The sequence below is a fragment of the Hypanus sabinus genome, chromosome 16 (assembly GCF_030144855.1).
Source record: "Hypanus sabinus isolate sHypSab1 chromosome 16, sHypSab1.hap1, whole genome shotgun sequence".
Classification (NCBI taxonomy): domain Eukaryota; kingdom Metazoa; phylum Chordata; class Chondrichthyes; order Myliobatiformes; family Dasyatidae; genus Hypanus; species Hypanus sabinus.
In genome coordinates, this window is record NC_082721.1 from 43,850,707 (window position 1) to 43,922,795 (window position 72,089).

Genomic DNA, 72,089 nt, shown 5'->3' on the forward strand with positions numbered 1-72,089 from the left:
TTCTTTTGTTACTTTATTATTTTCAATTGTTCGTCTTTTGAAAGCAATTAAGAAACTGATTTGATGATTGACTTTTTTTCTCTGAAATAAGATTGTATATCAGGTATTGTTTATAGCATTCCCTTTTCAATATTTTGACTAAGGTGGAAGTCCGCATTTTTCTCAATTATTTTTGTGTCTGTATTCATTTAACTTAAAAATTAATAAACCAGTTTATAGATCTGACTGCTAGAGTTTCAAGTTTTTTTTATGATCTCATGACTGAATGTTTTTTTTCCTGAAATATTAAAATGATTGTATTCTATTTCACTTTTTTAAGATTTCACTTCTCAGAATGTTTTGCAAATATGGCATTCCTTTTTCATTGTTTTGACTGGGGGGTATTTTGCATCATTTTTTTTAATTTTGGAGACTTGCCATCAAGAGATTGGGCGTAGGGGAGGTAGTTGTTAGCTTTCTGGCTGTCTATTGGCCGGTTTTCGGACTTTGAGGGTGATGGTGGGGCTGTCTTTAGTTTTTTTTTCATCTGGGCTGAACTGAAACTACAAATATGTCTGAATTTTTGGAACTTCCGATTCCTTGTTAAATCTTTTTCTCTCTCCCTGATTAATAAGTTTCCTATGCAGGAAGGTTAACCCTTTACATACCCTTTACATATAGTTTATTCAAATAAAACGGATAATATTACTAACTATTACTAACTTTGTCTCATGGAATACGAATGTTTTGAAGCAACTGATAAAATAAAAGAACATTTTTTAAGTTTTTCATTGATTGAATGCTCAGATTATCTTTGCCCAGGAAACTCATGTGAGGAAGAAGGATAATCAGTGTTTCCTTACATTTTTGAATGGAGAGAGATTTCAATCTAATTCACAGGCTGAAGTGCAAGGTGTATCTATTTTCATAGACTCCTCAACTTCATTTTTTCACTATGAAAGAATCACAGACCAGATTGGTAGATCAATGTTAATTACTGGATTACTTTATAACCAAAAAATTGTTATGGTTAATAACTATGCACCAAATGCCGACTATCCTGTGTTCTTTAAACGTGTTTTTGTATCTCTTCCTAATTTAAATGACTATATGCTGATAATGGGCAGAGATTTTAACTGTTGTCTGAATCCTTCAATGGACAGGCCTGCGTACAATCAGGTACCTCCAAACAAATATGCTATTCTTATTAATTTCTTTTTAGTTGACTCCAGAATTGTAGATATTTGGAGGTTTTTATAACATAACGATAAAGAGTTCTCATTCTTTTCTAGAACTGACAGCTTTTTTATCGACTGTCAATTCGTTCTGTCTGTTACTGCCTATGAGTACAATGCAATCGCAGTTTCCGATCATGTGGTCTTGAAACTATCAATCAAATTAACTGATGTAACTTTTAGTGCTAGACAGTGGCGGTTCAACTCTACTCTACTATAGGACTTAAACTTTGTTAACTTTGTTAAAGAACAGATTGCCTTTTTCTTTTCAACTAACCTTACGGAAGAAATTTCCAGAGAGATAATATGGGATACATTTAAAGTATACATCCGTGGGCAAATTATTTTATATTCTGCTGGATTGAAAAAAACGAATTAGTAATGTAATACGTACATTGGTTGATAAGATTAAAGAAATTGATATAAGATATTCTGCTGCTCCTAATCTGGAGTTTTATAAAAGAGAGCTGAATTTAAGATACTATGCAGTTTATTATTAACACCCGCAATTGTGAATTACTGATGTAAAACTAAGAGTCAATTTATATATATGGTGATAAATTGGATACATTACTGGGCAACTAATTGAAAGTTACTTCGACTAAATGCCAGATTACGAAAGTTCATAAATGTGATGGTAGTTTGACGGTTGACCATGATGAAATTAATAAATGTTTTAAAGAATTCTATACCGTTTTATATCAATTAGAATTTCCCAATGATTCTACCATAATGCATGATTTTTTAAGGAAATTGAATATTCTAAAATTACCACTTAATGAACGGTTTGCATTAGATGCACCCATCACAGAAAAAGAAATAAAGAAAGTGATTTATTAGATAAATTCTGGTAAAGCACCTGGTTCAGATGGGTGTATACGGTAGAATTTTTCAAAACTTTTTCAAATCTGCTTTCTCCTTGGATACATAGAATATTTAAGGATGTTTTATCTGCAGTTAAATTACCACAATCCTTTTGTGAAGCATCTATTTCTTTAATTCCTAAAAATGTTAAAGACCCCACTGAAAGTGCATCATATTGACCTTTATCCTTTTTGAATGTGGACCCCAAAATCTTTTCCAAAATATTGGCAATTAGATTGGAGACTATATTGCCAGAAATTGTCTCTGATGACCAGACAGAATTTATTAAAAATTGTTATTTGTATTTTAATGTTAGGAGGTTAATGTATATTGTTTATACTCTTTCATCTAAAACCCAAGAATGTGTTACTTCGCATGATGCCGAGAAGCCGTTTGATACAGTTGAATGGGAATATTTATTTAATATGCTTGAGAAGTTTGATTTTAGCCCAAAGTTTATATCTTGGATTAAATTGATATATCATATACCGTTGGCTTCTGTTCTTAGAGTTCTCCCCTTTTGGGGCTTTTTCGAGGTACTAGACAGGGCTGTTCTTTAAGTTCCTTACTATTTGATATTTCCTTGGAGACCTTGGCAATTGCTCTTCGCGATTCACCCAATATATTCGGCATTATTCATGGGAATGAGATACATAAGGTATCACTATATGCAGATGACCTGATATTATATATCTCTAATATAGAGAAATCCATCCCTGCAATAATATTACTACTTGCTCAGTTCAGTACTTTTTCTGATTATAAATTGAATCTTAATAAGAGTGAACTTTTCCCATTAAATATGCAAGCTTCAGTCTATAGACAATCACCATTCAGACTGGTTACTGATTACTTTAGTTATTTGTGCATTAAAATTATTAAGAAGCATAGGGATCTATTTAAAGTTAAAATTTTAGCCTTAATTGATCATGTTAAACAACTGCTTACTAAATGTTCCCCATTGTCCTTATCGCTGATTGGTAGAATTAATACTATGAAGATGATTATTTAACCTAAATTTCCGTATCTATTTCAGGGAGATCCAATTTTCATTTCGAAGTCCTTTTTCAATATTATTGACTCTAAAATTCCTTATATATATATCTTATAATATATATATATATATCAGAATAAAAATCTGAGACAAAGTAAGAAATAATTACCCAAATCAAAAAAGGAGGGCAGTTAGGTAATGCCAAATTTTAGATTCTATTATTGGGCAATTAATATTAGATACTTAACATTTTGGACAAAAGATCTGGATGAAATTTATTGCCCACAATGGGTAAACCTCGAGGCCAAGTCTGCACAGATGTTTTCATTGGCTTCTATTTTAGTGGCCTTGCTTCCCTTTGCACTTACTAAACTGAATAAACAAATCACGAATCCAATAACTAAACATACAATACAAATATGTTTTTTTTGTTTTATAATTATTTTGGATTAAATAAATTTATCCTATTAAGTCCTATTATATCTAATTTTTTCTTCCTACCTTCCAGAATTGATCATGCTTTTCTTTTATGGAGAACAAAGGGAATAACATGTTTTCGTGACTTATTCATGGATAACTGTCTCATATCTTTTGAATTGTTGTCGAATGCATATAATCACAGTTTTTCAGATACTGACAGATTAAAAACTTTTTGAATATTAAGTTACTTACTTTTTTGGTATCACATCAAACTGAAATTACGGGAAAAGATTTAGGTTTAAATCCCTATCAGAAGAGCTTAATAGCAATTATTTATGATCTGATTATGAAAATATATCTGAGTACATCTGATAAAATTAAGAATGAATGGGAAAGAAAACGTCATGTACCTTTACTTATAGAGAAATGGGAGAAAATTCTCCAATTAGTTAACACTTCTTCAATATGTGCTAGTCACACCTTGATACAATTTAAGGTGGTTCCAAGGGCCCATATGTCCAAGGTTAAGTTAGCTCATGTTTTTTGCCAAATAAATCCTGTCTGTGACAGGTGTAAATCTGAGATAGCTTCTTTGACACATATGTTCTGATCTTGTCCTCTTTTGAAAAATATTGAAAAGGTGTTTTTGATAATATTTCAGCAGTTTTGCGTCTTGATTTAAAACCTCATTGTATTACTGCAATATCTGGATTACCAGTAATGGACTCCAATCAATTATCCCCTTCAGCCTGCCGATTGATTGCATTTGTTACATTAATAGCCAGATGACCCATTTTATTTAAATGGAAAGATTCAATGGTTTGCCCAAACTATAAAATGCTTAAACTTGGAGAAAATAGGAGTGGCACTATCAACCCTTCAGTTAAATTTCAAGAAACTTGGACACCATTTCTTCAACATTTTCATATGAAAAAAGCTGACCTTTTTCGAATCCGACTCGATAAATTTTTGTTTGTGTATGGAGGAGCAGAGTTAATGATAAATAACAATTTTAACTAATCAAACAAGGTAGCCCCCAGCTTTTGTTTTGTTTTTTTTAATCCTTTTTTTGTTAGTTTTGGGTATTTTGTAAGAATATTTTTTCTTCGAAACTTTTTCATGTTTAGTTACTAAGAGATTGGGAGGCTCATATTACACATGTTGTTCGGAGTCTGTTTATGTATACGTTAACCATTATTTATGTAATACTGATCTCTTTGTATCACTATCATTGTTATCTTTATCTATTTGAAACTTAATAAAAAAAGATTGATAAAGATGAATGAAAATATTGTACTGCTGGTCAGGATGTCCTTGGACAATGCAAGACTGAATGTTGTTGCATATACTAAGAATCCCAAGGGAATCTAGAGCAATGAGGTAAGTGTGTGCATAAATGGCAAATGGCATTCTGGCTAGGTAAGTGCAATGGGTTGAAGTTTGAGAAAGCAACACAGTGTAATATGATCACAGTAAATGTTAAGTCCCTGGGGAGTTTTGTAAAACAAAGGGATGTAGCAGTGCCAGTATATTGTTCCCCGAATGTGTTGCCACGGATGGACAATATGCTTACAAAAATTATTTGGCACGTCTTCCTTTATCAGTCGGCATTTGATTATAGTGCAGTTATATGAGATAATCGTGCGTTAACACCTGTGTCATATGTACAGTTTTCATCTGTCTGTTGAAGGAACAAGGTCATTAAGCTGGAAAGGGAGCATAAAGAGTGATTTTTCAGAATATTACTATGACCGGGAGCTTGAGTTATAGGAGATGTTAGACATGCAATGACATTTCCATTGAATAGCAAGAGATTGGAACAAAATGTACAGTGGCAAAGACTAGATGAATACACACAGTTCTTTACCAAGTGAAAGTGAATTAAAAACATAGAGCGTAGGTTTAAGGTGACAGAAAGGAATAGAGGAACCTGTGTCAGGTTATCCAGCAACTACAAGAATCCCAGAAACTTCAGCAGTTTAAGCAAGACCAAAAATAATACTGAAATTAAGCAGGAGGAACTCAGACAAACTACTCAGGATCTTGAGGATCTGCATCACTCATGATATCTAAAATACTTGATGGAGGTATATAAAATTAAGAGGGATGTGGATAAAACAACAACTACAACGCAAAAAAATTAAAAATGCAATGGATATCAAAACAGTGCAAATTGAACACAAAGTGATAAATACAAAGAGTTTTTCACAATCCCCTTGATAGATACCAAGTGGGACACATGCATCACAAAGCAAAAGCCCAGAGCTACTCCAAAAATAATCGAAGTAGAAATGTAAGGTGAACAATCCAAGGATCATTGCATGCTCATGAGGTTACACTGTGAAAATACAACCCACATCCTATGTGGAAAGAAATATATATTTTCAAATGACACTGGGTGTGACAGAACTCCCCTTTCATATCCGTCTCCTGGCAGCTTGGGGTGATTCGGATGAAGCCAATGAAAATCAGTAATGAGGTCAGGATGTAAGATACCCCAAACTGGAACCCAACTCCTCTCCTTCAGGTTACAACCCTCCCAAACAACTAAACTCTGGATAGTGCCCATTAACTTGAAAGGAGTCGAGCAATCTCTGGAGAGTGTAAACAGGTGCTCTATTTATGATTCTGGGAGGATTGAGAGGCTTAGGTATAGGGGCCAAAGGACAACAGATTCAGCGTTTAAGTTCAGAGATGTGAAAAGTAAGATGGATTTGGCAATACCTGGGAAGCTGTAATCTATATATTACAGGATTGATTCCCCTAACAACACTCTTAACAGGGCCCAATGAAGCCAAGAGCTTGTTTCCAGGATTCTAGTTTTAAGAGGAACAGACAGTTGGGTAGACCCACAGAAAAGAAGTATCCAGTCATGTCATCTTGTTTCCATGGAATTGCTGCCTTTTCTTTTCTTTTTAACCACTCTGCATCAGTTATCAATTCCTTTTTGATCGATTTTGGGTTGATTGAATTATGGAGGAAATTAAACCCTGATATTGGAGTATATTCCCTCTTTTTGCATGTCTACAAAAGATATCGAGGATTGATTATATTATAGTTGATCCCTACCTTTTGTCTAATGTTAAAAACTGTGAATATAACGTTATTGCTATATCTGATCATGTGCCTTTGAGTTTGTCCTTTGAATTTGACGATGTAATTTTTGTCCGTCCACCATAGTGCATGTCTCAGACATTATTGCAAAACTCTGATTTTATCAGTTTTATTGAAAGCCAGATAAAAGATTTTTTTTCTTTTTAATGATATAACCATATAACCATATAACAATCACAGCACGGAAACAGGCCATCTTGGCCCTCCTAGTCCGTGCCGAACCCTTAATCTCACCTAGTCCCACCTACCCGCACTCAGCCCATAACCCTCCACTCCTTTCCTGTCCATATACCTATCCAATTTTACCTTAAATGACACAACTGAATTGGCCTCTACTACTTCTACAGGAAGCTCATTCCACACAGCTATCACTCTTTGAGTAAAGAAATACCCCCTCGTGTTTCCCTTAAACTTCTGCCCCCTAACTCTCAAATCATGTCCTCTAGTTTGAATCTCCCCTACTCTCAATGGAAACAGCCTGTTCACGTCAACTCTATCTATCCCTCTCAAAATTTTAAATACCTCGATCAAATCCCCCCTCAACCTTGTACGCTCCAATGAATAGAGACCTAACTTGTTCAACCTTTCTTTGTAACTTAATTGCTGAAACCCAGGTAAAATCCTAGTAAATTGTCTCAGCACTCTCTCTAATTTATTGATATCTTTCCTATAATTCGGTGACCAGAAATGCACACAATATTCCAAATTTGGCCTTACCAATGCCTTGTACAACTTTAGCATTACATCCCAACTTCTCTACTCAATGCTTTGATTTATAAAGGCCAGCGTTCCAAAAGCCCTCTTCACCACCCTATCTACATGAGACTCCACTTTCAGGGAACTATTCCTAGATCTCTCTGTTCCTCTGCATTCCTCAATGCCCTACCATTTACTCTGTATGTTCTATTTGGATTATTCCTGCCAAAATGTAGAACCTCACACTTCTCAGCATTAAACTCCATCTGCCAACGTTCAGCCCATTCTTCTAACCGGCATAAATCTCCCTGCAAGCTTTGAAAATCCACCTCATTATCAACAACACCTCCTACCTTAGTATCATCGGCATACTTACTAATCCAATTTACCACCCCATCATCCAGATCATTTATGTATATTACAAACAACATTGGGCCCAAAACAGATCCCTGAGGCACCCCGCTAGTCACCGGCCTCCATCCCGATAAACAATTATCCATCACTACTCTCTGGCATCTCCCATTTAGCCACTGTTGAATCCATTTTATTACTCCAGCATTAATACCTAACGATTGAACCTTCTTAACTAACCTTCCATATGGAACTTTGTCAAAGGCTTTGCTGAAGTCCATATAGACTGCATCCACTGCCATACCCTCATCAACATTCCTCGTAACTTCTTCAACAAATTCAATAAGGTTTGTCAAACATGACCTTCCATGCACAAATCCATGCTGGCTACTCCTAATCAGATCCTGTCTATCCAGATAATTATTAATACTATCTCTAAGAATACTCTCCATTAATTTACCCACCACTGATATCAAACTGACAGGTCTATAATTGCTAGGCTTACTTCTAGAACCATTTTTAAACAATGGAACCACATGAGCAATACGCCAATCCTCCGGCACAATCCCAGTTTCTAATGACATCTTAAAGATCTCCATCAGAGCTCCTGCTATCTCTACACAAACCTCCCTCAAGGTCCTGGGGAATATCCTGTCAGGACCTGGAGATTTATCCACTTTTAAATTTCTTAAAAGCGCCAGTACTTCCACCTCTTTAATTGTCATAGGTTCCATAACTTCCTTACTTGTTTCCCACACCTTACACAATTCAATATCCTTCTCCTTAGTGAATACCAAAGAGAAGAAATCGTTCAAAATCTCTCCCATCCCCCTTGGCTCCACACATAGCTGACCACTCTGATTCTCTAAGGGGCCAATTTTATCCCTCACTATCCTCTTGCTTTTAATATAACTGTAGAAACCTTTCGGATTTACTTTCACCTTATTTGCCAAACCAACCTCGTATCTTCTTTTAGCTTTTCTAATCTCTTTCTTAAGATTCCTTTTACATTCTTTATATTCCTCGAGCAATTCCTTTACTCCATGCTGCCTATATCTATTGTAGACATCCCTCTTTTTCTGAACCAAATTTCTAATATCCCTTGAAAACCATGGTGCTTTCAAACCTTTAACCTTTCCTTTCAACCTAACAGGAACATAAAGATTCTGTACCCTCATAATTTCACCCTTAAATGACCTCCATTTCTCTATTACATCCTTCCCATAAAACAACTTAACCCAATCCACTCTCTCTAAATCCCTTCGCATCTCCTCAAAGTTAGCCTTTCTCCAATCAAAAATCTCAACTCTAGGTCCTGTCCTGTCCTTCTCCATAATTATATTGAAGCTAATGCTATTGTGATCACTGGACCTGAAGTGCTCCCCAACGCATACATCTGTCAGCTGACCTATCGCATTCCCTAACAGGAGATCCAACACTGCCCCATCTCAAGTCGGTACTTCCATATATTGTTGCAAAAAACTATCCTGCACACATTTCGCAAACTCTAAACCATCCAGCCCTTTTACAGAATGAGCTTCCCAGTCTATGTGTGGAAAATTAAAATCTCCAATGATATAGGAGGTATAATTAATTATACAGGATACATTCAAAGCATTTTTACGTGGTCAGATTATGTCTTATTCAGCTAAACTTAAAAAAAAAACAGACAGAAGTAGAATTAGATAAAATTTCAAAACAAATTAAAGATTTAGATAATGTCTATGTGGTTTCCCCTAATATTGACTTTATTAAAAAAAGGGTGGAACTTCAATCGCAATATAACCTATTATTAACTCATCCAATCGAAGGTTATCTACATAAATTAAAGAGCCAATTTTATATGTATGGAGATAAATATAATAAATTACTTGCATTTGTTATGAGGGATGAACAGCTCTGATGGGCAGAAGGGTTCAGAGTTGCCCATGTCCCCCCCTCCCTGGGAGAATCTGAAACCGTTACTGTTGCTCTGCTGCTAATGAGAGAGAGAGGTGTGAGGGAAAAACATGCTGGAATTGGAATATCTGCTATAGATAAGAGAGAGATACAGAAGGGGGAGAGAGGCTTGTTGACTCACCATATTATGACTTCTGAAAGACTTATGGCTTCTGAAAGGATTGTTTACCTTACACTATTCTGTTCATTAAAATTCCTCAGTGGACAGCAAGAGTGGGCTGGTTTGATGGACAAAGCCAATCAAAACTGATTAACCCCTGAGACCCCGTGAATAGGGATAAAAATGAGGTCTGGGGAGACACCTCTCAGACTCACCAGGAGACACACTAGTGCGCACTGCTTGAGTGTTGGAACCCACGAGAAGGTGTGGGGCATCGGGGACCAAACAAAGGATCGGTCAGTTTAACTCAATGTTATAGCAGGGCCGGAGGGGGCTTGTGTGTGTGTCCGCCCTTTCCTGGGTGACGAGTCCACCACAGAAGAACGGTCCAGCTGAAAGACACATGGTTCATACCTGAATGGCCATAACACATCGACGGATCAAGAACGTAAAGGAAGCCGTTATCTCTCTCTCTCTCTCTCTCTCTCTCTCGCTCTCTCTCTCTCGACCAGCATCTACCTCAGCACGTATGAACTGAACAGAATTTTATATTCACATATGACAATCCATTATCCCCTACACATCGATAGAGCTTGTTTATTATTGATTATTATTATTATACACACACTTTTTGGTTTAGTATTGCTAACGTGTATTATCCATACATTTGCATTATTGATATTGATTTGTGTATTTTACTAATAAACACTGTTTGAAAAGAGTAGGACCAGACTCTAACGTTCACTTCTTTCTCTGCTGGTTAGACACCCAGTTACGGGGCTTCAATTAAAATTAAATTTCAATTAAAATCGGATGTAGCCAAAAGGAAAATTTTGAAAATTCGTAGAAAGGATGGTACCTTGGCTCGGGAATATGAAGAAATCAATAAGATTTTCCAAGACTTTTATACTAAGCTTTATAACTCTCAATCTTCTATAGATTCTTCTGAAATGAATACTTTTTTTTACCAAAAACAGTTTTCCCTAAAATTTCTGCTGAGGATTAAAAAAACTCTTGATGCTCAAATTACTGAATCTGAAATCCATAAAGTTATTTTTTCAATGCAATCTGGTAAGGGCCCAGGACTTGATGGTTATCCTGTAGAATTTTATAAAAGATTTGCAAAACTGTTTTCTCCATATATGTTGTAGATGTTTAAAGATTCTTTTGTGATAAGTGACTTACCCTCTACTTTCTATTTTCTTAATCCTCAAAAAGGATAAACATCCTGCTGATTGTGCCTCATACAGACCTATTCCATTACTGAATGTTGATGCTAAGATTCTTTCAAAGATAATGGCCAATCGGTTGGATAGTTTTTATGGGTAAATTCATTTTTAACGATCAAACAAGCTTTATAAAGGGTCGTTATTATTTTTCAAATTTTCAGAAATTATTCAACATTATATATTCACCTTCTTCTACAACTCCACAATGTGTTATATCTGTGGATGCTGAAAAAACATTTGATTGAGTCGAATAAAAATATATATTTAATGTTTTAGAAAAAATTGGTTTTGGTATTTATTTTAATAATTGGATTAAAATGATATATACAGCTCCTGTTGCTATGGTTGTCACCAAGAACTGAAGGTGCCCCCTTTTTCAGCTATCACGGGGGACAAGACAAGGTTGTCCATTAAGTGCTCTGTTATTTAACTTAATATTAGAACCCCTTGCTATTGCTCTACGTGAAGCTAGAAATATACATGGGATTTTTATGAATGACACTATGCACAAGATCTCTCTTTATGCTGATTATTTATTGGTGTTAATATATCTAAGCCTAAAGAATCTATTCCTGCTTTGTTAAGGTTATTTGACAAATTTGGAGATTTTTCAGGATATAAAATAAATTTTAGTAATAGTAAATTACTTACTTTAAATGAATTTGACTCTATATATGATAATATTCCTTTCAAAGTTACAGATTCTTTTAGATATTTAGGTGTCAGAATTACAAAAAAAAAAATAAGGAGCTTTATAAAGCTAATTTTCCTCCTTTACTGGAGTCCATGAAGTAATCATTCAGTAGATGGAGCCCACTTACATCTTCACTTGTTGATCGTATTCATATAGTTTTAATGATGATTTTACTGAATTTTTTAATATTTATTTCAGAATATTCCTGTTTTTTTTGACTAAGAATTTTTTTTGATCAGATTGACTCTATTATCCTATCTTTTATTTGGGATTATAAAAGACCAAGGATCAGTAAAAAAAAAAATTACAAAAGTTGAAAAAGGACCGAGGTCTTGCTTTGCATAATCTAAGAATGTATTATTGGGCTGTTAATTTGTGATATATGTCCTTTTGGTTATATTGGGGTGATAGGAATGAACCGGCCAATCTGGGTAGACCAGGAACAGAGCTGTGAAACAGTTTTAATTAAGTTTGTTATTAGGAGTTGCTCTACCTATACAATTAGCTAAAGTTGCTAATTTCAATTTATATCCTGTGGTTAAGCACTTTTTTACAAATTTGGCTCCAGTTCCGAATTTTTTTAATCTTAAAAAATTTAAACTTCGTAGTATAATTTATCGTAAATACTCTTATAAACCTTCCTGGAGTGATCCATTTTTTTTTCTTTGGAAAAATAAAGGTATTAAGTCTTTTTTGACTTATTTAAAGAAGGCAGATTGATGTCTTTTGAACAATTAGTCAATAAATATTCTCTTTCATGTTCACACTTTTTACAATATCTTCAAGTTAGACATCTTTACAAAAATATTTAAGTAATTTTCCTTATACATCGAAGTCTGACTTGTTAGATACTATTATGAATATGAACCCCTTGATGAAAGGTTCTATTGGAAGAATTTATAATTTATTGTTACAAAGGAATAAGCATCATTTAATTAAGATTAAACAGGATTGGGAGAAAGAACTCAATTTGACTTTTATATGGGAGGATTAGACGAGGATTCTGAAGTTGGTTAACTCTTCTTGGTCTGTGCTAGTCATTCACTGATTCAATTCAAAATTATACATCGTCTCCATTTGACAAAGGAGAGACTTTCTAAAATATTTCCCAATGTTGACAAGTATTATCATAGATGTAAAACTGAGATAGCTACACTGACACAAATGTTCTGGTCATGTTCTATATTAAAAATGTTCTGGAAGTCAGTCTTTTCGACAATTTCTAAAGCACTTAAAATCAATTTACAACCTAATTAACTGACTGCTTTTTGGAATAATTCCTCAAAATATTCATGGTATTTCTTTGTCAGACCAACATGTTATTGTGTTTGTTACATTGATAGCTAGGAGGGCCATTTTGTTGAAGTGGAAGGATATATCTGCTTCTAATTTGTCACAATGGTTCTCTCAAGTGATGCTGTGTCTCAGTTTGGAGAAAATTAGAAGTCGAACCTTTGAACCTTTATTTGATTTTGAAAGAGATGGGGTTCATTTGCTTGTTACTATTATTTCAGTTAACTGATAGATTTTCTCTATGATCTAAGTGTAAATTTTGATTTGATATATTTTTTCTTCCTGTTGGCGGTTTCATGTTTATCGTTAGAATCTTTCTATATGTTACGTGGCTCCAGGGTTGTGCCCTCAATGGTTTCTTTTTTTTTCCTCACTTTTCTTGCTTAGTAGAGTTTTTTTTTATTCACAAAAATTTTCAATCTTTACAATAATTTTTTGAGGCATTGTAAGTGTTGTTACTTCGATGTACCTGCATATTTTTGAATAATTAAAACAATAAACAGATTTGAAAAGAAGGAAAGAATTGCTGCTTTATCGAAGTGAGCCAAAGTTCTCTTGACTTTAAGTCATCACTGTTTACAGCACTCAACAAACAGTTTAGCAAACAGAACACTACATCCACTTCCTGCTCAGGAAAGGGAGGACGCTTAAATCCAAATTGACTTTTGAAAGGACACATGTTAGGTGAAGAATTATGAAATGTTGAAAGAGCTATCGCTTCTCAAGTTAAATGTTCACTTCCAGAGGACTGGTCTCCAGAAAGAAGGCAACAAATGGTGAATTCCAAGTCTTGGTTGGTCCTCTCAGTCTGACCATTTGTCTATGGATGAAAACTGTAAGAAAGGCTAGAAGTAGCTTGAATAAGGTTACAAAATGATTCTAAAACTTGAACATCTATTTCTCTCTTATTAGGGACAGAGCGAGCCGGTGGTTTGTCAAATTACCAGGTGAAGCAGTAGTCTTTAGGGGACTGAAGGTGTGTGTCTTTTGTCTTTCTTGCTGCCTGCTCAAGTGCTCAGTGGAGTGTGCTGATGACTTTTTGTTGGTGTGGTAGGGAGGGGAGTTGTTGCCTTGCTGTTGTATGTGCTAGAGTTTTTTGGTGTTTTAACAATTTTACTGTAATTCAATCTTTGGGGCACTCGTCTGTTTTCCTGGTTGTTTGTAAAGAAAAATAATTTCAAGATGTATATTGTATACATTTCTCTGACATTAGATGTAGCCACTGAACCTATTGAAGTGAATTGTGAACTCCGGTGAGACACAACATCAGTAGGAAATCCAGGTACCCTGAATAGGCACTGCAAATTGCAATAAATGTCCGACATTTCACGGGCTATTGGCAACACAGTGAAGGGAAGAATTACAGGCCTTGCCAAGTGGATCAACAACAACTAAAATGACAGTACAGGAGCATGAAGCGGGGAAACCTGATAAAATGCAGAGAGAAATGGGACTGTGGATAGACAGAATGGTGTTGGAAAAAGAAGGCCCTGGTAGAGAAGAATTGGAATTATTGGAATGGGAACAAGTGCCAACGGGTTGGACAAATGTCCTAACATCCAGATTAACACCAGAACACTAATATTCTCTTTTTAATGAATTCCAGAGTATGTGAAAGACTAGAGTGAGCTATTATCCTGGGCACATTTGAACATATCCGCCCAAAGTTCAGGTGGCACAAAAAGATTACCAAGGGAAACATTGCTGGAAACTCGTTTACTGCTCTTGTGTGTGTTTCTAATTGGGAAAAGATATCCAAAAAGACATGAGACAAACGTTTATTTTCTGAACGTATCAACTCCGGCCTATCTATTGAATTGGGGCTTGGGAGATTGTGGAGATCAAATTACCTATATAAGGCGTCAGGCTTTAGGTTCCTGGAATCCAGGCAATAAGAAATGACAGTATTAAAACGGCTAAAAGCAATGCATTCTAGTCATAAGCTCAAATCTTCTGAGCCGTACATACATCAAACAATGTTCAGCTCCATCAAACCAGTGCTGCCACTCTTCTGAGGTTAGTTTCACAGTCAACAACTCACAGCTATCTATATCATAATTGGATTGTGAAGGTGATAAACATTCTGGAAGGTAAGCACAGGGATATAATGTTTTATTATGTGTGGAAAGTTCGTGAAGCTGGAAGCCTAGTAATATCTATCTTCATGGATATAGTAACAAAATGAAGAGAGAGTAACTTGATATGTTACTGATCAGACTGGAATGATGTGTGAGTGAGAACCCAGGTGCTGGTATGATGTCGGTCCTTCATCCATATTAATAACTTGCATTTGGGTTCAGACGCACACCTTTCAGATTTACAGCTGGCACAATAAATTTAGAGGCTGAGGACAATAGACTTTAACACCAGAGAGGCTTGGTGTCCCATTACTACAAGCTGTCTATCTACTGAGTGACAAATCTACCACACTGAATCTATAGCAGATAGATTGTGATTGTACATGTGAGATGATTACCTCCAACTGAGAGGGTAACAAATTAAATCAATGATCCATATCATTGCTTCCTGTGAACATGCACAAAATGATCAGTACCCTCCTTTTTCAAAAGAAGTCTTATTGAAATAAACACACACTTCATGTCTTTATGAACTGGACATGCAAACAAACAAAAAAGTCTCTATATCCTCAGGCTGAATGTATACAGGGAAACAAACAATCAGCATTACTGGCTGCGAGCCTTCAGCCGAAGCTGCCAAAATTAGAAAAATTGGGTGGGAGTGATCAGCGGGAGGATAAGCTGGCAGCTGATAAGTGACACCAAGTGAGGTAGTAGTTTTGGTGAGGGGTGGTTGATAGGTGGATTGGGCAAAGGACTAATGAGGTAGGAAACTTATAGAAGGTGACAGTGGATGAAAAATCAAAGGGCATGAGGTTGTAAATGCAGATAATAGTCATGAGAACAGAGGAGGAGTAGAGAAAGGGTGAAAGGGTAACCTGAAAGGGAAAGGAAAAAAGAGAAGGGGAGAAGAATCTCCTATACTATACAAAAAGTTAGAAGGTACTGCAAGTTAGAGCAACTTTTGTTCTTGTTTTGAGGTTCGAGGCTGACCAAATGGAATATGAGGTGCTGCACCTTTAAACTGAGTTTTGCCTTGTCATGGCTGCAGAGCAGTTGAATTGAAATCGTTGCTACAGCAAGAACCTGGCTTTCTCGGAGAGCAGAGAGAAGATGCCTGATGAAGCGGTCTCACCAATATAGAGAAGTCGGCACCGAGAGCAATACATGACCCAGACAGATTCGCAGTTGAAGCATTTCCTCATCTTGAAGGACGTTTTGAGGAACTGAACAGTGAGGATGGAGGAGTAGCATTTGTGACAGTGGCAGGGATAAGTATCAGGAGGAGGATTGGGGTGAAGGATGGGTGGACAAGAGAAAAATGTAGGGGCAATCTCTAGGAAAGCATTGCAATGTGTCTGGTGATGAGATATCAAATGAGTTGTCTGATTTGAAAAAAATTATATGCTGGATGCAGAGTCCAAATAGAAAGAATGACCTATCCCTGTTACAATGGGGATAAGATTTACTATGAGCAGATGTGTGTAAACTGCGGGTGAGGGCAGCATCAATGATAAAGGAAAGCCCCTTTTTTATAAATAAATGCGGACAGCTCGCAAATCCTATGTTCTAGAATGGAAAGTCTGGGAACAGGTGTGGCATGAATGTAAGAACTGGGGAAAAGTACTTTTACATGTATAAGAATTGAAAAAGGAGCTAAGTTGTTGTGGCCATTACAGACACTTGGATTTTGCAGGGGTAGGAATGGCTACTTCAAGTGTTAGGATTTAGATCTTTCAGAAACGCCAGCGAAGGAGGGAAAAGAGGTGGAGGCGTGGCCCTGTTGATCGGAGTTAACATCACGGCTGCAGAAAAGAAGGAGGTCATGTTGGGGTTGCCTATAGAGCCTCTATGGGTGGAGGTTATGAATAGGAAGGGGTCAATAACTCTGCTGGTATTTTTATACATGACCTAACTGTAACAGGGATATTGACGAGTAGATTGATAGACAGAATCTGCAGTGGTGTAATAATATCAGGGTTGCTGTGGTGGGAGATTTCAATTTCCGAAATATTGATTGGCATTTCCCTAAAGTGAGGTGTTTAGATGGGGTGGAGTTTATTAGGTTTGCTAAGGAAGGTTTCTTGACACAATATGTAGATAGGCCTACAAGAGGAGAGGCTGTACTTGATCTAGTATTGGGAAATGAACCTGGCCAGGTGTCAGGTTTCTCAGTGGGAGAAAATTTTGGAGATAGTGATCAAAATTCTGTCTCTTTTACCATAGTATTGGAGATGGATAGGAACAGACAAGTTAGGGAAATGTTCAATTGGAATAAGGGGAAATATGAAGCTATCAGGCAGGAACTTGGAAGCATAAATTGGAAACAGATGTTCGCAGGGAAACCTACAGAAGAAATGTGGCAAATGCTCAGTGGATATTTGTGTGGGGTTCTGCATATGTACATTCCAATGAGACAGAGAAAGGATGGTAAGATAAAGGAACCATGGAGTATAAAGGCTGTTGTAAAACAAGTCAAGAAGAAATAAGAGCTTACAAAAGTTTCACAAAACTAGGTCATTATAGATCTGGTAGATTATATGGCTAGCAGGAAGGAGCTGAAGAGTGAAAATTAGGGGAGCCAGAAGGGGCCACGAGAAGGCCCTGATGGACAGAATTAAAGAAAACCCCAAGGTGTTCTACAAGTATGTGAACAGCAAGAGGATGAGACATGACAGAATAGGACCAATCAAGTGACCAATCAATCTATCAAGACTTGATAGAGGTATTTAAAATTATGAGGGGCATAAATAGAGTTGATGTTGATAGGCTTTCTTCCATTGAGAGTATGGGAGATTCAAACAAGAGGACATGAGTTGAGAGTACTGGGGCAAATTTTAGGGGTAACATGAGGGGGAATTTCTTTACTCAGACAGTAGCTGTGTGGAACGAGCTTCCAGTAGAAGTGGTAGAGGCAGGTTCGATATTGTTATTTAAAGTAAAATTGGACAGGTATATGGACAGGAAAGGAATGAAGGCTATCGACTGAATGCAGGTCGGTGGGACTAGGTGAGAGTAAGCGTTCGGCATGGACTAGAAGGGCTGAGATGGCCTGTTTCTGTGCTGTAATTCTTATATGACTATATGATTATAAGTGCAACAGTGGAAAAATGTGCCTGGAACCGGAGCAGGTAAAAGAGGTACTTAATGAATACTTCTCTTCAGTATTCACTATGGAAAAGATTCTGGGTGATTGTAGGGTTGACGTACAGTGGAATGAAAAGCTTGAGCATGTAGATGTTAAGGAAGAGGATGTGCTGGACCTTTTGGAAAGTATCAAGTTGGATAAGTCACCAGGACTGGCTGGGATGCACCCCAGACTAATGTGGGAAGAGAGGAAGGAAATTGTTGAGCCTTTGGCAATGATCTTTGCATCATCAGCGAGGAAGGGAGAAGTTCCAGAGAATTGGAGGGTTGCGTATGTTGTTCCCATATTCAAGAAAGGGAGTAAAGATAGCACTGGAAATTATACAGCAGTGAGTCTTACTTCAGTAAGAGGTTATGTTGATGGAGAAAATGCTAAGAGGCAGGATTTATGAACATTTGGAGAGGCATAATAAGATTAGGAATAGGCAGCATGGCTTTGTGAGAGGCAGGTCATGCCTTACGGGACTGATTGTGTTTTTTGAGCATGTGACAGAACACATCAATAATGGTAGAGCCATAAATGTAGTGTATATGGATTTCAGCAAGGCATTTGATAAGGTTCCCCATGCAAGGATTATTGAGAAAGTAATGAGGCATGGGATCCAAAGGGACATTGCTTTGTGGATCCAAAACTGGGTTGCCCACAGAAGGCAAAGTCTCATTGTAGACGAATCATGTTCTGCATGGAGGTTGGTGACCAGTGGTGTGCCTCAGGGATATGTTCTGGGACACTGTACACTTGCCGATGACACAAAAGTTGTGGGTGTTATGGATAGTGTGGAGGGCATTAATGGCAAGACTCTTGGCAGTGTGGAGGGTTAGAGTGATCATGGGGTCTGAGTGCATAGGACACTCAAAGCTGCTACGCAAGTTGACTCTGAGGTTAAAAAGGCATACAGTACATTAGCCATCATCAATCTGGGGATTGAGTTAAGAGAGTTTTTAGGACCCTGGTCAGACCCCACTTGGAGTACTGTGCTCAATTCTGGTCATTCTGGACAGGTAGGATGTGCAGACCATAGAAAGGGTGCAGAGGAGATTAACAAAGGTGTTCCCTGGATTGGGGAGCATGCCTTTTGAAGACAGGATGAGTGAACTCAGCCTTTTCTGCATGGAGTGACAGATGTTGAGAGGTGACCCTGATAGATAAAGAGAGACATTGATCGTGTGGATAGTCAGAAGCTTTTTGCAAAGTCTGAAATGGCTAGGACAAGGGGGCAATGTTTTAACCCTTATGTACTGTTTATAAAATGTACCTTCACAGTATGGTCCATGTCAATTTTGACCCAGCCCCTGAATACCCTCCTAAATACCAAATTTTGAACCACAGATCTATTTAGAATGTATAAATAAATGGCTGACATAAATCTGACATTAATAAATGGGTGATAAATCCTTAATAAATATTTCAGAGATCTATAATTCATTTCAATAGATGAGGGTCAAATTTGACCCAGAGCAGCCTCAATGTACAAAAATTTGTAGCACATGTACAAATGTATAAAATTTTATTTTATTTTTTTTATTTTTGCACATTTTGGATCACTTTAAGAAAAGTCATCAAATTTCAGCTAAACTGGCACTAAGGGTGTTTTTACTGCTGTCAAATGTCAAAACGGGTCAATTTGACCCCAAAAGTATGTATGGTTTTAGGTGCTTGGAAGTAGGTATAGCGGAGATATCAGGGGTGAGTTTTTTACGCAGAGAGTGGTGAGTGAAAGGAATAGGCTGCCGGTGGTGGTGGTGGAGCCGGAAATGATAGGTCATTCAAGAGACGCCTGGATGGATACATGGAGCTTAGAAAAATAGAGTGCTATGGGTAAACCAAGGTAGTTCTAAAGAAAGGACATGTACAGCACAGCTTTGTGGGCCGAATGGCCTGTATTGTGCTGCAGTTTTTCTATATCCCTATATTACAAACATGCAACATACTTGCCCTTCCCTTCCCTCCTCACCACATTTAATTAGTGTGTTCCCTATTCCATTCCTGTCCTGATGAATGGAGCACCCCGACAGATCGACTGTTCATTCATTTCCATCTCCATGCTGTCTGGCCTGATGGAGTTGCTCCAGCTTTTGCGTGTATGCACTAAATAAACAAACTCCTGCGTTAGGTTTTGCCATCCTGAACATATTGACTTTAGGGGACACAGAAGTTGTTACAGAGGGAAGCGAGGTCATTATGAAACCCTACATGCTCAAAATGACGTGGGTGGTCATCTAGGTCTCCACTAACAAAACGGCAACTGTCAGTTGCAAAGCAAAAGTGATACAATGCAGAACCAACAACTGAGGACTCGCAGGATGTCAGCATGCTCCATGCCCATGGATGGACGCACAGAGAGTATCAAACCTCCAGTCTCGGTGTCAACCTCCTTCATCCCCAACATCCCACCGTCACCACTGATTACATGGGCATAGCCAGTTTAAGGAGAAAAAAAACACGACTGGTTTACGGAACTTTCCGTCCCCTTACACCCTGGGAAAGCCGACGTACAGGTTTGGAAACTTAGCTAAGACTCCTGAGGGAAAGAGCACTGACCCTTTATTCTGAGTCAGTATTTCAAGTAGTAGCCCATCTTGGAAGATCCTTCCTCTCCCTGGGAATAGGGTCTTTGGAGCTTCTGTAGATATTTCTACTGCTCCGTTTATCTTCCGGAATGTGATTGCTAATCCCATGACCAATCCTCCTTAATTCCCAGCCCAGTATGGGACCCTCCAGGCGGATTACCGGAGTAGAATGTTGGTGCATTTAACCCGGCTGCAGGAACATCTTTCCAGGAACAGCTCAAAAAGCAAAGCTTTCCTGAGAAACCAGCTGCCCATATTAGAAAAGTGAATAGCCTGTCTATAATGGCAGATTGATTCATCAGAATCACTCCACGGCATCTAGGATTGAAATATTTGCACAATATGGTTGACGCGAATATGATCAAAATTCGGAAAGAAATAAAGGAGTTTCAGAAAGAATTAAAGCAGCAGCTCGGTGATATTAAGTCAGAGCTCGCCAGCGTCGATCAAAAAATAGCAGTAGCATAGACTCAAATTGAGAAAGTGGAAGATCACGTTCAAAGCATGGAACGAATACTGAGTAAGACAATAAAAATATGAAATCACCAAGAAAGTAAACTGCTTGACCTGGAGGGAAGATCACGGCCAAAAAATATCAGAATCTAAACGTTCCCGAAGGAGCGGAGGGATCGTCTATGATGAAGTTTGTCGGAAAGTTACTGCGGGACGCGCTGGATTTTCCCTCGGCTATGGAGCTGGAAATCGAGAGGACGCATCGTGCGTTAGTCCCAATGTCTACCCAAGATAAGCCACGCTCAATAATAATTAAATTCCTTCGGTACAGCACCAAGGCAGATATTCTACGAAGGGCCTGGGGTATGAAGAGAGTGCTTTTAGACGATAAATTAATGTATTTCGACCAAGATTACCATTCCGCGGCTCTGCAGAAATGCAAAGAAGACTCTGAAGTAAAGCGAGTACTAAAGCAACAAAAGATTAGATTTCAAACTCCGTACTCTGCTAAACTTCGAGTGTTTTATGATGACAGGACGCGGTTGTACCAGACAGTGGAAGAGGCGACTACCTACATGAAGGCCAGAGGATTGCCCGTCAGCATCCCCAAACCGAGGGAAAGCCTGGCTGAGGAAGTATCCGCTCTGCTTGGGAAATAGTGCGAAAATCGAGAAGGCAGGAGACGGGAGGAGGCTGAGAGGAGTATATCAGGAAGAGACCGAGAGTTTCCCAAAGACATTCCTCACCCCTTTCAGAAAGGAAATCTTTTCTGTGTAATGGATTTGTTCACTGACTTTTATGAATACTGCAATGGGGGCCCTCAAATCACAAGTAGGAGGGGTTATACCCCACAGCTGGACATTTCTTCTAGCTCAGCCCAGGGTCATCTACTAGAGACCTCAGCCTTGGAATCACACGTTTGTTGCCATTTTTGTTATTATTTGCGTTTCTTGGTATTTATTTGTTCAGGGAGTAGATCGATTAAGTTTTATCCTAATTTCAATGATACATTGACAGATAAATACAGATGGCTAAGGACAAGGAAAATTCATTTCTTTTAAAGTCAATGTGCTATTAGATACAACCATATATAAGAGAATTTTATCCAAAATGAAAAAAGAACAAACCCATGTAGTATATTTACAGAAAACTCATGTACGTAATAATGAGCATAAAAAAACTAAAGAGAATAAAAATAAATCAGGACATAGGAGAGGAGTTGCTATTCTTATCTCAAGTAGGCTAAATTTTGCAGAAGTATTCGAAATGGGAGATAAAGAAGGCAAATATATTCTGGTAAGGGGGAATATAGATGGAAATTCAGTTACTCTATTGAATATATACGCACCCCTGGGAAGTGATATCCGTTTCTTTCAGAAAATTACTGATATTATGGTAACGGAAACAGAAAGTCTCCCAATATATGGTGGAGACTTAAATTTACAATTACAACAAAACTTACTCTTCCAGTAGAAAAACCTATGAAACAAAATCTTTACATAAGAAAGTTAATACATTTTTTGAGGATGTTGGTTTAATCGATATATGGAGGGACCTTTTCACTGACGAAAGGAATTACACTCATTATCCTGCTCCCCATTCTGTATATACAGGTATAGACTATTTCATAACATTTAGAAAAGACAAGGGCAAAATAAACACCTGTGGAATTGGGACAATAGATGTAAGTGACCATGCACCTATATATTTATCTGTTGATTTTGACCTACAATCAAAGAATACTATTTGGAAACTAAATTCAAGTCTAATCAATGATCTGTACTTAAGGACCAAATTAAAAAAAGAAGTTGGACTCTACTTAGAATTTAATGACAATTAAATTATCACCTCCCATTTTATGGGATACTCTGAAGGCAATCTTAAGGGAGAAAATTATAGCTAAAAAAAAGTAATAAAGCATTAGAGGAATTACAAAATAGGCTGAACAGAGAAAAAACACAAATTGAATTTGGCACAGGATACATTAGGGGAAATTAAAAGAACTAGGTATGAAATTAATAGTTTAGCTACGCAAGAAATCAGGAAAATTTAATGTTACTGAAACAGAGACATTATGAAAGTGGATCGAAATCTATGAAAATACTGGCGTGGAAACTGAAAAAAAAAGGTAGCAGAAAATACAATTCATAGAATTAGGGACCCAAAAACGAAAATGATAAAAAAAAAACAATAAGCTAAGTGAAATTCAAGAAGCTTTTGAAGTGTTTTACAAAACACTATATTCCAAAGTTCCAGGGGGAAGAATAACCCAAACTGACACCATCTTGAATTCTCTAGAGTTACTCACTTTAAGCAAAGAGCTAAACAGAACGATGGCTGCTGACATAAGTGAGGTTGAATTAAAAGCTGCAATCAGTCAGCTTAAATTAAGCAAGTCACCTGGATAAAATGGATATACAACAGAGTGGTACAAAGAGTTAATTCCTGTTATACTCCCCACACTGAACTGGGATCTAAAAAAAGGCACAAATGCCACCCAGTTGGAAGGAAGCAATAATCACAGCTATACCGAAAGAAGGTAAGGATAAAATGGAATGCGGGACATTTAGACCAATATCCACTCTTAATGTAGTTTATAGATTATTTACCTCCATTATGGCCAAACGATTAGAGGAGTTTCTACCCACACTGATACATAACGATCAGAGAGATTTTAAACAACGCCGCCAGACACAAGACAATATACGAAGGACACTTCACATTATGGATCAAATACAAAAAAAAAATAAAACTGAAGCAATAGTGATAAGTGTGGATGCTGAAAAAGCATTTAGTTCAGTTTATTGGAATTTTCTTTACAGAGTTTTACATAGATTTGCTTTCCAAGACACAATTATTTAAACTATACAGACACTGTATGAAAATCCTACTGTTAGGATTAAAATCAATGGATGTTTATCAAATAGTCTTACCCTAGAAAGGGGCACAAGACAGGGTTGTGCATGGTCACCGCTACATTTGGCTTTATATCTGGAACCATTATGTCAATACATCAGACAAAATGAAGATATCATGGGAAATTACTGTTAAAGGTACAGAGCATGAATTGGCTTGTTATGCGGATGACATTTTGATCTATCTGGGGCAACCAACATACTCTTTACCTAAATTGATGCAATCCTTGGATTTGTAATTGGGTCAATTACAAGGATACAAGATCACATAGATAAAACCCAAATACTTCCATATTACTATAGCCCACCAAGAGAAATTGTTAGTAGATACCCCTGGGCATGGCACATAGAGTCTTTCAAATATTTGGGCATCATTATGCCAAAAGATTTGGCAAAACTATCAGAATGTAATTATCAGCCTTTATATAAAAAAATTAAGGAAGTTGTGGCAAGTTAAAACCTGATTCCTTTTTTCAGGCTCAGTTCAAGGATTGAGTCTATTACAATGAATATACTGCCCAGACTGTTATATCTCTTTCAGACCCTACCAATAGAGATTGATCAAAATCAATTCAATGAATGGAACAAGATGATATCAAGGTATACTTGGCAGGGTAAAAGGCCTGGAGTTCATCTCAAAACTTTGCAGTTAGCAAAGGAAAGGGGGGATATGGCCTACCTTCTCTTAGAGATTACTATTTTGCAGCACAGTTGAGAGCAGTGATATGCTGGTGCAACCCATCATATGATGCTCAATGGAAAAACATTGAGGAGTGGGTACTTCCCATCCTCATACAAGCAATTTTGGTTGATAACAACCTGCAAAGGTACATAAATACTACTGATAACCCATGGGTGAAATTGACACTTAACATATGGTAAACTACTATAAAAGAATATAATCTAGAGGGAGATATTGCAATTCTAGAAATGGTGTGCATATGATTCTGATTTTACACCAAATAAATTAGATGCTAGATTTAAGGACTGTACAGCTAAAGGAATAACAGTTCTTTGCAACATAATGAAAGAAGTAACACTGTTCAGTCTTGAAAAGCTTAAAGAGAAACACTTATTACAAAACCAAGATTTTTATCAGCATTTACAGATGCAACAATATGTTAAAAAGACGCTTAAAAATGTAACCAAGGCAAGTACATGCTTGATAGAGCTCTTTAGAAAAGCATATAATTCAGATAATGGTAGTAGAAACATTTCAAGCATGTATAAGGGGTTGTCAAATCTTAAAACAGATTCGACTTCATACATTAAAACAAAATAGGAGAAGGAAGGGGGGGGATAATTATATCTGAGGAAGAATGGACAACAATATGGAGATATCAATGGAAGTGTACCAGTTCACAGAAATGGAGAGAGCTTGGATTGAAAAAACTTGATAAGATATTTTACTACACCCTCTCAGAAATCCCATTATATTATTAACTTCCCTGTTTGCAGGAGAAATTGTGGAAATCAAAATGCAAATCATTATCATATTTTTTTGGGACTGCCTTGTTATCAAAGACTATTGGAGGGGGATACACAATGCCCTACAATACATCTTTAAATGTGAAATACCCTTAGAGAATAAGATCATATATTTTGGATACATACCTCAAAAATATTTGAAAAGAGATAAATATTTAATGAATATACTGTTGGTGGCTGGAAAAAAGACTCTTACTAGGAAATGGTTATCACAGGAGAGGCCAATTTTAAATACATGGCTGGAAATTACAATGGACATTTACAAAATGGAGAAGACAACAGCATCTATTAATCATAAGCTGTAACAATTTGATTCATACTGGGAAAATGGTTTAACTACATAATGCCTGATAGGCCTGATTTTATTCTCACAAATCAATGAATATGTTGTAAAAATAAAGATGACTCCCTACTTATACATAGCTTTTTTTCCTTTTGCTTGTTTTTTCTTTCCACTCTTTTCTATAAGTGCATACCTCATGTAAATACTTTGTGGAGATTTGTGATATATGATTATATGATGTATATGCACAATGTCTGAAATACATCTTATGGAAATGTTTGTTTGATGATGAACGACAATAAAAAAATAAATTACAAAAAATAAAAGAAAAGAGACTGGCCTGTCCATGTATGGCAGATTGATGCCATCAGAATCACTCCACGGGTTCGACGGTGAAGCCCTTACTGAGGACAGAGTGCTCTGCCTCACAGAGCTGAGGGTCAGAGGGAATGGTAAAGACCCAGCATGGATGAGAGATGGGATCAGATGAGGGAGGGAGGCTGGTGGTGTCTCTGGAGAGGGGAGGGTTGGGGTGAGAGGAAGATAGAGCTTCTGAGGATCCAGGACTTAATGGCAGGATCTGAGGGAGTAGGGATTGCAGAGTGGTGGTGGGGGAAGGGGAGACAGGAGTCACAATTGCAGCATGTGAAGACCCAGCTTGGAGTTCAAGGCAAGAGTTGCAGTTCTCCTTCCTCCTCTTCTTACCGCATCCCTGATATATTTAGATTTTTCCTCTCCCTCTTTTTTTCTCTCTCCCTGCCCATCACTCTGCCTGTTCTCCATCTCCCTCTGTGCTCCCCTCCCCCACTTCTTTTTCCTCAGGCCTCTAGTCCCATTATAACCATATAACCATATAACAATCACAGCACAGAAACAGGCCATCTCGGCCCTCCTAGTCCGTGACGAACTCATAATCTCACCTAGTCCCACCTACACGCACTCAGCCCAGAACCCTCCACTCCTTTCCTGTCCATATACCTATCCAATTTTACCTTAAATGACACAACTGAACTGGCCTCTACTACTTCTACAGGAAGCTCATTCCACACAACTATCACTCTCTGAGTAAATAAATACCCTCTCATGTTTCCCTTAAACTTCTGCCCCCTAACTCTCAAATCATGTCCTCTCGTTTGAACCTCCCCTACTCTCAATGGAAACAGCCTATTCACGTCAACTCTATCTATCCCTCTCAAAATTTTAAATACCTCGTTCAAATCCCCCCTCAACCTTCTATGCTCCAATGAATAGAGACCTAACTTGTTCAACCTTTCTCTGTAACTTAAGTGCTGAAACCCAGGTAACATCCTAGTAAATCGTCTCTGCACTCTCTTTAATTTATTGATATCTTTCCTATAATTCGGTGACCAGAACTGCACACAATATTCTAAATTTGGCCTTACCAATGCCTTGTACAATTTTAACATTACATCACAACTTCTGTACTCAATGCTTTGATTTATAAAGGCCAGCATTCCAAAAGCCTTTTTCACCACCCTATCTACATGAGACCACCTTCAGGGAACTATGCACTGTTATTCCTAGATCTCTCTGTTCCTCTGCATTCCTCAATGCCCTACCATTTACCCTGTATGTTCTATTTGGATTATTCCTGCCAAAATGTAGAACCTCACACTTCTCAGCATTAAACTCCATCTGCCAACGTTCAGCCCATTCTTCTAACCGGCATAAATCTCCCTGCAAGCTTTGAAAACACACCTCATTATCCACAACACCTCCTACCTTAGTATCATCGGCATACTTACTAATCCAATTTACCACCCCATCATCCAGATCATTTATGTATATTACAAACAACATTGGGCCCAAAACAGATCCCTGAGGCACCCCGCTAGTCACCGGCCTCCATCCCGATAAACAATTATCCACCACTACTCTCTGGCATCTCCCATCTAGCCACTGTTGAATCCATTTTATTACTCCAGCATTAATACCTAACGACTGAACCTTCTTAACTAACCTTCCATATGGAACTTTGTCAAAGGCTTTGCTGAAGCCCATATAGACTACATCCACTGCCTTACCCTCATCAACATTCCTCGTAACTTCTTCAACAAATTCAATAAGGTTTGTCAAACATGACCTTCCACGCACAAATCCATGCTGGCTACTCCTAATCAGATCCTGTCTATCCAGATAATTATTAATACTATCTCTAAGAATACTCTTCATTAATTTACCCACCACTGATATCAAACTGACAGGTCTATAATTGCTAGGCTTACTTCTAGAACCATTTTTAAACAATGGAACCACATGAGCAATACGCCAATCCTCCGGCACAATCCCAGTTTCTAATGACATCTTAAAGATCTCCATCAGAGCTCCTGCTATCTCTACACAAACCTCCCTCAAGGTCCTGGGGAATATCCTGTCAGGACCTGGAGATTTATCCACTTTTAAATTTCTTAAAAGCGCCAGTACTTCCAACTCTTTAATTGTCATAGGTTCCATAACTTCCTTACTTGTTTCCCACACCTTACACAATTCAATATCCTTCTCCTTAGTGAATACCAAAGAGAAGAAATTGTTCAAAATCTCTCCCATCTCCCTCGGCTGCACACATAGCTGACCACTCTGATTCTCTAAGGGGCCAATTTTATCCCTCACTATCCTCTTGCTTTTAATATAACTGTAGAAACCTTTCGGATTTACTTTCACCTTATTTGCCAAACCAACCTTGTATCTTCTTTTAGCTTTTCTAATCTCTTTCTTAAGATTCCTTTTACATTCTTTATATTCCTCAAGCAATTCCTTTACTCCATGCTGCATATATCTATTGTAGACATCCCTCTTTTTCTGAACCAAATTTCTAATATCCCTTGAAAACCATGGTGCTTTCAAACCTTTAACCTTTCCTTTCAACCTAACAGGAACATAAAGATTCTGTACCCTCATAATTTCACCCTTAAATGACCTCCATTTCTCTATTCCTTCCCATAAAACAACTTGACCCAATCCACTCTCTCTAAATCCCTTCGCATCTCCTCAAAGTTAGCCTTTCTCCAATCAAAAATCTCAACTCTAGGTCCTGTCCTGTCCTTCTCCATAATTATATTGAAGCTAATGCTATTGTGATCACTGGACCTGAAGTGCTCCCCAATGCATACATCTGTCAGCTGACCTATCGCATTCCCTAACAGGAGATCCAACACTGCCCCATCTCTAGTCGGTACTTCTATGTATTGTTGCAAAAAACTATCCTGCACACATTTCACAAACTCTAAACCATCCAGCCCTTTTACAGAATGAGCTTCCCAGTCTATGTGTGGAAAATTAAAATCTCCCACAATCACCACCTTGTGTTTACTACAAATATCTACTATCTCGTTACACATTTGCTCTTCCAACTCACGCTCCCCATTAGGTGACTTATAATACACTCCTATCTGTGTTACTACACCTTTCCCATTCCTCAATTCCACTCAAATAGTCTCCCTAGAGGAGCTCTCTAATCTATCCTTCCAAAGCACCGCCATAAGATTTTCTCGGACAAGCAATGCAACACCTCCTCCTCTGGCCCCTCCTACTCTATCACACTTGAAGCAACTAAATCCAGGAATATTTAGTTGCCAATCACACCCTTCCTGCAACCATGTTTCACTAATAGCTACAACATCATAATTTCAGGTATCAATCCACGCTTTAAGCTCATCCACCTTTCTTACAATGCTCCCAGCATTATAATAGATACATTTAAGATACTCTCCACCTCCTCCTCTCTTTTCATCCCTAACAATGCATTCAAATTTATTATCCTTTTCTTTCTTCTCCCTTACATCTTCGGACTGAGCGCATCCCTTCTCCATCACCTGCCTTTCCTCCCTCACACACTGTCTATTTACTTGCTCTGCTGGTGAACTAACCTCCCCTCCCATAGTTTCCTCAAATTGATTCTCCCCCCCCCCCATCTTACTAGTTTATAGTCTGCCCTGTAGCCCTAGCAAACCTCCCCGCTAGGATATTGGTCCCCCCAGGATTCAAGTGTATCCCGTCCTTCTTGAACAGGTCACGCCTGCCTCAGAAGAGGTCCCAATGATCCAGAAACTTGAATCCCTGCCCCCTGCACCAATCCCACAGCCACGCATTCATCCTCCACCTAATTCCATTTCTATTCTCACTGTCGCGTGGCACAGGCAGTAATCCCGAGATTACTACCTTTGTGGTCCTTCTTCTTAACTGCCTTCCTAACTCCCTATACTCACGTTTCAGGCCCTCTTCCCCTTTCCTACCTATGTCATTGGTACCTACATGTACCACAACCTCTGGCTCCTCACCCTCCCACTTCGCGATCAGAAACCTCCCGAACCCTGGCACCAGGGAGGCGAATTACCATCCGGGACTCCCGATCACCTCCACCGAACCGCCTGTCTGAACCCCTGACTCTCGAGTCCCCTATTACTATGGTCCTCTTTCTTCTATCGCTACCCTTCTGAGCTACAGGGCCGTCCTCTGTGCCGGAGGCCCGGCCACTGTCACTTCCACCAGGTAGGCTGTCACCCCCAACAGTACTCAAACATGAGTACTTATTGTCAAGGGGTACAGCCGCTGGGGTACTCTCTAGTACCTGCCTCTTCCCCTTCCTTACCGTGACCCACCTATCTGCCTACCGTGGCCCCGGAGTGACCACCTGCCTGCAACTCCTCTCAATCACCTCCTCACTCTCCCTGACCAGGCGAAGGTCATCGAGCTGCAGCTCCAGTTCCCTAACTCAGTCCTTCAGGAGCTGAGTTCGGCGCACCTGGCACAGATGTGGACGTCCGGGAGGCTCGCTTCTTAAGGGGGCGTTCTGTTTATATCTTCCCTCCTTCCCAGGCCTCCTTCACACGCCTGCGCAGTCCCGCCTCTCAGAACTCCGATCTGAGACGCAATTGGACAATTCGAAAATGGCCGCCGCCGCACTTCCTCCAAAGCCTCACTGTCCTCTTCCAAAAGAGGACATTATCATTTCCCTTATCCAGCTGTGTATCCCTTTTGCCAATCACCTTTCCAGTTCTTAGCTTCACCCCACCTCCTCCGGCCTTCTCCTATCATTTTGCATTTCCCGCTTCCCCTCCTACTTTCAAATCTCTTACTGTCTTTCCTTTCAAATAGTCCTGACGAAGGGTCTCAGCCCAAAACGTCGACAGTGCTTCTTTCTATAGATGCTGCCTGGCCTGCTGCATTCCACTAGCACTTTGTGAGTGTTGCTTGAATTTCCAGCATCTGCAGCTTTCCTGGTGTTTGCATATTATAGTTACTACCTGTATTTAGTTTGTATTTTGCTCTTGTATAATCTACCAAAGAGGAATCAACGGCTGGAGAGTAAGGAAAAAGTTAAAATTGATTCCTTATTAGAAAATGTTAAATGTGTAACACACAATGGGGGAGTTGTAAGATATTAGTGGAATGTGGGAATGAATTAAGAAGGGAGAGAGAGACCTGTCCACAACAATACTTGGAGAAATGAGTGTGAATACAATTCTACATCCCTGAGAGGAGATAATGGTGGAAAAGCGCTTTGTTTGTGAAAACAAAATAATTCAGCGGCGTGGTACTGTCCCACGGGAAATGATTCGGGCAAACGGACTTGAAGGATATTAACAAGGCAATTTTTTTTTACGTTCGGATCTTTTCTTATGCTGGGTCACAACCATTGCCGGAGTTGGAAGTAGGTACAAGGACATGGAGAGAGAGCCATCCCATCCCACTCCGCCCTCCTTCCTGATCACTTAGAAGTCTCTTTTTCTCACCTCAACAAGACCGTCTGCCCCTAGGGCTGTCTGTTTTTCTGTCGGTGTCTCACACTCTTACTCTCTCCCCAACCCCTCCTTCCCTCTCTCGTTCCCTCCTTCCCTCCCTCGCCCCCTCTTTCCCATCTGCACCAACTGCAAGACTGTAGGATTTCAGATTGCCGGACTTCCTTTGTAGGAGCCGTTCAGCCCGCACGAGTCTCCTCCCTCCTCCTGCCCAAATGAGAATGTTAAGCACATACAAGAGTAAAAGACGCAGACCCGGAAATCATTCCTGCACTGAACATCTTTATTAGCAGTTTATGGTCGTTGCCATCCATCAGTCTGATACTGTTGAGAAATCGTTAACAGACTCATGAATAACTTCAATTAGATCCATCCCTGGTAACAGAGAAAACAATTCACCAGCTGATATTTCTAATGATGACAAGTAACAGGCCACTTTTACCCCACGCAGCTTCTCGGAGAATGAAACGGAGAAATATCAGTCTCGGGTGCAAATATTATAACAACACAATGGAAACCACAGAACTCTGGTCAGAGTTCGGAGTACAGTGAAGAGAGTGGTAGAGGGAGGTAAAAGATGCAAAAAAAAAATCTGTTCGAAGCAAACAAGTACGAGGCCACGCGCTTTTCTAACAGTTGGACTGTGTGACTGTTGCGGATGTTGTCGAAGCCGCTCCTAGATTAACCACACAGGAGTATACCTTGCCACTACTCCAGTCTGTGCCGGGCACCGTCAGGTAGCTGCTGAGACTGAAGGTTCTGTCCGTGTTCCGCCTCACTGCGCTGGTTTGCACCTCACGGCTGGTCGGACTCCCGTCCACTGTCCAGCTGACAACAGGGAAGCCCACCGACAGCCTACTGACCAGGCAAACTAAGGTGCCGGTTCCTTTAGCGGAGATCTCCTCGGCTGACGGCCCAAGCAGTTTCACTGAAGGGTCGGGGACCTGCTGATCTAGATCGAGAACAAGAGGAGACATGTTTCAGATCAATGAATATCTCGCGATATTTTCACAGTTGGATGTAAACGTGAGTGAAAGGTTCCAGCTTCCAAGAATGGGACCCAGGGTTTCGCTAGGGTGCAAGTCGGTGACCTCACTTCCAGCTCTTGGGATCTTACTCGGCCTGTGCCAACATTGACATGTTCCTTCCCTTTGCTCCATTCACTCATCACCAATGCGCCCCCTCCCACCCATATCACTCTCAGCTGCAATGTGAGTAAACCTATTTGTGCGTTTACCCACAGTGCGGGGCAACATGTGCGTGTCCCTGACTTTCACAGAGCTGGTTCATGGAAGTCACACTGTAACCATATAACCATATAACAATCACAGCACAGAAACAGGTCAAATCGGCCCTTCTAGTCCATGCCGACCACTTACTCTCACCTAGTCCCACTGAACTGCACTTAGCCCTTAAATCTTCATTCCTTTCCTATCCATATACCTATCAAATTTTACTTTAAATGACAATACCGAACCTGCCTCGACCACTTCTACTGGAAGTTCGTTCCACACAGCTACCACTCCCTGAGTAAAGAAATCCCCCTTTGTGTTACCCCTAAACTTTTGCCCCCTAACTCTCAACTCATGTCTTCTTGTTTGAATCTCCTCTTCTCTAAATGGAAAAGGCCTATCCACATCAACACTAACTCCCTCATAATTTTAAATACCTCTATGAAGACCCCCTCAACCTTCTGCGCTCCGAAGAATAAAAACCTTTCTCTGTAACTTAGGTGCTGAAACCCAGGTAACATTCCAGTAAATCCTCTCTGTATTATTGATATCTTTCCTATAATTCGGTGACCAGAACTATACACAGTACTCCAAATTCGGCCTTACCAATGCCATGTACAATTTTAACATTACATCCCAACTCCTACACTCAATGCTCTGATTTTTAAAGGCCAGCACACCAAAAGCTTTCTTCACCAACCTATCCACATGAGATTCCACCTTCAGGGAACTATGCACCATTAAACCTAGATCACTCTGTTCTACTGCATTCTTCAATGCCCTACCATTTATCATGTATGTCCTATTTTTATGATTCCTACCAAAATGTAGCACCTCACACTTATCAGCATTAAACTCCCTCTATCATCTTTCAGCCTGCTCTTCTAACTGGCCGAAATCTCTCTGCAAGTTTTGAAAACCTACTTTATTATACATAATGCCACCTATCTTAGTATCATCTGCATAATTACTAATTCAATTTACCACCCTATCATCCAGATCATCCATCATCATGACGATGTGGAAGCAATTAATGTGGGCGAAGGAAGTTGGCATTCTCCCCAGATCCGAATCTCAGGCCTGAGTCTGTGTAGCGACCGGAATCACTGAGCGGTCGTACCCCAAAAGGAGCAGTGCTCAATTGAAAAGGTGGCAGGAGAGAGGAGGGAACGACGAGGCAATTGAATGGGAGTCTGCGGGAGTGTTCTACCCTGACCGGGAAAAATGGAATTTCAGTGAAAGTTGGAGGGAGGTTTCACGAGAGCTTCCTCATACAATAACTTGAAACTTGTAGTTCTGTTGCCTTGACAACCGTGGTCTACACAATATCCCCAGTGATAACTCGGGCCGCATTCTGAGAAGCTGGAACCCGTCACGCTTGTTTCCAACAACTGGAGCAAAAGCGGCCAAGCGGATAGGATTGAAAGCGCGCAAACGTAGGGTTGGGCGGACAATTTCAGAAACGAAATATTAAAGTGCAGATGCCAGGGACGCAACATAGGGCTCCAGAGAGAAAACACAGCTGAAAAGAGAGCTTGTTTCAAGACGATTCACACACAACTCTATATTCACCGAACACAACTTCATCGACCCACGATACGTGGCATGACTGGATCGTAAATTTGCGTTTTCATTATCAAATTCGCCAAGAAATAATAATGTATAAATTATTACATACCAGGTGACCTTATTCATGCAGCTAGTAATTGCAGGTGGGATTTTCCTGACACTTACCTGTAACAAAGAGCTTGGTCCCTGGGCCGAACAAGTTATAATTGCCCGATGAAACCCACTTTGCGCAGTAATAGACGGCAGCGTCATTGAGCTCCACATTTTTTATGTTTAACTGGTAAACGGTGCCGGCGCTGTTGGCTGTCGACGTGAAACGGTCGCTGCTAAAGCCAGGCCCATAAGTCGGGGCGCTGTGCGATTGATGGTAGTACAGGATCCATTGTGGGGCTGTTCCTGGTGTCTGCTTGTACCAAAATACAGCATAGCCATCCTTTGTTCCGATGTTACATTCCAGCGCAGCCTTGGCTCCTGGACTCACCGACACGGTCGGAGGCTGAGTCAGAGTCTCGGATTCTCCGGCTGTAAAAAAAAACAGGACTTCAACATTAACCTTTGACTCTATAACATGACTCCTACAGCCCACATCAACAACCGCTGGCGGTGCAGACATGCTGTCTGTACTTACAGCCCAGCCACATAGCCAGAGACCAGAAAAAGCACAACGTCCGTATCATTGCTGTCCGTCAGCTTCCTACGTCCCTTCAGCCGATGGATCCGTGACAGACTGTGGCTGCCGTCGCCAATGGTACCTATTTATAGAGCCGTTCATACCAGGGAGGAAACCCATGCAAATCAGGTCGACTCACACTGACGAACCAGAGCAACACACACAAAATTCCCGAGGAACACAGCATCCCAGGCAGGATCTAGGAAAAGAGTACCATATTTTTGTGTACTTTTTAAAGTTTATCTCACTAAATATCACAATCATAATTGTGAATGTTTGCACAGTCTCTTCCATGGATTTGAAATAAAAAAAAATCTTTCTCCCTTATTTTCTTGATTCAGTTCTTGCCACTTCCCATCCCTCACAATCCAGGTACAACGGAGCAGACAGTACAGACTTCCTGTTTCCACACAAATCATTCAGATGTTGGGTTCAAATCCACCCTGACTGTTAGAGGGGTTGAAAGTCTGAAAGTGGGGATGAAATCTGTTCTGAGTAACAGTAAGGTGAAGAAAGCTTTAGTGTACATTGGTACAAGCAGACAGTGGGAACAACTTCATGATGGATTCTCCGGTATTACTACACACACACAGTGACCTTATATACAGGCAGAGTTATTAACCCTTTGGGAAAGGGAGCCTCTCATCATAGACACTATTGTAGCGTCGTGGTTCGCGCGACTTAATTACAGATTGGGGCGAACTTGTGTAAAATGTTTCATTCTGGCACTGGCTGTAAGGAGTTTCTGCGTTCTCTTCGTGAGTGCGCACATTTCCTTCGGGTGCTCCGGTTTTCTCCCACATTCCAAATACGCTCAGGTTAATAGGTAAACTGGTCATTGGAAATGTTCCATTATTAGGCTGGTGCTAAATAGGTTGTTTGGGCCGGAAGTACCTGTTCCTTTGTCTCTCCAAATAATTAAACAAACAATTCATTGCACGTCCACATCAGTCTCCGATCCCACATCATACACTTGGCTGATGGGTCCCATTGAGTTTCCATGCGCACGTGTGATCAACAAATATCCAAGGGAATCAACAACATTTTTGTGTGGGTGGAGTTGGGGAGGGGGGATTCACACAACAGGTCATTGCAGAGTAATTTTGTTTTGAGTGTCGTCTTCACCTGTTCCTTGAGATAGTCTGATAAAAGGGACAGGAGGTGTTGGCAGCTGGAGCAGCTGGGTCTCTAGTGTTTAGTGTTCGAGCAACAATTGTCCTTCCCCAAGGCTGAATATTTTGTGTGAATCAGGTTGCTGGAGGTGCTCATCCTGCGGATAAAGTGAATGAACATAGTGGGAGAGAGGATGATCACCATACAGCCAAACGAGCAGACAGATTGGCGAGGATTCCCCTAAGGACACACTGCTACCTCACTGTATGATATTCAGGGTACTGATTGGGAGTTTTCACCTGGGCTAGAGGATGAAGATATGGTCTATCGTTTCCGTCTTGCAAGTGGGTTCATTGTGCAGGGAGAGAGTAGAATGATCTGCAGAGGAACAAGAGAAGATTCTTAAAGTTAGTGATCACTTGAGCTTCCTGTGGCACAGACATGATTCAGTGCAGGTATGTTGTCTCTAAGGTGTCCTGGTCTCTAATCCCTGTTCAGTGATTTCACAAGAAAATCCTGGATGGAGAGAATGAATGGGTACCAATTTCTTCAAACATTTCCAAGATGTTTGGACTTGTGGTGTAATGGGCCAGGTTAAATTGTAAATTGGCCCAGGTTTGCAGATGAGTGTCAGGATTTGAAGGGAATGTGAGGGAAATGGAATGGGATTGGTACAGGGCTGGTGTAAATCGGTGTTTGATAGAAAGCACAGACACAGTATGGTGAAGAGCCTCTTTCCATGTTTCATGACAGAAAGCAGTCAGAAATGAGTCCAGTCGGAAGCATACCAGAGTGCCGGAACAGTTAGTGGAGAGCGTGTGGAGGCAGATATTGGTGAAACCTCAGACAAAGTTTGGAATCAATATGTTGAGCATGGTGCAACGAATCTCCCGAGGTGTGTATATTTTTATGCTAAAATTTTCATAGGAAAGATGGAGAATCGTGCTGGAGATGAGGTAACAGGTTTACAGATACAGGCCATGTGTACTGAGGAGAGGATGTTGATGGGGCAAAATTGCCATCAAGAGAAAGATTTGCAACAAAAAAGGCCGACAGAATTGAAAAGAGTGAATACAGGACTGAAGATGTTGTATCTGAATGCAGAATAAGGTAGGTAAACTTGCAGTACAGTTGCAGCTGGGCAGGGATGATGTTGAATGCATCACTGAATTATGTTTGAAAAAAGATCACAGCTGGGAGCTTAATGACCACATTGTATCACATTGTATTAAAAGGAAAGGCTGGAAGGCAAAGGAGGTGGTGTTGATCTATTGGCTAAAATATGAAATCAAATCATCAGGAAGAGGTGACACGGGGTCAGAATCATTCTGGATACAGCTAAGGAACTGTAAGAGTTAAAGGACTCTGATGGGAATTGTGTACAGAACCCCAAATAGTAACAAGGTAGCTTACAAATGAAATGGGAGATAGAAAATGCATGCAACAAAGAAATGTAACAATATTCATTGGGAATTTCAATATGCAGGTATATTGGGAAAACTATGTGGGTGCTGGATTCTGGAAGGAGGAATTTCCAGAATGCCTACAAGATGGCTCTTTAGAGCAGTTCGTGGTTAAACGCACTATAGTATCAGTTATTCTACATTGGGTGTTGTGCAGTGAACAAGAATTTATTAGACAGCTTTAAGGTAAAACAACCCTGAAGGGAAAGTGATCATAATATTATCAAATTCACCTTGCAATTTGAGAAGGAGAACCTAATGTCAGATGTACCAGTACTACTGTGGAATAAAATAAATTACAGAGGAATGAGAGAGAAGCAGACCAGAATTCAATAAAAAAGAATAATGGCAGGGATGATGGCAGAGTGGCAACGGCTGTAATTTCTGAAAGCAATTTCAGAAGCATAGGAATTGTACATCCCAAAGAGGAAGATTTATTTGAAATGAGAAATGAAGCAACTGAGGCCAACAAGAGAGGTCACAGCTGATATAAAAGGTAAAGAGTGGGTATAAAATTGAGCAAAAGTTAGTGGGATGTTAGATACTTGGGAAGCTTTTAAAAATCAACAGAAGGCAACCAAAAATGTCCTGAAGGTAAAGATAAAATATGAGATTAAGCTAGCCAATAATGTTAAAGAGGATACCAAATGTTTCCTCTGATACCTGAAGTGCAAAATAGAAGTAACTGTGGACATCAGACCTCTTGCAGATCCTACAGTGGACAGTACTAGAGAGGTGGCAATGGGTGTTTCAGAAGGGTCTCTGCTGGGTCTGATTGATCTTACAATATAAGTCAATGATTTGGTTGATGGAATTGATGGTGTTGTTGCAGTTTGCATACAGTATGAAGACAGGTGCAGTGGCATGTAGATTTAAGCAGGTACAGAAGCTAGAGAAGGAGTTAGACTGATTCAGAGAATGGGTAAATAAATAGCAGTTGGAATAAAGCATTAGGAACTGGATGGTCCTGCACTTTGGTAGAAGAAATGAAAGAGATGACTATTTTCTAAATGGAGAGAAAATACAAAGAAACTGAGGTGCAAAGGGACTTGGGAGACATTGAGCAAGATGCCCTGAAGGTTAATTTGCAGGTTGCAACTTTGGTGAGGAAGTCAAATTAATGTTAGCATTAATTTCAAAAGGACTACAATCTAAAAGCAGGGAGGTAAATTTGATAATTTATAAAGCACAGGTGAGGCCTCATTTAGCATATTGTGAGCAGATTGTCACCTCCAATCTCAGGAATGATGTGTTGAAACTGGAGAAGGTTCAAAGGAGGTTCACAAAAATTATATCAGGTCATATACAGATTATTTGCTGATTCAGGGTCTGCATTCACTGGCATTCAGAAGAATGAGGGGTGACCTTATTGAAATCTATTGAATAGTGAAAGGCCTTGATAGTGTATGTGAGAGTCAAAGACAAGAGGACAGCCTCAGATTAGAAGAGTCTCCTTTTGGCATGAAGATGAGAAGGAATTTCATTATCCAGAGATTGGTGAATCTGTAGTATTCTTTGCCATAGGTAGCTGTGGAAGAAAAGTCGTTATGTATATTTAAGGCACAGGTTGGTTGAAACTTAATTAGTGAGGGCATGAAGGATATGGAGAGAAGGCAGGAGATTGGTCTGAGAGTAAAATGGGATTAGCCACGATGAAATGGTGGAGTGGATTTAATAGGTCAAATGGCCTAATTTTTCTTCTATATTTTATGTTCTTATGGAATTGAAGTAAAGTGTAGGAAGCATGTAATCAGTGGTGGTGATCCCAGGATTACTTCCTTTGCTTTACTCAATGGGTTTCAAAAATGCAGGATAAAGGAGACAACTAATGGTTTGAATGAATAGAGTAGGAGGGAGACTGTAGACACATGGCTGATTGAGTGCAGATCATGGGGAAGTGCAGTCAGCCCAGGCCAGACTGAAGAACCAGAGTTGGGTCCTGTGTCCTCATAGAAATTTTCCAGAGAAGTTAAGAAAGAGACACAGTGTAAGGAAGTGAAAACAAAACCAGTATAAGGGAGGATAAAAGTTGCACCAAAAAAAAACTCAGGAGAGCAAAAATAACATTTCTGCAAAAGGCAGATTATGGAAAAATACAAAAAAACTCCATAATACATGGATAGTGCACCTATATTTTAGAATCTTATCCAACAAAGTTGTTGAGGTATACAGGTTATACATTTCCAAACATTTAAACTTAACTTTTTAGGTGTTTGAGTTGAGAAAAGTGTTCTCAAAAGACACAACTGAGAAAGAGCAAGAATCATGATGGGAAGAGAATTTCAGAGATCACCTCTAAAAGAGGTGACATAAAAGAGACATAAAAGAGGCAACAGTGGGCCTGGACATCAATACAGATCCACACAAGAAAGAAGAGATTGTTGCGGCAATAGAACCAATAAAGAAGAGCAAAGCTACAGGACATCACAATTTGAAATCCGAACCATTGAAACAGAATCAAAAGTTGCAGCAGCCATCCTACAACCAATCTTTGGTATAATCTAGACTTGGGGACAAGAACCCAAGAAATGGACAAAAGGAGTGTTGTTATGATCCCCGAGAAAGGAACGCTAAATAATTGCAACAACTGGCATGGCACCACACGTTGGTTAGTGCCCAGCATAATGCTCACCAAAATCATTGTCCAATGGATTACACATGCTATCAATGTGTGTCTGAGGAAGGAGCAAGCTAGCTTCAGGAAGAACAGTGGCTGTGTCAACCAGATCTTCAGGCTACTTATCATCATAGAGGATCGGCAGGAACAAATGTATATGGATTTTGTGACTTTGAAAGGCTTTTGATAGCATCTGCAGGTAGAGACTCTGGCTAATTTTCAGATCATACAGGATCCCTTACAAAGTTATCCAGTTTATCCATAAGTTCTATGCTAATTTCACAAACACACTTTGGGACTGCAATTTAGCTTTTAAGGCAAGACAGGCAAAGCTGTATGATGTTGGGGATATTGTTTATCCTGGTGATCGACTGGGTTATGATGCAAACAATGAAAGATAAGCAGAGTGGCATCAGGTGGTCCCTATTCTCTACTTTAGAAACCTTGGTTTTGCTGATAACCTCACATTACTATCACATACACACCAGAAATTGCAAGAGAAAACTCAGACCACTGTGTACCTTTGGTGAAAAGGTTAGACTTAGAGTCAGCCAGAGAAAGTCTGAGTGCATGTCCCTCAATGTAGAGTCTCTTCCTCATATCAAGGCATCTGGTCTCTGCATGATCTTCCATATTTTCTGGTCAAGAACATTCTCCAACCACACCCTATTCCTTCAGTGTAATCAGGAGGGCATGGCCACCATCTTCATGAGGAAAGTGGAGATGAATTGGACATGTGATGAGAGGAGAGGCCAGCTCCATAATCAAGACAGACCTTCATTGGATCCCTAAAGGGTGGAGGAATCCAAGAGACTATAAACAACATGATGGTTTACCATAGAGGCAGAAAGGAGGACCCCAAACCACACCTGGGACACAATAGAGAATACGGTCAAGGATACACAGAGACTGAAGACCTTCATTGCTGCCCTGAGCACAAGCAACATAACAGGCTATATGTAAGGAAGTAAGTTAATGAAATCAGTCTTCATTTGCAAGGAAATGACATGAATCTTATCAAAGTGAAATCAGTCGCCTTCACATTTTTCTCCATTAATCTAATTTAAGTGCAACATAGACCATCATGAACTTCTCCAATTTCCAAGCCTCTCTGCGTGGAAGAGAAAGAAAGAATGCCAGATGATGAACTTCAAGTATACTGTGCCCACCTGGGTGAGCTACATGAAGACATATCACAGAGATTTCAGTCTATTCTCCACATCCCAGTTCCCATTTGGATATATTGCCCACTCCTGAACATTAGCAATTAATAGGAATGATGAAGGAAGAATTGATCTCACTATAAAATTTTGAACTGAAGCTGAGGTTCATAGCAAGACTGTTGGCTGAAGAAAAAAAAAATCACTGAATGTGATCCTGCACAGTTGAAAAAGGTCAAGATTTTCTTTATTACATTTACAACATCATATCGAGCAACGTGCAGTTTCAATGCAGTCACCCAATGTCTTTCAAAGCAATGAAACAGACTGCAAATGACTGAACATGTGGTTCTGAGTCAGCTTGTGAGTGACATTGAGCCTGATGTTGAGAAACTGGTAATCACTGCTCTGCCCATCCATCCCACTGAAAGGTGAAAAAACTCTGAAGTACGGAATAGTTGCACTGTTAATGTCTCTCTGAACTTATTGATGAAATTGTTTTTACTCTAATTACTGAAAATTAAAAAAATACAATGGGTCCCAATTTATTTGGATGCATCAGGAACAGTACATAATGGCCCAATTAAACGGCTACCCCGACTTCCGGTTGTTCCATGGAAATAATTAAAAAGATATAAAAATTCAAATACAGTTTATCTGTCTACCAGGTAATGTATTTAAATGAAATGCAGAACAAATCTGAAGACTGCTTTAGCTGTATTAAACTGCTTATTAGTTTCTGTTAGTTATTGATGGAGGAAATAACCCAGTGTATGCTGCCATGTTCTTTTGATTGACTATAAATGAGCAAAATCAGCACAGACACCTAATACAGATAACGGACTGCCTGCATACAATGCTTTAATGATTGCATCCTCCAAATTTTCATTTTCACTATAACATTCAAGATATCTGTTTATACCTTCACATTATTTGTAGGTCCTAACTTGTTGAAGTAGGGACATTGTTTCTTTGTCAATCCTGGCTGTATTTGTCACCTCCAAGCCAAGTAATCAAAACAGTAATGGATTGCTTTACTGCTTACTGTTCACTGACTATCAGTGACAAAAATCATTATATTTTGAGCACAAACACAGGCAAGTGAAGCTACTTAAAAACTGTTCACTTTCAGCACAATTTAATGCTTAATGCCCACAAGACATGCAGGTGATTGATGCTAGTTTAAAATGGTTCAACACAGTGTCCTGTCCCAATTAAGTTAAAAGTATCCCAACTAAACAAATGGTACCTAGGCTATTTTTAAATTCAGTTTATGTTCTCTAAAAGTAATCCCAAATAAGCAGATGCCCTAATTAACTGGAATCCATGTAGCTTTAAATAGATTTTGTTTTAAACGTGGATAAGGGGGACTGAACTCTTAACCAACAGAGGTGTACATAGTTATTAGTATGATAGATGGACTGATACTCAGATTACTTTTCCAACTGAATGAGAGCCTACAAAGAGAAGAGATTAGAATTAGGTAAGAGGTAAGATACTGAGAGAGTATCTGAGCAAGGATTAGATTCACTCAGAGAGTGAAATTCCACACAGCAATTGCATGGGCTGATAAATGGCAAGTAATATTCACATCGTGGATCTGCTGGACTGGGATCGTATCCAACAAATGTGTGTCTGACATCCTACCCTTGGTATTTACTGCTATCAACATCTCTGAACCAACTACACCCTATGTATTGGGGATCACCATTGATTATCAATTCAAAAAGATCAGCTATATAAATATTGCTGTTATAAGAGCAAATCAAAGACTGATTCACTGGCTTTAACAAAGCCTTTTCACCATTTCTGAGGTCTAAGAGAAGAGCAGGATGCAATATTCTCCTCTTGTGGAGATGAGTATGGTTCTAACAACATTCCAAAATCTCAACACTGTACAAAATAAGGGAGATCAATTGATTGGCACTCGACTTGTCACCAGAAACATCTATTCACTCCTGCACTGTTGTACAATGGATGCAGAGTGATCCATTTACAAAATGTCCTGTTGTTACTTTCCTAGGTTACTCCAACATCATTTGCCAAATTTGTGAGCTCTGCTACCAAGATAACAAGAGCAGAATGTGCCCGAGAGCACCAGCACATGCAGGTTCACTTCCAAGTCACCCACCATCCTGACACGAAAATATACTGATGGACCTTCATTGTCACTGGTCTCCCCATCCAACACCACCATGGGAGTACCTTCAGTAGCAGTACAACAGAAGTTCAAGAAGGCAACTTATCACTACTTTCTCAAGGACAGTTCAGGCAATGAAGGGCTGATAGAGAAATGAATGAATAACTGAACTGCGAGGAGCTCGAGATGTATGGATGTATAGGCAAGGTTGCTAATATTTAATAGTAGAAATTAAAATAACAGAATGACAAATAGATTAGAAAGGGAGAGGTTGTTTGCATCAGAAGAACTAGATGATATGATATGACAGAGAACGGCAAAAGTGACATGAAGATAATCTTCCTCACACAGTGAGTGATAATAGAATGCATTGCCAGAGGTGGCAGAAAGATTCACTTGGAATGCTTCAAGGAGAACAAGATAATTGTCTATATTTGGAGGGTTATGGAAAGAGGGCAGAGGGATTGGATTTGCTGGAGTATTCTTACATCAAGCTGGTCTGAGCTCAACAGGCCAAATGGCTTCATTTCCTCAGGTACTCATTCTGTGACCCTGAATTGTTTAGGTACCTCTAATGTCGACGTCGGATTCTGAGGGTGAACTCAAACCTGGCAACTTCCTTCCAAGTGAAATCCTCCTTGATTTGAAGTAGTTAATAAGGTAGATAATTGTCTAATATTTCCCAGAATCTTCATTTGATTTAGTTCTGTATAATCACTGGGATTAAATGGGAGCTCCCAATTTCAGTGAACCACTCCTTTGTTACACTACAGTGGTATCAACACCCTTACCCTGTGACTCTGTCATTGTATTGAATCCTTTCAAACCCAAGTAGAATGACACACATGAGAAGTCCCATTTTCACCAGTGGAACAGCCGAAAAATACCCTCCATCAGTGTGCTATCTGCAAAATCTTTAAAACAGAAGCATAATGCAAAAAAACCAGTGAACATTTCAATTATACGTCATACAAAATTACTGTGTGTTTACTTCCAGTATTTCAGCTGTTAATTAAGCTACCTTATCAATCACCCCTGCTGTGGACACTTTCTGGAGGTCCAAGATCCATACGCTCCACGACAGCTGGACAAAGTGTGTAATTGTAGGAGCGGGCTATGTTGAAAAATAAATGTGCTAGGTTTTCTAAAATTTAATCCTTCTACTGTAGGCCACGTATTATCAATCACCCCTCATATATACATACATTGATCACAAATGTACTTCGAAATGTTTATGCTTTTTTAATTGTCTGCTATTCGTTTTTAAAAGCTTCCAAATCTTTTAAGTTCAGACTAACTTTTGCAATCTTATTTGCCCTCACTTTTGTTTTTATGCCTCTACTGTGCTGAAGTGTTCCATTACCTATGTTCTATGTAAAAAATATTTACTTTTATGGTATAAACTTAGCAAATGAATTAAAAGGTGATTATGTTTATGTTCAAAACAAACAAGTAGGTTTGCTGATTATTTAAAATTATTTTCTGGGATGTGGGCATCGCTGGTAGGTACAGTATCAATTACTCATCCCTTCAGAGAGGGATAGTGAATTGTGGTCTTGCACTACTGTTGTCCTTCTGGGAAAGGTGCTCCCACAGTGATCTCAGGGAAGATGTTCCAGAAGTTAGGTGAAGGATCAGCAATACATTTTCAGGTCTAGATGGTTTGCCAGTTGAGGGGAGCCTGCAGGAGGTGCTGTTCCTCTAAATCTTCTACACTTGTACCAACCTTTTTTACAGTTAGCCAAGGAACCCTACCATGAACCAAGAGGCACATGGACTCCAGGTTTGGAACTCCAGCTTTAGTTTGGGAGGTGCAGGCAGGGGGGGAAATAAATAACTGAAGTGCATTTTGAAGATATTCCACACTGCAGCCATAGTAAGGTGGTTGTGAAGGGAATAATAGAGGAATTATACCAAATGGTAGTAATCAAGAGGGTTGTTGTGGCAAGGATGATGTCAAACTCATTGAGAGTTGTCACAAATGAAGTGGAGAGTATTCAGGTAAGTGGAGAGAATTCTTATATAAGTATATTTTTAATTAATTTGCCAAATTACATTGAACTGAAGTCCCAATCTACATCTCACCTTAATTTTCTGTTCCATTGATTTCAATGGAAAGGAAGCCAAGCTTTGGCAAAGTAGGTGAGTTGGAGGGGGCTGAATTCACTGTCACCCAGTTAAACCATAAGACTTATTTAACATTTCCTTCTCTCGGTATTCAGTGAAAATTCTGTGGGTGTGGTGGCTCAGAAAACTAAATATCACACAATTTGTCAGACAATTTGTGTATTGGCTGCCACAACAGAAGAATACATCAGATAATGTCCCTTTTAGCACTCAAGTGTCTCACAGATATTTGAAGTAAAATCAGGTAGAACAGAAACTATGATATTTGGGTAGTGTGGTATAAAAAGCTGGTGTAATATTCTTGACTCAGCTATGGGCCGTCCCTCTCCTTAAAATAACACTTAATTTCCTCCTGGGGCAGCAGGTGTTTGTTATTTTCTCACCCAGATGGCTGCAGATCAGAGCTGCACCAAATCTACTTTTTTTTAAATGATGAGGCAATATTTATATTTAAAATTAGATTATAAAAACGGTTTCCACCATGTTAACATGGCTTATAATGGCCAATTCATTTGCACTGTATTAGATAACTCCCCGCTTCCATTCATTACATAGTCCCAGCTAATTTATAATACTGTATACAGATTGATGCAGGACCATCTCACTGCATCCTTTCTCAACCAATAATCTTTCTGCATTAAGCAGAATTCAGTTGCCTTTCAGTGTCCATGTTTTATATGAGTTATCAAACAATCTTATAATAAATCATGTAAATGAATAGAAAATAAAGGTTGCAATTTTCTATTGTTCATTGATAGCAAGTCGGTGTATGATAGTCAGGTGGCATTAGTACATCAGTATTAATAGCAATGTCCATTTCTCTCTAAAATCATCATCACCATTAGGCACTGTGTCATATGATGTAGGTGATCATGGTCTTCCATCTGTATTTAATCTGATAAGTTCTTATTATCTCTGCCAGAAGCGCTCAAATCTACCTAATGAAATGCTTTGAGAGGTTGATCATGGCCAGAAACAATTCCTGCTTCAGCAAGGAACTGGACCCACTGCAATTTGGCTATCATCACAATAGGTCTGTGGCTGGTGCAAACTCAATGACTCTGCATGCAGTCTCACATCACCTGGAAAATGCAAACACCTATGTCAGGCTGCTGTTCATTGACTATAGCTCAGTATTTAATACTACCATTCCAACTGCCCTCATCGAAAAGCTACAGAACCTGGGACTACGTACCTCTCTCTACATTTGGATGATGGAATTGATGGGTTTATCCCTAAGTTTGTGGACAATACAAAGACGGATAGATGGATGCAGGGGGGCTGCAGAAGTACGTAGACAGATTAGGAAAATGGACCAAGAAATGGCAGATGGAGTATAACGTCAGGAATTGTATGGTCATGCACTTTGGTAGAAGGAATAAAAGCACAGACTATATTCTAAACAGGGAGAAAATTCAGAAATCCAAGTTGCAAAGTGGCCTGGGAGTCATCGTGCAAGATTCCATAATGGTTAATTTGCAGGTTGAGACAGTGATGAGGATGACAAATGCAATGTCAGAATTCATTTCAAGAGGAATAAAGTAAGCAGTCAAGGATGTCATACTGAGGCTTCATGAGGCATTTGTGAGGCTTCATTTGGACTATTGTAACCAGTTTTGTGCTGCTTATTTAAGAAAGCAAGTGCTGACATTGGAGAGGATCCAGAGGAGGTTGACGGGTAAAGTTCCAGGAATGAAAGGCTTATCAGATGAGGAGTGTTTGATGGCTCTGAGCCTTTTCTTCTTGCTTAAATTTAGAGAATGAGGGGGAGAATTCATTGAAACCCATAGAATGTTGAAGGTCCTAGAAAGAGTGGATGTTTCCCCTGGTGATGGTGTCTAGAACCACAGGGCTCGGTCAGAATAGAGAGATGCCCATTTAGAATGGATATGAAGTGAAATTTCATTTGCCAGAGGGTTTTGAATCTGAGGAATTTGTTCACAGGAGGTTGAATAGTTGGAGCAAGAAGGATCATGAGGAGAGGGCAGGAGAATGTGCTTGAGAAGGAAATGGATCAGCCATGATGATGCTTCTATTTCTTATGGGCTTATGTTCATATGGATATGCACTGAAGCCTCTCTTTTACTCTTTACATATCTGAAACAGCTTTTTGTATCCACTTTTATATTATTGGGTATTTTATGTTCATATGTTATCTTTTTGCTCCAATGAAAATACTTCCCGTTTAAGATAGCACAGCTGAAGGCAGGTGACAACTTACTGATGATTCTCAAAGAAAGAATGACAACTAAGTAATTTATTAATAACAGTTTATCTGTAACAAATTGTGGTAAACAATCTCTGAAAACGGCAAACAGGTGAGCAAAGCTGAAGGCGACTCAAGTGTCAAGGCACGTTCAAAAGAAGTGGTTGGAGTTGGAAAGGGAGCTGGAATGAGCAGAGTGGGGAAAAGTCCATGTAGAGGAGTTTCCGAGCCTGTCCAACTAAATTGAGACTGAGGAGTACTCGATGGAAAGGTTGGGTACAGATGGGAATGTCGCAGCAGAGTTCAGGCCCAGAGGGAGTTTTTGTGACAGGGCTTGGGTCCTAGAGGAAGGAATGCCCCGATGTTTGGATGATTTCATCATCAAACTGAAAGTATGGGTCGGGTCTGTTCTGATTGCTGCTGCACTCTTTCTGCTCCAAGGCTGAGGGGATGGGCCTGTACAGCTGCTCCAGCCTTCATGTCTGTGGGCCCCACACGTTCTGCTTTGGCAGGTGATGAACTGAGCCTGATGCTGTGGGCTTTGTGTCCATGGACTCACTTTCCTTCTGAATGCTGTTTACTTGCTTTAATTGTTTGCACAATTTATTTCCATTGCTCTCTCTGATTATTGAGTGTTTGTTCCATTCCTTCACTGGGTCCTTTTGGGTTTCTTGCTTTGTGGCTGCCTCTGAGGAGACACAACTCTGTGCATAATCCAAGGGGTGGGTGATTGATACGTTTGTGACCTAAGGTAGAGGGAGTCAATTTTAGAAAACCTAGCACATTTATTGTTCAACATAGACCCCTCCTACATTTACACACTTTGTCCAGCGGCCATAGAACATATGGATCATCGACCTCCAGAAAGTGTTCACAGATGAGTGAGTGATAAGTTCGTGGCCCAAGGTAGAAGGAGATGAGTTATACAGCTCTCGTTACATGTTCATGCAGGGTCAAATCTTTGAGCGATTATGCAGAAAGCTTGAAGTTAATAACTCATCTCCTTCTACCCCAGGCCACAAACTTATCAATCATCCTGATGCGTTATTAACTTCAAATATTCTGCATAATCACTCAAAGAGTTTAACTGCATGTGCATGTAATGAGAGCTGTATAACTCATCTCCTTCTACCTTAGGGCATGAACTTATCAGTCACCCCTGCTGTGGATACTTTCTGGAGGTCCAAGATCCGTAAGCTCTACAAATGCTGGACTAAGTGTGTAAACGTTGGAGGTAACTATGTTGAAAAATAAATGTGCTAAGTTTTCTAAAATTGACTCCTTCTACCTTAGCCCATGAAATTATTAATCAATCCTTGAATATACGTACTTCAAACATAAATGTGCTTCAAAAATTTTATTTTTTGAATTGACTGCTATTCATTCTGAAAAACTTCCAAATCTTTTAATTTCAAAACTTTTGCAATTTTAATTGCCCTCTCTTTTGCTTTTATCCATGTACTCTGCTGTCATGTTCTATTCCCTATGTTCTAAGTAAAAATATGAGCAATATTTGCAAGTCAGTCCATCAATATCTTACTTTTATGGTATAAACTTAGTAATAAAGGTGATTCAGTATATGTTCAAAACAAATTTAAGTTGGTTTGCTGATTATTTAAAATTAATTTCTGGGATCTGGACATCACTGATAGGCCCAGTATCAATGAGTCATCCCCTGAGGGAGGGACGGTGAACTGTGGTCTTGCACTGCTGTTGTACTTCTGGGGAATATGCTCTCTCAGAGATCTTAGGGATGATTTTCCTGAACTTAGGTGAAGGATCAGTGATTCATTTCAGGTCCAGATATTTTACCAGTTGGAGGGGAATGGGCAAGTGGTGGTGTTCCTCTGAATCTTTTACACTTGTCCTAACCTCTTTTACAAAACCCCTACCTTAACCAAGAGATCCATACACCCAAGTTTGGAACCCCGACTTTAGTTGTCAAGCTAGTGGTTTGGGAGGTGCAGGAGGAGGTGAGTAAATAACTGAAGTGCATTTTGAAGATATTCCACACTGCAGCCATAGTAAGGTGGTTGTGAAGGGAATAATAGAGGAATTATTTCAGTTGGTTGTAATAAAGAGGGTTGCTGTGGCAAGGATGATGTTAAACTCATTGAGAGTTGTTGCCACTGAAGTCGAGAGTATTCAGGTAAGTGGAGAGAATTCTTATATAAATATATTTTTACGAATTTGCCAAATTGCATTGAACTGAAGTCCTACTCTACATCTCACCTTAATTATCTGTTCCATTGATTTCGATGGAAAAGAAGCCAAGCTTTGGAAAAGTAAGAGAGTTGGAGGGGGCTGAATTCACTGTCACCCAGTTAAACCATCAGAATTGTTTAACATTTCCTTCTCTCAGTATTCAGTGAAAATTCTGTGGGTGAGGTGGCTCAGAAAACTAAACATCACACAATTTGTGAGACAATTTGTGTTTTGGCTGCCACAACAAAAGAATACATGGGATAATGTCCCTTTTAGCACTCAAGTGTCTGACAGATATTTGAAGTAAAATCAGGTAGAACAGAAACTATGATATTTGGGTAGTGTGGTATAAAAAGCTGGTGTAATCTTCTTGACTCAGCTATGGGCCGTCCCTGTCCTTAAAATAACACATCATTTCCTCCTGGGGCAGCAGATGTTTGTTATTTTCTCACCCAGATGACTGCAGAACTGAGCTGCACAAAAGCTACATTTTTTTAATGATGAGGCTATAGGCTATTTTTATATTTAAAATTAGATTATAAAAATGTTTTCTTTCCCCATGTTAACATGGTTTATAATGGTCAATTCATTTGCACTATAATAGAAAACTCTCCCCTTCCATTCTTAACTTAATTCTAGCTAACTTATAATACAGTTAACTGATTGGCGCAGGATGAACTTACGGCATTCTTTCCTCAACCAGTCATCTTTCTGCATTAAAAGGAATTCAGTTGCCTTTCAGTGTACATGTTTTATATGAGTTAGCAGAGAATCTCATAAAATTATGTCAATGAATAGAAAATAAAGGTCTTAGTTTTCTATCGTTCATTCATAGCAAGTTGGTATATGTTTGTCAGATGGCATTAGTACATCAGTATTAATAGCAATGTCCATTGCTCTCTAGTGTCATCACTGCCATTAGGCACTGTGTCGTATGACGTAGGTAATCATGGTCTTCCATCTGTCTTTAATCTGATAAATTCTAATGAACTCTGCCAGAAGCACTCACATCTACCTGAGGAAATGCTTTGAGAGGTTGATCATGGTCAGAAACAACTCCTGCTTCAGCAAGAACCTGGACCCACTGCAATTTGGCTATCACCACAATAGGTCTGTGGCTAGTGCAAACTCAATGACCCTAATGCAGCCTCAGATCACCTGGACAATACCAACACCTACATCAGGATGTTGCTTAACACTATCATTTCAACTGTCCTTATCAAAATGCTACAGAAACCAGGACTATGTGCAATTGGATCCTTGACTTTCTAACTGAAAAACCACAATCTGTGCAGATTGGTAATAACATTTCTTCTTCATTGACAATCAGCTCTGGTACACCTCAAGGATATTTGCTTAGCCTAATGCTCTTCTCTCTCTGTACTCACAGTCTGTGTGGCTAGGCATAGCTCAACTGCCATCTATGCATTTGCTGATTATACAAATCATTGCTGGCAGAATCTCAGATGGAGAGGAGAGGGTGTACAAAAACGAGATATACCAGCTAGATTATTGATATTGCAGAAACCACCTTGCACTCAACACTTGTCAGACAATAGAGTTGATTGTAGATTTCGGGAAGGGTAAGGTAAGGGAAGACAAACAAATTCTCATAGAGGGATTTGAAGTGAAGAGAGTAAGCAATTTCAATTTCCTGGGTATCAAGATCTCCCAGTATCTAACCTGGTCCCAACATATTGATTCAGCTATAAAGGAAGCAAGACAGTGGTAATATTTTATTAGTAGTTTGTGGAGATTTGGTTTGTCACCTAAATCACTTGAAAACTTCTACAGCTGTACTGTGGAGAGGATTCAGAGGCTGCCTCACTGTCTGTATTGGGGTGGGAGGGTTCCACTGCACAGGATTGAAAGAAGCTACAGAAAGTTGTGTAATTGGTCAGCTCCATCATGTGGACTAGCCTTCATAGTTTACAAAACACCTTCAAGGAGCGATGCTTCTGAAAGGCGGCATCCATGATTAAGGAGCCACAACACCCAGTACATGCCTTGGACTTGGATTTGAACTCGGAAACTTTCACTCTGGATTCCAGTGCTGATGCCATTGTATACAATAAACTTCCCTTAATCATTATCTGGAAGCCCCTAATAGAGAGAGCACAACACTGATCCTCCTCTGATGGAATAAGGTCAGGCACATCAAGTGTCAATTGGTGATCACTTTGTGTCTAGTAACCTTAATTCTGCTATTTTGTTTTTATTGTTCACTGACAACAGGATTAGTCCTAAACTTAGATAAGGTAAGTTTTGGAGGGATAAGGCTAAATCTTACCGAGTTTGATTGGGTGAGACTGTTTGGTGGAAATGGGACAAATGTCACAGGAGAAGATTTTGAAAGTGTGACATCAAGTGTCCCGAGATGGCATATTCCTGCTGGAATGCAAGGCAAGGCTGGCAAGTGTAGGGAATCTCGGCTGGCCAATGATATTAGGTTCTGGTCAGGGAAAGTGAGGCATACATTTAGTCTATCAACAACAAGTGAGGCCTTCGAATTAGAATTAGAATTAGAATTTTATTTCTTACGTTCATCTCACAACATGAGGGGGTGAAAAAATCTTTCTGTTGCATCCCCATCACTATGTGAAAGCAATAAGGAAGGGAAAAATGGGACAATATTACCCAAACACAGAGACTGCATGCATAATTGTTTTGCATATATGCATGTACAGTCAGATATGTCATCAGATCAATGTGTATTGATCAATCTAATGGCCTGCTGAAAGAAGCTGCCCTGGAGCCATTTAGTCCTGGTCTGAATGCTGCTGTATATTTTGCCAGATGGATGCGGCTGAAGCGGTTCATGGTTAGGGTGGCTCAATCCCCTGATGATCTTCCAGATCCTTTTTATGCACCTGCTAAGATAAGTGTACTTAAAGTTCACATCCACGATGTACTGGGCTGTCAATACCACTCTGCGATTGAAGGTAGTACAGTTCCCAACCTGATGGTGACACAGCCAGTCAGGAAGCTCTCAATGGAGCCCCTGTAGAAAGTCCTGAGTATTTGAGAACACATGCCTACTCAGCAGTCTGAGTTAAAAGAGCTGTTATTCTGCAATTTTCACCACACAGACGTACGTACAGTCTAGATGAGATCCTCGGGGATACATCGAGGAATTTGATACTATTCACCCTCTCGAGTACAGTCCCATTGAAATCAATAAGGCCTAGGTTGTCTCCATTCCTCCTGTAATCCATGATCAGCCTCTTTGTTTTTTTCAACATTGAGGGAGAGGCTGTTTTCTTGGCACCACTGTGTCAGGGCATTGACTTCTCCTCTATAGGCTGCCTCAAAATTGTGGGAAATAATGCCTATCAATGTTGTGTGCACATTTGATCAGCAGATGGGAGGCAACAGAGTTACGGCAGTATAGTCTGTAGAATAGGTGGCTCAGGACACAGCACTGGGGAGCCACTGAGTTGAGGGTCAAAGAGGCAGAGGTAAGGGAACTCATCCTTACCACCTGCCAGTGATCCAACAGCAAGTCCCGAATCCAGCTGCATGAGGTAGGGTGCAGGCTGAGGTCTCTGAGCTTCTTGTTGAGCCTGGGGGGAATTATGGTGTAGAATGATGAACTCTAGTGTAAGGAAGCATTCTAACATTAGCAACCCTCTTCTCAAGGTGAGTGAGGACAGTTCGTTGTGCTGTGGCTTTGACATCATCTGTTGATCGGTTCTGTCAGGGCACAGTTTGTAGGGGGTCCAGTGTGGGTGGTAGTATGATGCAGATCTTGTCCTTGACCAGTCTCTCAAAGCATTTGCTTATGATTGAGGTGAGTGCAACAGGAAGCCAATCGTTCAGACATGATATCTTTGATTTTCTTTGGTACAGGGATGATGGTGGATGTTTTAAATCAAGAGGGCACAACGCACTGGAAGAGCGAAAGTTAAAAATATCTGTTAACACAGCAGGCAGCTGTGCCAGGCACACATTGAGTACTCGGCCTGGGATGCCGCCCGGCTAGCATCTGTTAATGCACTGGAATGGCTGACGTACCTCTGCCTAGGAGATGAACAAGGTGCAGGATGAGCTGGTGGTTCTGTGTTGACCACCTCAAAACAAGCATAAACAAGATTTAGCTTGTCCAGGAGAGAGGCTGTGATGTTGGCTGCATTGCTGCATTTCCCTTTAAGTCTGAAAGGGTGTGCAAACCTGGCCATATGCTGAGTGTGTCGTAGGTGCACAGTTGTGTTTGGGTTTTGTCCCTGTATTGACGTTGTGCTGTCTTGATGGCTGTTGGTAAGTCATAGTGACATTTCTTGAGCTCCTGATGGTTTCCGGAGACAAGTGCTTTGCCTCACGTAATAATACAGCACACATAGAAATATCAATCCAAGGTTTACGGATTGGGTAGGCCCATAGCGATTTTTGGGGAGCAACGTCCACCGTGCACTTCCGGATTAAATCTGTGACCATTTCCACTTGGAGACATCCTCAACTCAGTACACATCCCGGCCAACGTCACCAAAGCCATCCAATAACATGCAATCTGATTGGTCAGACCAGCAGTACATGGTTTCCTCTGTTACTCAGGATCAGCAAATGTCTTTCAATTCTGTTAAGTGTGAAGTGTTGGGGACTTCCGGTGGCTGTAATGGTTTAGGTTGCGCTAGCTACGTGTTCTGAAATTATTTGCTTACTTTGCTGTTTAAACCTATCTCGGTGAGAGCACCATGAGTAGAAAGCTGTCAAAAAAAGAGACTACTTTAGAGACTTTGACTGAAACGATTCAACAAATGTCAGAGAAACTCAAAAAATTGGATAAACTGGATGACTTGGAATGCAAGTTTGATTTGTACAGAATTCCTTCGACCTGGTTAAATCTGAACTGAAAACGCTTAAGCGGAAACTTGGAAGTTTTCAGCAGACTGTGAATGACCACGAAATTCCTATTAAGCTACACGAAGAATCTCTGCCGGTGTTGTAGAAGGATATCGAAGGTTTCAAGGGAACTTCTAAGGAACAACTTTGAAAATACGATGTGTTACTGAAGAAACTTACAGATCTGGAGACCAGGAACCGAAGGTGCAATATTCTTGGACTTCTCTGAAAAACTGGAGGGCAATCAACCTATCGATTTTTGTGCTCAAATGCTGAAAGATTTATTCCCTGATATATTATCAGAACTATCAAAATTTGAGCATGTTCACCGAGTTACCCAACCTAATTGGGATACTACCAAACCTCGCTCTATTATCATTCACTTTTATGGCTATCAGATTAAGGAACAGATCCTTCGTGAATCAAGGAAGAAACGTATATTACAATTTCGTGATCAACAGTTTTGGATCGTTCAAGATTATCCACCGGAAGTTCTGAGAGCTAGACAGACTTTTAAAGAGGTCATGTCTGATCTTTTTAAGCATGGCTGTCGCCTTTCTCTCAGAGATCCGTGTAAACTCAAGGTTACTACTTCTGATAATAAGGTTTCTTGGTTTACGAAGTCTGAAGAAGCTAAGAAACTTTTACAAAGAGTCCATCCGTAAATTCAACTTTGAGTTGTTTTATGTTAAATGTTTTAATTTCAGGTGTTCAATCAAGTAATTGGCGTTTTGTTGATAACAAGGTTTCTTGGTTTTACGAAATCTTAATCATTTGTTTGACTAAGTAACTGGCGCCTTGTTATCTTTCAAACTATGCAAAACATTCAGGCAGACTGCATCCATTTTCTCTTTTGCTGTTTTTCGCAGCTCTTTTTAAACAATACGTTATATTCTCCCAGTGTTATGTAGGAAGCTATCTAAGCCGCTTCCCTTTTTAATTAACTTCTATTTGTTTCTTTACTCTTTTTTTGCACCCGCGAGTATATGTTGTTCTGCATTGATTTTCCATATTTGATTTTCCTTATCTGTCTTTCCTTTTTTACCGAGACTAATACTTATATTTTCCCATGGTTTTTTTATCGTAATTAACAAGCTTATTTACTTTGATTTTATTTTGTATAGATATATATTTACAATTGTTTGTTCAGCGCATATATTTTCTGGAGCCACAGGAGTTTTGGGTTGGGAACGTTAGAATTAGTCTTCAGCCTCCCTTGGCTGATTTCTCTCTTTGGGGGGAGGGAGGGGGGAAATGGGTACTTCTATAAAGCTGATTGGATGTTTTTACTGTTTTACTTATTCACTATCTACATGTCTGTGATTACCTTTCATACATTACTAAAGGATACTTGATGGATTATTTTATTAATATACTCAGTTTTAATGTGAAAGGTCTAAATAACCCTGTTAAACAAAATGAGATTTTCTCTTATATCCGGAAACTTAAAACTCACATAATCTTTCTCAAAGAAACCTATATTCGTAAAGATGATATTTCACGTTCTTTCAAAGGATGGAAGGGAATTACATTTTCACTCACCCTCTCAATCTAGATCGAGAGGCGTCTCTATCCTGTTTGCTCAGAATATATCCTTTATTCAACATAATGTAATTTCTAATACAAATGGGTGCTTTGTTTTTGTTTCGGGTAGTCTTGGGAATAAAGTAATCGTACTTGCGAATGTATATGCTCCAAATACAGATGACTCCTTGTTCTTTGAACATCTTTTCTCTTTTCTGCCTGATTTGAATCGGTATTCCTTAGTGATGGGTGGAGATTTTCATTTTTGGCTTGACCCTATATTAGACCGCTCTTCAAGTAAAGCCCCTTTCACTAATAAATCAGTCTTACTTTTTAAATCTTATTTATCTCAATGTGGTATTCTTGACATATGGCACTTTTTACACCCCCAAGAAAAGGAATATTCATATATCTCTCAGGTTCATCATATGTACTTTCAGATTGATTTTTTTTATAGATGCTTCCACTTGTTTCACTTGCTTCCACTGGTACGATCCTGTGATTATAAGGAGATTGCTTTGTCTGATCATGCACATGTGCTTCTGGCTTTAAGATTACCTGTTTACCCTGTACAAAATAGAAGTTGGCGTTTTAACTTATCATTGTTATCTGATAAAATTTTTCTAAAGTTTTTGGAAAATCATATTACTTTTTTCTTTAAAGAAAATTTTAAAGGAGATAAGGCTGGTAATATAGACTGGGATACTTTTAAAGCATAGATTCATGGAGAAATTATCTCTTTCTCTACCTATATAAAGAAAAAAGCTGACAAAGAAAGGTCTGACCTAGCAGCGATATTAAAAGATCTTGATCGAAAGTATGCCCTTTCTCTAGAATAAAGTATATATAATAAGCGTATTGAAATCCAATCTAAGTATAATCTTCTGCTGACTTACCCAATTGAACGACAGCTGTTGAGAGATAAAACTCAATTTTACATTCACGGGGATAGAACTGGTAGTTTATTAGCCAATTGCTTAAAATCTTTTACAGTTAATCGTCAAATCACAGAAATTTTTATAGATAACGGAACTAACAAATCCAACCATTCTGAAATTAACAATGTCTTTAAAGACTTTTACCTTAAGTTGTATCAGTCTGACTCTTCTTCAGATGATATCCATATGAATGCTTTGTTCAATAATATCAACATTCCTACATTGTCTGCTGATAGTCTAACACAGTTAGATCAGCCTATTTCCAATGAAGCAGTGGCTGAAGCTTTATGTGCTTTATATTCTGGTAAGACCCCAGGACCTGATGGCTTTCCTGGGGAGTTTTATAAAACTTTCACAACGTTACTTACACCTTATTTATCCTCTATTTTATCAGAGTCCTTTAAATCAGGTAAACTCACTCAATCTTTTTATGAAGCTTTTATTTCTCTTATTCTTAAAAAAAAAATCCAGCTAAATGTTCTTCATATAGACCAATTTCTTTATTAAATGTTGATGCAAAAATTTTAGCCAGAATCTTAGCTCAAAGACTTGAAAATATTCTACCATCTATTATATGACATGACTAGACAGGATTTATTAAAAATCGTTACTCACATTTTAATATGTTGGTTATTGAATGTGATATATTCACTATCCAAAAAAAATCAGAGTGTATATTATCCTTAGATGCAGAAAAAGTCTTTGATAGGATTGAGTGGAATTATCTTTTTAAGACCTAAGGAAAGTTTAATTTTAGGCCTAATTTTATTCATTGGGTTAAATTAATCTACTTGTCTCCTACTGCTCTGGTTATTACTAACTCCCAAATTTCTAAGCCCTTTAAATTACAGCAGGGAACTAGACAGGGATGTCCTCTTAGTCCTTTACTTTTTGCTTTAGCTATAGAACCCTGAGCAATAGCACTTTGAGAATCTAAGGACATTTCTGGTATACTAAGGGAAGGTATGTCTCATAAAATTTCATTATATGCTGATGATATTTTGCTTTTTATCTCTAACACTGAAACTTCTTTACCTTTGGTTCTTTCTTTAATCTCCCAGTTTAGTTCTTTTTCAGGATAAATGCTGAACCTACATAAAGGTGAGCTATTTCCTTTAAATGACCCAATGTCATTAAATGCTAAATCTCGTTCAAAGTTGTTACCAGTCAATTTACACATTTAGGTGCAGCAATTACTAAAAACTTCAAGAATTTATTCAAAGAAAACTTAAACCCCTTATTGAATTATGTGAAAAATACACTTTCTAAATGGTCCCCTCGTTCTTTATCCCTAATTGGCTGAATTAATTCGATTAAAATGAAGCTTTTTCCTAAATTTTTATATCTTTTCCAGGCCCTACCTATTTTTATTCCTAAGACGTACTTTGATTCTTTAGATTCAATTTTAACCTCTTATATTTGGAATAATAAACAAGGTCGTTTAAGTAAAGTTTACGTACAAAGAAATAAAAAGATGGGTGGACTAGCCCTACCCAATTTTAGGTTTTACTATTGGGCTGCCAATATAAGAAATATTACTTTCTGGTCCTATTATATTTATCATAAAGATTGCCCATCATGGGTCTCCTTAGAAGTTACTTCTGTAAAAAATTCCCCTATTGTCTCTCTTCTTGGATCATACTCTTCTTTTTCAGCAAATAAAACAACAGATAACATAATTGTTAAGCAAACATTTTTTTTTGGTTTAGCGAATTTTTCATTATTATCTCCCATTCTCCTTAATTATTTTTTTTTATCCCTTCCATGACTGATAAAATCTTTAAAGATTGGGATGAATTAGGTATTAAGTGTTTTTGGACCTGTTTATCTCAGGAGCTCTTGCTTCATTTGACCAATTGTCAAATAAATTTGCACTCCCAAAATGACATTTTTACAGATACCTTCAAATGAGAGATTTTCTACGTTTCCAATTAGCTACTTTTCCTATAGGTCCTGATAAAAATTTACTGGACGATCTTTTAAGTTTAAAACCTTTTGTTAATGGTTCTATTACCGGTATCTATAACTTGTTGATTGATTCTAGACAAGTCTTGTTAGATAAAATAAAAAAAGCTTGGGAGGATGACCTAAATTGTCAGATTTCTGATGATAGAAGGAATAAAATTCTTAAATGGGTTAATAAAACATCTTCCTGTGCTTGTCATTCTCTTCTACAATTTAAAGTGGTTCATAAAGCTTACATTTCTAGTTTTTAACCGAATCTTTCTACAGTTTGTAATAAATGCAATGCTGCTGATGCCTCTTTAATTCATATGTTTTGGTTTTGCCCTACAACTGAAAAGTTTTGGCAGGAAGTATTTCATACCTTCTCTCAACTTTTTAGGGTCCAATTTGAGCCAAATCCCCTTACTGCCTTGTTTGGTATTATTGCAAATGAAGATATAACTTTAAATACTCCTAACCTCCAGGTTTTAGTTTTTACCTCTCTTTTAGCAAGAAGAGCAATCTTGCTTAAATGGAAGGAGTCTACCCCTTCTACACATCTTCAATGGCTACGAGATAGTATGTCATATTTAAGTTTAGAAAAGATCCGCTGCTCAATCTTAAATTTGAAACAATTTTTTAATGATATTTGGGGACCCTTCCTAAATTACTTTTCCAATTTATAAAGTTTAACAGTGCACAGAATTCTATGTATATTTTTATCTTCTCTTCTTAAGTGAATATGTCTTTTTTTCCAAATTATCCATTGTCATCCATCAGCTTTTTTCTTTGGTAGTTGGTAGGGTGTTGACTTTTTTATATAATTTTTTTTTATGATGTATGACCTGTTTTTAAATTTTTGATTACAGAGTGGTATACCTTTATGTGTTATGCTAAAACATTTTGATCAATTTTATTACAATATATGAATGTACACAAGTTATGCTGAGATGTATCTATGTGTTGCACTCTGTAAATCTTTTTCTTCTGAATAAAAATATTATAAAAACAAAGTGAAGTGTCGAATTTAGGGATGTCAAAACAGGTAGGACTTATACAGTAAATGGTCAAACACTTCAGAGCTATGATAGAGGACCTGGATGTACATGTATATAGTTTACTAGAACCAACATTACAAGTGGACAAGGTGGTGTTAGAAAGCATTTGGCATGTTGGCCTTTAATCAGGACACTGTATAGGAGTGCTAACATTATGTTGCAGTAGTGCAAAAAGTTTTTGAATCTGCACTTGGAGTGTTGTGTACAGTTTTGTTCATTGTTATAGAAGAGACAGCATTAAATTGGAAAGAGTGCAGAGAAGATTTATAACGATGCAACTGGGACTCGTTTTCAATTTATTAGGACAGAATGTGTAGGACTGGGTCATAATTCCTTGAAACATATCAGTATGGGAAGTGACTATATAGAGCTGAATGAGAGTCTATTGAAGTACTGTGACCACTGATGAGCTTACACAGCACAAGTCTGATCATCAACTATAGCACCAGCCGCACTTCCCCCCCCCCACCCCACTTTGTGGATTCTGCATGTGTTTCCATGAAAAATGGAATATGAGCCATCTAATCCATTGTTGTTGGAATGGAGTTGTTCAACATCCATCCTGGAATGGACGTGGTTCAGACACCACAAAGATATGTCTGGACTGACAAGTGGATTTTTCCATGTTTTCTTTGATTTGTGCACACAGTCCATGCACCAACCTCTGCATCAAGCATCTTATGTTCCAATCTCATCCACAAAGATCTGCAAACTACTCCTTCAAAGTCATGTCCGGATGCCTCATGTACAGACTTGTCCTCTGTGAAACTGGCACTTGGGTTACCCACCACTTCTATGGCGGCTGTAGGACATGCAGTTCCAAGCAAATCTGTATGATACAGGAAGTGAACATTTATATTGTGGCTGGTGTGAGAGTCAAATCAAGACACCAGATGATTTGGCCAGATGGGAGCAGATGATTATATGAAATGAAGTGATCAAAGTTTGGAATGTTGTCATTGTGAGATAAAGATGAGGTGCTTTTACATACCATCCAGTGTTCAACACTCCTCTGTGTCATTGAATACTAGATTCATATTTGAAAGTACATTTAATTTCAAAGTAAGTTATGATACCTTATAAAGTTCAAGGTTCATTTATTATCAAAATATGTACACAAAACTAAGACAACCTTCACTTCATTTTCTTGCTGGTGTTTATTGGGAAAAAGCAAATACAGCCGAAGTTTATGAAAATCACATAAACAAAAGCAGACAAACAACAGATGCACAAAGGAGGATATGCAAATCAAATTAAAATAAAATTGAGATTATGAGTTTTTAAGAGTCATTGAAAGTGAGTTGGATTTGTACCTCCTGCCTGATGGTAGTCATGAATAGAAGGCAGAGCCTGAAAGGCCCACATCTTTGATGATGAATATTGCTATTGCTGGCAGCCTTCCAAGTAAATGCACACCATATTCTGTAGTATTCTCTACTCCTGGACATTGGTGTTTCCATACCATGCTGTGATGCAACCACTTACAATGCTACCCATTGTACATCTATACAAGTTTGTGACCTGCCAAATGTGTGCAAACTTCCAAGTAAGTAGAAGTGCTATTGAATCTTCTTTGTAATGAGTCTCATGGACTAGTCCCTGCACAATTCTACTGATATGATACCAGCATGGATGTTAAAGCTACAGACTCATCCCACCTCTGTTCTTGTGCTCATGAACCTCTGGTTTCTTCCTTCTGTAGATGATAATCAACTCTTGGCTTTTCAGACGATGAGGGAGAAGTTATTGTGCCACCACTCAGATTTTCAATTTACCTCATATGCCAATTAATCACCATTTTTGTTTTGACCCACAATATTGATGTCATCAACAATTTTAAAATGCAGGGGACTAAACACAGTTTTATGGTGCTCATGTGCTGATGGTGAATGTGAGTGTTGTCAATATATGTACTAAATGGGATCTGCCAGATAAGAAATAGATGGGCCATTTAGATAGGGAAGTACCAAGGCCCAGGTCTTGGAGATTAGTGTCATTTGAGGGGATGGTAATGTTGAATGCTGTGGTCAATGAATAACATCCTCACAAACACTCCTTCAGTAGAACAGGTGTTCCAGATATGAGTGAAAAGCCAATGTAATAGCATTTCCTGTTGAACTGTTGTGATGGTAGTTCAAATTGAGTGGATCCTGTTTGTTCCTCAGCTCGGAGGTGATAATGCATCAAGAATAATCTCTTGAATCACTTCATCATGTGGATGTAAGCATAAATGGAAGATAGCCATTTAGGCAGGGTATCATGTCTTTCTTGCACACTTGTATAAATGATGTCTAAAAGTCACAGTATGCCAAAAACAGAAGGTTGAAAATTTCCCTGAACACTCCAGCCAGTTGATCACCACAGTATTCGGCCAGTTAAGTCAAGTCAAGTCAGTCAAGTCATTTATTATTGCCTTTTCGACCATAACTGCTCGTACAGTACATAGTAAAAATGAGATACCGTTTTTCCAGGACCATGGTGTTACATGACACAGTACAAAAACCAGACTGAACTACGTAAGTAACAACAAAGAAAAAAAAACTATATTAGACTACGGACCTACCCAGGACTACATAAAGTGCACAAAACAGTGCAGACATTTCAAGAAATAATTAACAGGACAATAGGGCAGTAAGGTGTCAGACCAGGTTCTGGGTATTGAGGAGTCTGATTGCTTGGGGGTAGGAAACTGTTGCATAGTCTGGTTGTGAGAGCCTGAATGCTTTGGTGCCTTTTCCCAGACAGCAGGAAGGAGAAGAGTTTGTACGAGGGGTTTGTATAATGCTGTTTGCTTTATGATGCAGCGTGTAGTGTAAATGTTCGTAATGGCGGGAAAAGAGACCCCGATGATCCTCTCATCTGACCTCACTATCCGCTGCAGTGTCTTGCGATCCGAGATGGTGCAATTTCTGAACAAGGCAGTAATGCAGCTGCGCAGGATGCTCTCAATACAACCCGTGTAGAATGTGATGAGGATGCGGGGGTGTGAAATGGACTTTCCTCAGCCTTCACAGAAAGAAGAGACACTGCTGGACTTTCTTTGCAATGGAGCTCGTGCTGAGGGATCAGCTGAGATTCTCCGCCAGGTGAACACCAAGAAATTTGTTGCTCTTAACGATCTCTACCGAGGAGCCGTCGGTGTTCAGCCCTCCTGAAGTCAACAACCATCTCTTTTGTTTTGTTCATATTCAGAGACAGGTTGTTGGCTCTGCACCAGTCCATTAGCTGATGCACCTCCTCTCTGTAAGCTGACTTGTTCTTGCTGATGGGATCCACCATGAATGTGTCATCTGTGAACTTGATGATGTGGTTCAAGCTGTGTGTTGCAGCACAGTCATCAGTCAGCAGAGGGAAAAGCAGTGGACTGAGCACATAGCCCTGGTGGGACCCCATGCTCAGTGTGATGGTGTTGGAGATGCTGCTCCCGATCCGGACTGACTAAGGTCTCCCAGTCAGGAAGTCTAGGATCCAGTTGCAGAGGGAGTTGTTCAGGCCCAGTAGGCTCAGCTTTCCAATCAGTTTCTGAGGGAGTTTGCAAAATATGAAATAAAATTAAAGTGACATTAATACTCAGTGGAACCAGAAAGTGTTAGTTTTATGTCAATGATCCTTGTAGGAAAAGTAACAAAAATGTCTGAAAATGGTGAAAGAATACACTCCAGCATTTACAGTTTTTATTACAAATTTCCTGCATCTGCTTCATTGGTGGATGCAGTGGGTGAGGTGTGAAATTGGGAAGAAAACAGAGATGAACTGTAAATCACTTCCTGTACAAATTTTCCATCTGCACACTTAGGTTGGGTGAAATGTGTCATTAATTATTCTGAGAAATCTTCCTTAAATTTGTCATGTCCATCTTGATAGTTCCCCAAGGACCGTTATGGTCCAATTGATTTGACTGGATGAACTCCAAGCACTCCTGAAGCTAACAGTCCACTTCAGTAAGATACACCAGCGGATTCCACAAATACCAAGCATTGGAAGTTTAATGCTGCTAAGGTAGTGAGGCACCTCTTTAAACCACTGCAGTCATTGCAGGTACAAACAGATGTATCTGAATAAAGATTTCCTGGATTCTCACCAGGCAAAGATATATTTTCAACTCAAGTGCTCATCTTTCTATGCAACTTTTGCCTGGTTTTCACAATTCACTCCAAGCTTCTTCTCTCTGAGGCAGAATTTTCCGTCCTCAATCAGGGCCTCACCTCAGTATCCCTGCGCCTGCACATCAGTGAGTTCCACACCTCCATGATGTCGAGCTTTTTTTCTGTTGCCTTTACCTCCATCCCTTCTTCTTTGACAAAGACTCTCCAGCCTGCACCGATGACCCCCTTCTTTCATCTTCAACACACATCATCTTCCTGAATACCCCGTTCTGGTCCTCTGCCTGCTCTGGATCATGTTATTGCTAACTGTTGATGGGACATCAACCATTTCGTATCTAACACTCCACTCCCCAATTCTAACCTCACTCCCTTTCAATGCACTGCTCCCTACTCTCTCCGCACAAATCCCAACATCATCAAACAGGTAGATAAAGGGTGGGAGGGTGGTACTGTAGATGTCTGGTCAACTGATCCCTATCCTCGTTATTCCAGGCGCCACTCACAGACACTTCCTTTCACTTATCCTTCAAACTGGACGCTGCAACGGAGCACCAGGATAAGGATATTGTCCTAATCGACTCCAGGATCTCCCATCCACTGCCACCATCCTCATAATTACCTTACACTGCACCTCCAGTTTGTAACTCCTACCTGAGTTCCATAAATCTGACTGTCAAGGTAGACCCATTGTTTCATCCTACTCATGCTCACTGAACTTGTATCTGCATATCTCAACTCTGTATTCTGTCCCCTAGTTCAGGCCCTTTATACCTACATTAGTGACACTTCACACACTCTTGATCTTTGCAAAGACATTAAGCTCCATGGCTCAGAGCACCCCATTTACCCACCTCCACATTGATGCAGTTCCTCTTATCCGTGCCTTCCGCAACTCCACGTCCAGCACATAATTCTCCGTAAATTACACCATATCTAGTGTGATCAAACCAAGCAGATGTTTCTCTCCACATGCACCCCCTCCCCCCAACGTTCCACTTTCCACAGGAATTGCTCCCTGCATGACTCCCTTGTCTACTCATTCATCCCTACTGATCTCCCTCATGGTACTTACTCTTTCAAGTGGAACAATTGCCACACCTGCCCCTACACATCCTCCCTCATGGCCATTCAAGGCCCCAAACAATCTATAATGGTGTGGTAACACTTTACATACACATTTGTTGGGGTCTTCCACTGTATTCAGTGCTCCAAGTGTAGCCTTCTGCATGCCAGCGAGACCCGACGTAGATGGCAAGACTGCTTCTCTAAGCACCTTTACACCATCTACCAGAAAATGTTTGATCTCCCAGTGGCCACCCATTTCAATTCTCCTTCCCATTCCCATTGAGCAAGTCAGTCCATGGCCTTCTCCACTGCCACATTGAGGCCACATCCAGATTGGCAGAACAACGTATTTAATCCGTCTGATTAGCCTCCAACATGATAGAACAAACATCAATTTCTCTAACCTCTGCTAATTGCCTTCTTCCTCGTCTTCACCTTTCCTCATTCCAACTTCTGGCTCTCAACATCTTCTGACATGCCCATCACCTTCCTCTAGTGCTGAACCCCTTCCTGTTCTTCCATGATATTTTGTCCTCTCCGATCAGAATCAATGGTTCAATAGTTCCAGTTAATATCAGAGAATGTATACAACCTGATATTCTTCCTCTTCACAGTCATCCATGAAACAGAAGAAAATCCGCAAAGAATGTATGGCAGGAAAACATTAGGACCACACGTATACCTCCCACACACATGCAGCTGCAAAAGCATGAACCCTTGCACCACCTGCCTCAGCAAAATCATCAGACTCCACACCACCTGCCAAGAAGTCATCACAAAGTCCCCAATGAGACCATGATCCACAGTGCAACAGAAAACTATTGTTCATTCCAATACATCAACGTCCACAGGGAGGGGGAGGGGGAAAGGGACCAATAGCTTACTGTTTTGATGTTACAGTCCACAGGCCCCTTTTTCTGGCCTTATATCTCTTTGTCAAATCAACTTCCAGCTCTTTTCCTTCTCTCCCTATCCCGGATTCACCTATCACCTGTCAGCTTGAACTTCTTCCACCGTTCCCCTAACTTCTTTTCTGACTTCTCCCTTTGTCTTCTGGTTCCAATGAAGGCTCTCGGTCTAAAACATTGACTGTTTACTCGTTTCCATTGATGCTGCCTGGCCTGCTGAGTTGCTCCAACATTTTGTTTGTGTTGCTTTGGATTTACAGCATCTGCAGATTTTCTTGTGTCTGTCTGGCCTGACACAAAGTGGGGAGATACTGATCATACCGAGTACTGTCCCATCAGAAGGAAACTGAGTATCAGCACAAACATGGAAGTGCTTGTCGCCAGCACCCATAAATAATGTATCGGTGCCTGGAGTGGAATGTGTACAAATGTTGTCATGAGAAATGTGATAGAAATATGGACCAATTGCTGAGTTCCAGAGTTGAGGCAAGAATGACAGGCATTAACGTTAAAGCCAAATTTACTGAGTGGCATCTTGGATGGTTCTGAAAATTCTGTTGATTTTAAGTAAACAAGAACTTTCCAAAGCTTGGCCTTGGAATCTCTCTTGCTGCTCAGAAACATCCTCTGTCCAGGTGGGAGCCGTGGCTCTTTGAAATTAAATTTTACCATATTTGGATTATGCAATGGTAGTGAGTCAAGTGGGGTATTTTTCATTTTCCATCTTTTTTTCAATAGTGCACTTCCCTGCATATGGGGCCTTGCTCATTCTCTCCTGTTTGTTGTACAATATCTTCTCATCTTTATAGATGTAATATTGGGTTCTGCATTCACAAATTGTAATGTAATCTGTTTCATGCATCAACGTTAAGACTCATAACTAACAATGGTTGTGTCCTCAAAATACCTCTTTTTTAAGAAGGGAAGGAATTATATTCATAAGAATTAGTTTTCTAGAATTGTCTAGATCTAGGTTTTCCATCTGGGGTTCCGCAAGAGATGGCATTCAACAAAAAATAAACAATTGTTGTTTGAACCACATGACGCGCGATGTTGGTGTTAAAGTTGAATCTGAATAAAACTCGGAAGACCACCTTCTTATAGTTATAATAGATTACTGCACACCCTCCTGAAGGAGTTTTGAGACCCAGTTGCCAAAGGGAAGGCACCTAAGTACAGCCACGATCCGACGAGCAGACCCACTCTCTCTGGTTACACCAGTATATTTATATATATGAAGCCCCATACATTACTGTTGCATGATGTCATTTGAACTGGTATGCCTACTAAGTCTGTTGGTGTGAAACTTATTCACAGTTAAGAGAGTCTGCTAGATCAAGGCTTAATTACAGATTGACTTGCTGTCCAGTCCATATCAGTGATTCCCTTTGCTAGGCCCTGACTTAATTACAGATGGAAGTTCACTTCAGTCCTTATCAGTGAGTCCTTCACTCCCTACTCAAGTGAGGGTACAACGTTCAATGTTATCAAGCTCTCTATGTCTCTCTGCAAACCAAGGAAGAACCAGTATAATCTGGTTTTAGCTAACTGCTGAAGACAGAGTTTACTTCAGTTCAAAAATTCCTATTCAGTCCCAATTATTCTTTTAGCCAGAGGTTACATAGGTTCAAAAAGATTTTTTATATCCCCAATTCATCATTCCCTCCCTTTTTATCATTTCATAATAACTCTCAGGGCCCAAAGGTTACAATCGGATCCTACGGCTGAAGCATCTAGCCACCAGTGGCCACAAGCATCGCAATACAAGGATGACAGCAATTGCAATAAGTACAATACTTCCATAATGCAATAGCACACCACTGATATCCCCGAAGAAGCTCCCAAATGAGCACAATCCTGTCCTGCTGCCAAACCCATGCAACCTCTGTCCTATGTTATGAATCTTCCTATTTTCTGGGTTATAGGGTCAGAAGGGGGCGATATGTTACTAGATTCATCGGTTACATGGGTACAGCATTCTTTCCGTATATTAGTGCGTGTTCCTACTTTTTCTGCCAGAATGAAATAAAGAGCCATCCAGCTTTGTAGGACTGTTTGCCGGATTGCAATAATTTCAATGGATATTTCTTGGGCCTGTGTTTCTGTCAGGGCCCCTGCAGTACTATGGCCAGCTACTCAAGTGCTGAGCCAAATTGATTATCTCTCATTAATTCCTGGCTATTCCATAGGAAGGAAAAGCGATCATCAAAAATCACTCAGTCTGTTATACCTCTCTGCTGCATGTTCCAATGGAGGTGCTTCTGCAGCTGGGCCATGACTGTCAGATGGGGTACTAAATATGCTAGGTAACAACAGCTGGTCCACTCTTTGCTGGGACTTAGCGGATCCCATCTGCTGACAGTTTCCCTTGGGAGTCATATATAGTCCCAATTTCCAAACACCCCATAGGTGCCCTTTACTGGTCGGGGAGGGTATGCAGTGGAATAGGTGGCACAGCTATTCCCAGAAAAAATGCAACTTGCCTTTCCTGGATGTTACGGTAACAAGTGGCATTTACTACTCCACTGCTAGACACCAGCAAGTATGGCCAGGATGCATGTTTCCTAGTATATGAGGTTCCATTTAGTGGGGGACTCAGATACCATCCCTCAAAACACTTACAGCAACAGTCATGTCTGACTGGACTACAGTTCCACGTCTCACTAGTCCAGGTGTTATTTGAGAAAGACCAGGCTGAGAGTTCCTCTGTTCTACCTGCCTGGCATAAGTATGACAGAGAGACAGAAAGGTGTTGACATGGGGGCCCCCAAATGCTGGGTTGAGCCTTCTCAAAGGGATAAGCACAGACACCTCCATCAACCAATACATTTTCCTTTAGTCCGAAAGAGTCCTACTCAGTTCCTTCAGTAACATGTTTGCAGTCTGTTCGATATATCCACTGAGATATATCCCTTCAGTTACACAGTCATGGGAGTGGTCAGTAACACCTGATATGGTCCTCTCCACCGAGGTCCAAGTTTCCCTCAATCCCAGTTTTTGATCAGGACAAACCCCCCAGGTTCTACGGTGGGATAGTCACTTCTCTTTGTGTGGTAGTTCTCTTCCCTGTAAGCCTGTCGTACCACTGACTGTAATGCTTGGAGTATTTTGGTTAGTTGGCACATATAGAACCTAGAATATTACAGCACAGAAACAGGCCTTTGGCCATTCTTGGCTGTGCCAAACCATTTTGCTTCCTAGTTCCACTGATCTGCACCTGGACCATATCCCTCCATACACCTCTCATCCATGTACCTCTCCAGGTTTTTCTTAAATTTTCAAAGTGACCCTGCATTTACCACTTCATCTGGCAGCTCATTCCACACTCCCACCACTCTCTGTGTGGAGAAACCCCCCCTAATGCTCCCTTTAAACTTTTTCACCTTCACCCCTAACCAATGTCCTCTTTTTTTTCTCCACTAACATCAGTGGGAAAAGCCTACTTGCATTCACTCTGTCTATACACATCATAATTTTATATACTATCAAAACTCCCTTTTTAAATCTTTTTATTAATTTTAAACAAACATAAATGAAACATCGAGTACAAAGAGCTTGAGAGTACATAATTAATAGGTTAAGGTACAAATACAAATAGTTGATAATCCATACATAATAACCTCCCAAAATCATAGTGGTTACAGAAAATGGAAAAAATAAGAAAAACCCCCATAAAAAAAACAAAAAAAAAACTAACTTAACCAACATGGGCCATTGCATTATATCAAATACACACTGTATCATCAATAACTCCTCACTTCTATCCAAATAATTAAAGATGATAAGAATATGGTTTAGTAAAAACAAACATGAGGAAATCTATAGATGCTGAAAATTCAAACAACACAGACAAAATGCTGGTGGAACAGAGCAGGACAGGCAGCATCTATAAGGAGAAGCACTATCAACGTATCGGGCTGAGACCCTTCGTCAGGACTAACTGAAAGGAAAGATACTAAGAGATTTGAAAGTAGTGGGGTGTGGGGGAAATGCAAAATGATAGGAGAAGACTGGAGGGGGTGGGATGAAGCTAAGAGCTGGAAAGGTGATCGGCAAAAGTGATACAGAGCTGGAGAAGGGAAAGGATCATGGAACAGGAGGCCTTGGGAGAAAGAAAGGGGGGGGTGAGCACCAGAGGAAGATGGAGAATAGGCAGAGTGATGGGCTGAGAGAGAGAAAAGAGAGAGAAGGAGCTCTCCGCTCCCTCCGCACCAATCCCAGCCTCACTATAAAACCCGCTGATAAGGGGGGAGCAGGTGTTGTCTGATATACTGACCTCTACCTGGCCAAGGCACAGTGACAACTCTCTGATACATCCTCTTATTTACCTCTTGATCATGACTCCACTAAGGAGCATCAGGCCACTGTCTCCTATACTAGCAGTTCCCAACCTTTTCTATGCGCCACACCCTTAGGAAATGTTTGATTTATGTTCACACCCCCTACAAAAGTAATATCACATTTGAAGATGAAGTTTATTTTCTAATTTTTGAACCACAAATTGAACCACATACAATACTGCGGGTGATCTTGAACTTAATTGTGATAATTGAACTTAAAAAATAAGCTTTTAACTCAGTGCATAAAATGCAAATATAAAATGAGCAATTAGATTCTAATTTATTCAGAAAAAATTGTAAACAGTAAAATCAATCCCAATTGTGAACATAGAATTCAATGAATTATTTTCATGATTTTGTCAAAAGGTGGAACTTTCTTGCTGATTGTGATCTGCCTGTGGATTCAAGCGATTCCTAGATTTTGTCTTGATTGACAAAAGAGAACTGAATCCAGATCCACACAAGTATGTTGTTCAAATGGAATGAGGACAAGAAGTGCTATTCCACCAAGTCTTGGGAACATATCCAGTGCTGCACACCAAAACTCCTCCAAAGTCTTGCTTTCAAATTGCATTTCAAGAGCTCGATTTGTCCGCAAATCAATAAGATCTGCCTTCAGCTCTTCATCATCTGACATTTTCTCCAAATTGTAGGAATATGAATACATGATCCATTCTTCTGAAATCTTCAGGTCTCCAGCAGCAAAATATCAATCAAATGATTCTGACAGCATTTCCAAATGAGTCACAATTTCTTCATGCACAGTAGGAGTTATGGCTCCAACGTCATCAACCATCTTTTCTAATGAAGGAAAATTTGAGAGACTGCCTCGTTCCATCCTTCGACACCAAAGACATAACTTTTCTTTGAAGGCATTCAACTTTTCACAAGCTTTCAATATGTTTATCCCTTTTCCTTGAAGAGAAACACTCAGGTCATTCATACGAGTGACATTGTCAGCTAAGTAAGCCAGCATTTGGGCAAATTCATGTGATTGCATTGCCCAAACCAGATCACATTCACGCTCCTACAGAAAAACATTGATTTATTCCCGCAGTTCAAAGAAATGGGTTAAAGCTTGCCCTCGTGACAACCAACGGACTTCTGACTAAGTCAGGGATAACCGCTTTACTCAACCAGACACACCTATAACAAAATATCGCTAGAAATACGCTTTCGAATATTATATTACAAAATTATCTGCGGTTACTCCAAGATAAATCTTCAGGTGGAAATGCTACAG

At 39.6% G+C, this 72,089-nt stretch overlaps 1 protein-coding gene across 1 annotated transcript; it reads right to left on the reverse strand.

Moving 5' to 3' along the window:
• Positions 1-31,884: 31,884 nt before the first annotated feature.
• Positions 31,885-35,145, reverse strand: LOC132405834 (immunoglobulin lambda-1 light chain-like). Its single transcript, XM_059990825.1, has 3 exons — positions 35,052-35,145; positions 34,589-34,945; positions 31,885-32,574 (listed from the first exon to the last, which is right to left on the reverse strand). Exons 1-3 carry the CDS (start codon positions 35,098-35,100, stop codon positions 32,252-32,254), a joined length of 729 nt encoding a protein of 242 aa, XP_059846808.1. The 5' UTR covers positions 35,101-35,145; the 3' UTR covers positions 31,885-32,251.
• Positions 35,146-72,089: the final 36,944 nt, after the last annotated feature.

Coding starts and splice junctions, on each gene's coding strand:
- LOC132405834 (XM_059990825.1), bottom strand. CDS start 35,100: ATGATACGGACGTTGTGCTTTTTCTGGTCTCTGGCTATGTGGCTGGGC. Junction 34,946..35,051: donor TCTGGCTATGTGGCTGGGCT/GTAAGTACAGAC, acceptor TTTTTTTTACAG/CCGGAGAATCCGAGACTCTG. Junction 32,575..34,588: donor GACCAAGCTCTTTGTTACAG/GTAAGTGTCAGG, acceptor TTCTCGATCTAG/ATCAGCAGGTCCCCGACCCT.